Below are 72,089 nucleotides of genomic sequence, written 5' to 3' on the forward strand. Positions count from 1 at the left end.
GCTTTGATTTGGGATAATGGTTTTTGTAACGATTTTTTTCCCCTTTTTAAATTTATTAAAGTTTGTGGGTGATTTTGGGCTTTCAATCCTTTGAATTTCTAATGCAAGGTTTTATTTTACCTCCATTTAGCATATCCGGTTGCATTGAATTCATTTCTTGAAGTTTGTTTTACTGTAGTTTGTGTTTTAGATCTGGTTTTTTGTGCTTCAATTGAAATACCATCGAGGTTTGTGTGTTTCTATGTGTTAAGTTTGAGAAATGTGATTCATACTGAGTGTTTGGGACCGGTATTGATCTGTCTTAGGTCGAATATTTTACTAGGTGTCTGAAAATTTAAGTAAATTGTGTATATGTATGCTTTTGTTCTTGGCAGGGATCTTTGGATTTTACTTTATTTGAGTTACAGTCTTCTGCTTTTGTTGTTATATGCATGTTGATGATTTTGTTGGAGTTTTTTCAGGTACATGGGCTGCTACAGCTTTCTAATGCCACAGCTTTAAGAATGGTTTCACGCGAGATTTAATGATGGTGATTGTTGTTTATTATTTGTCGGCCAGGTAGTCTTATAGTTGGAAGTTTGGAACACATATTTCAAAAGGAGGGCCTTTGTGGGGCCTAGGGTTACTAATCTCATTCTTAAGACAATTAGTAATTAAACATCATTAATTACACAAGGAAGGAATAAGAACAAACAAATTTTTTTTTTCAACCTAGGGTGCGCTCGGTCGGTTAAAAACTGCCGACCAAGCGCCTCTTCTTAACCCAACCTTCGGGTTGGAAAATCAGGGGCTGAGCTCGGTCTGCCAAAAAGAGCAGACCGAGCTCAGCTCTGAGTAGTCCTTTGCTCTGTTTTTCAGCATCAAAGTTTTATCATTCCAATCCATTCCAATCCATATCTAACAAGTCTAGATCGTGTATAAATACAAAGAACAACATCTAAACATGCATATAAGTAGATGATACACGACACTTAAGGTTTGAATCTAACAAAAGCATGAAATTATACAATATGTTCATCAATTTCTCCAAACACATCATCTAGAGTGTTTTCTAACAAGATTTCTAGACTTAATATACATCATTTCACCTACAACAACCTGAGTCCACATCTCTAGACTCTCTCATAAGCTACCCTCGTCGACTTTGGCCAGCTCCTGCCCCATCTGTTGCCATGCACACATACAAAACAAAGCAACAGCCGGATAAACTCCGGTGAGAAATCATTCTCAGTATAATCAACATATAAAGTGTTAAATAAATCATATCAACTCTAATCAGAATCGACTCAATAGTAGAGTAAATAACGCATATATCGATTAAGAATTTATTCATAAAATGTCGTTGCCATCAAGGTTCGTAAACGATCTTGACATGGATATCCATCTATCGTAGTCATTCTGGACTAGAAAATAAGATCGCCTCAGATCTTGGCATAGAATCAATTCAATATACTATCATATCATAATCATATCGACTCAAACTCAAAGATCCAATACCTGAGATGGATCGACAACATCATACAAAATCAAAACGATAAACAAGTATGTGATTTTGGCGGGACAACTCAAGAAGCTTCATTCTCGAGTTTCAAATCTCTGACTTGCAATGTCGTCTTATACCTTCTAGTTTAGTCTTGGTTCTTGACGCTTCAAATCTGAAACATAATACAAGAACACATATATCAACTCTAAGCAATGTCATAAACCAATCTGCTCAATTTCCATCCTTAAAGAACAACTTCAAACCTCAACAACTCTTCTTCGGTTCGACAGCTACAATCTCGAGCTCGTCAATCTTAGCAAGCTGAAACAAGGTGATCATAAGCTCAACATATCACCAAGAACTCATATCATATTCAGTTCAAACATCACGATATCAAAACAGCTTAAAATCATAAACCGACGACGTAGTGATTGAAAATCGATAATCGAAACGATACCGATTTCGAGCCAACAATCAAATACCACATATACCAGCAAAAAATCATCATAATCTTCATACCAGTAGCTATATACATCGAATACAAGCTGAAAATCATGATTAAGTACAAATAACATAAACTCTTCGATCTGGTTTTGATATCGGTATGTACAAACGTTCAAGAACATGCACAAGGTATAAAAATCTGATCTCTGCAATATTTCAATCTTCAAAACATGCTGAAATAAACAAAAACTTACACGAAATCGAATTCCTTGTTGCAAGGATTCCAGAACTATTTTCGGAATCCAAATCGGACGATCGGATCAAAAGTTAAGGGGTTTTGAAAATCGGAATTTGAATAAGAACGAAGAAGGTTTCGGCTCTGTTTCTCAATTTCTCTACATTTTCTGAATTTCTCTACACATCACACGTATACATGCTGATCAATCAAATAAAAATCGGATATGTTTTGTCATATTTGCAATTTAACCTCCAAAACTTCAAAAATTGCAATTCAGTCCTCGACCCTCTTTTTAATTCAATTTCAATCCTAAATAATTTAAGAATATTAGAATTTAAATCGAAACTCTAAATATTCCCAAATTAAATATACACGAATTTTAAAATTAAATAAACTTGGATTAAATTAAACAATCTCGGGCCTTACATTTCTCCCCCACTAAGACATGAGTTCGTCCTCGAATTCATAAGCAGTCAAGATATACACTCTGTATACACATAAGAATCAGATTAGCAGAAAACTGAATAAGAACTCACATCAGTGGAATAGGTAGGAAAATCTCTGCCTCATGTCTTCTTCAACTTCCCACGTCGCCTCTTCAACTCCGTGCCGATTCCATTGAATCTTCACCAATGGAATGGTCTTCGTTCGGAGTTACTTTTCCTTTCGATCAAATATCTGAATCGGTTGTTCAAAATAGCTAAGAGTCTCATCCAACTCAGCTTCATCAGGTTGCAAGATATGAGATTCGTCAGGTTGATACTTTCGAAGTATCGAGACATGAAATACATCATGTATACCAGATAAAGATGTAGGAAGAGCGAGTCGATAAGCAAGATTGCATATCTTCTCGAGTATCTCATACGGCCCAATAAATCGTGGAGATAACTTTCCTCGCTTGCCAAATCTGATTGTGCCCCAGAACGGTGAAATCTTTAAGAACACTCTATCTCCCTGTTCAAAGGATAATGGCTGACATCGAACATTTGCATATCTGGCTTGTCTATGCTGTGCTGTTCTCATTCTATGATGTATCAACTTTACCTTCTCAGTCATCTGTCTGATCATATCTTGTCCCAATTCAGGCACCTCTGACACATCATCCCAATATAATGGCGATCAAAACTTCTTCCCATACAATGCTTCAAATGGAGCCATCTCTATACTTGTCTGATAGCTGTTGTTATAAGAAAACTCCACAAGTGGTATGGAATCTTGCCATGTAGTACCAAAATCAAGTATTATAGCTCTAAGCATATCCTCAAGAGTTTGAATAGTTCGTTCAGATTGTCCGTCGGTTTGAGGATGATAAGCAGTACTCAAATGTAAACGCGTACCTAGAGCTTCCTGTAGGCTATGCCAAAAGTGCAAAGTAAATCTAGGATCACGATCAGATACAATCGACTTTGGCACACCGTGCAGTCTTACCACTTCTCGAATATAGAGATCTGTCATTTGATCATGACGATAAGTCATTCGGTAGGGAATAAAACACACAGATTTCATCAACCTGACAATGATCACCCAAATAGCATCACATCCTCGGGATGATCGTTGTAACTTCGTCACAAAATCCATGGAAATGTGATCCCATTTCCATTCAGGAACAGATAAACTCTGCAATAGACCTCCAGGCTTCTTTCTCTCAGCCTTCACTTGTTGGCCGTTCAAATATTTGGATACAAATTCAGTCACATCAGACTTTATTTGTTTCCACCAGTACTGATTCTTCAAGTCATTGTACATTTTTCTGCCTCCAAGGTGAATACTGAATCGACTACAATGGGCTTCTTTCAAAATACTCTATTTCAAATCTGAAAGATCGGGAACAACATTTCGGTTATTCACGTACAGAATATCATCATCACTAACCTTATACTCAGACTGATGTCCTGATCTGATCATTTCAATCGACCTCTGAACATTCAAATCAGATTTATGTGCTTCTTTGATTCGAATCAACAGTTCTGGCTCAGCACTGATAGCATATAGTCTCATCGGTCTCCTATCTGACTCAAATATATATCCAATTCAATCATATTAGATACACCTATAGTAGACAAGGATAAAGCACATACCTTTTTACTTAGGGCATCTGATGCTGCATTTGACTTTCCTGGATAATATTTGATTTCACAATCGAAATCTTTCAATAAATCGAGCCATCTTCTTTGTCTCATGTTCAATTCAGATTGTGAAAATAGATACTTCAAACTCTTGTGATCAGAAAAGATTCTGAATTTCTCACCATATAAATAATGTCGCCAGATATTCAATGCAAAGACGATCGCTGCCAATTCAAGATCATGAATTGGATATTTGACTTCATGTGGTTTCAGTTGTCGAGAAGCATAAGCGACAACATGTCCTTTATGCATCAAAACACATCCCAAACCTCGGTGAGAAGCATCATAATAAACAACAAAATCACCAGTACCTGAAGGGATTTTCAAGAATGGAGTTGTAGTCAATCTTCTCTTAAGCTCTAGAAAACTAGTTTCACATGCTTCAGACCACACAAACGGTGCATTCTTCTGTGTAAGCTGTGTAATAGGCTTTGCAATAGACGAGAAGTCTCGGATAAATCGACGATAATATCCTGCCAAGCCCATGAAACTTCTGATTTCTGGCACAAATGTCGATCTCTGCCAACTGATCACAGCTTCAACTTTACTCGGATCAACTGAAATATCATCTCCTGAAATAATATGACCCAGAAATACCACCTGTTTCAACCAAAACTCACATTTGGATAACTTGGCATACAGTTTTTCCTCTCTCAGTGTCTTCAAAACTGTTCTTAAGTGGTCAGCATGATCACACAAGTTCTTAGAGTATATCAAAATATCATCGATAAATATGATCACGAAATCATCTAGATACTTTTGAAATACTCTATTCATCAATCCCATAAATACTTCTGGTGCATTCGTTAGGCCAAAAGGCATGACTATAAATTCGTAATGGCCATACCTGATTCTAAATGCAGTCTTAGGGATATCTTCATCTCTTACCCTCAGTTGATGATAGCCAGATCGTAAATCAATCTTCGAATATACTAACGAACCCTGCAATTGATCAAATTGCCTTGTTCAATTTCCGGTAGTCAATACATAACCTCATCGATCCGTCTTTCTTTCTAACAAACAAAACCGGAGCACCCCAAGGAGAAACACTCGGTCTGATATAACCTTTGGCTAACAGATCTTCAAGCTGTTCTTTCAGTTCTTTCAATTCAATTGGTGCCATATGGTAAGGTGCTTTCAATATATGGGTTGTGTACCTGGCATCAATTCAATACTGAAGTCTACCTCTCAAAATGGAGGCAATCCCGGAATCTCGTCAGGGAAAACATCAGCGAATTCACTAACGATTGGCAAAACTGTCAATTTTGGGCTAGTATTCAGTACATCAACTGCGTAAATCAGAAATCCCTCTGCCCCTTTCTGCAATAGATTAGTCATGGAAAGAAAAGATATCAAGGGAATTCTGGCTCGTGAACCCTTACCGTAAAATTTTCACTCGTCAGCCATCTCCGGTCTGAACCTCACACTCTTCTGAAAGCAATCAACTGTAGCTCTATACTTGGTTAGCATATCGATATCGATTATACAATCAAAATCAGATAAACCGAGTGCAACACAATCAATCTCAATCTCATGACCCTCAAACTGCAATGTACAATTTCTGACAGACTTCACTGATATAATACCTCTGCCCAAAGGTGATGAAATAGACACGATAGTAGCTAAGGGTTCAACAAGCAATTCATGTAATGAAACAAATTCTCAGATATAAATGTATGTGATGCACCAGTATCGAATAAGACATAGGCAGGATAACTAGAAATGAAACAGTTACCTGCAATCACATCATCTGGTGCAGCTTGTTCTTGCTCCTCAGTCAATGCAAACACTCGATCTTGTTTCCGTTGCTGCTGGCTCCCAGCTTGACTTCCTCCAACACGACTCTGTGACGATGGCTGAGGTTGGAATGAATGCACTGAGGATGCTTGCCTCTCCGGCTGTGTCACTGATCGAGATGATCCAGCACCCTGTGCACTTCCAGAACCTCGCTGTGGGCATACTCTCTCAAAATGACCCGGTTGTTGGCAAATGTGACAACTGCCAAACACTCCTCGGCACTGCTCATTGGTGTGACGTCCTCCACATTTAGAACAGTAGACATCAGAAGTACCGGATTTCTGTCCACCTCTAAACTGTCTGGATCCACTCGAACTAGAGGAGCTACTACCTGGATGTTTAAACTGTTTACTTTTACCCTTGAAGAAGTTCTTCTTGCCACTGCTACTACCTCCTGCATCAAATCGAGGTGGTGGTGGAATCTGTGGCTGATCTTGCGGTGGTTTCATTGGCTGTGGCACAAACTGTTCTCCTCGTTGCCTCAGTATTCCTGCTTCAGCTCCCTTTGCACGATTCAGAGCATCGGCAAAGTTATTTGGTCGTCCCGAATTTACAAGAGTGAACACATCTGGATTCAAGCCATTTATAAATTGATCGGCTTGAGCTTCATCATTGACAGCAATATGTGGAGCAAACTTCAATAGGCTAGTGAACTTTGCAACATATTCTTCGATATTCATCGGTCCCTATTGCAAACTTGCAAACTCCGCTCCCTTGTCCTTACGATAAGAAACAGGAAAGAATCACTGATAGAAAGCAGTTTTAAATACCGACCATGTGATAAATGTACCTTGATGTTCATATGCCCTCTTCGTAGCTATCCACGAACTCTTTGAAAGTCCGTGTAGTTGATGAATCACTAGTATCACACGACGATCATCTGTATAATCGAGGGATTCAAATAACTGCTCAATATCCTCTAGCCAATTCTCGCAATCCACAACATTCTCAGTTCCTTGTAACTTCAGTGGTTTGAAGGATTGAAATCGTTTAAGAAATTTTTCCATCGGATTGGCATCACCACTCATCGTATCAACAGACGTACTACCCTGTCCTACTTCAGGTGCTGTTACTGGTACCTGTGCAGCATTAGTCTGTTCTGGCTGATTCGCTGCCACAATATGTCTAGTATTCGGTGCTGGTCGGGGAGGCATATATGATAATCAACATATTAGTGTAAAATTAAATTCCAGATATAACAAATCTGTTTCAGTCCGCCTCTGATAAGCACACAATGCCTTCTCAAAAGATCGAGTTCTGATTCAGTCACAGTCAAGACATGCTTTCAAACACATCAGATAAACAGATAGCATGCAATTCTTAAAGCTGTAAATCAGTTCAGTTAATAAACATGCTTCAAGAATATATAAATTAGAATAGAAGACTCGATCTACCCCGCTCATCTATTCTCAGTCCGGGAAACTTAAGCTCTGATACCACCTGTTGTGGGGCCTTGGGTTGCTAATTTCATTCTTAGGGCAATTACTAATTAAACATAATTAATTACACAAGGAAGGAATAAGAACAAACAAAAAAAAAATTTTCAACCTAGGGTGCGCTCGGTCGGTTAAAAACTGCCGACCGAGCGCCCCTTCTTAACCCAACCTTTGGGTTGGAAAATCAGGGGCTGCGCTCGGTCTGCCAAAAAGAGCAGACCGAGCTCAGCTCTGAGCAGTCCCTTGCTCTGTTTTTCAGCATCAAAGTTTTATCATTCCAATCCATTCCAATCCATATCTAAAAAGTCTAGATCATGTATAAATACAAAGAACAACATCTAAACATGCATATAAGTAGATGATACACCACACTTAAGGTTTGAATCCAACAAAAGCATGAAATTATACAATATGTTCATCAATTTCTCCAAACACATCATCTAGAGTATTTTCTAACAAGCTTTCAAGACTTAATATACATCATTTCACCTACAAAAACCCGAGTCCACATCTCTAGACTCTCATGAGCTACCCTCGTCAACTTTGGTCAGCTCCTGCCCCATCTGTTACCATGCACACATACAAAACAAAGAAACAAACGGATAAACTCCGGTGAGAAATCATTCCCAGTATAATCGACATATAAAGCGTTAAATAAATCATATCAACTCTAATCAGAATCGACTCAACAGTAGAGTAAATAACGCATATATCGATTAAGAATTGATTCATAAAACGTCGTTGCCATCAACATTCGTAAACGATCTTGACATGAATATCCATCTATCGTAGTCATTCTGGACTAGAAAATAAGATCGCCTCAGATTTTGGCATAGAATCAATTCAATATATTATCATATCGTAATAATATCGACTCAAACTCAAATATCCACTACCTAGATGGATCGACAACGTCATACAAAATCAAAATGATAAACAAGATGTGATTTTGGCGGGACAACTCAAGAAGCTTCATTCTCGAGTTTCAAATCTCTGACTTGTAATGTCTTCTTATACCTTATTGTTTAGTCTTGGTTCTTGACGCTTCAAAACTAAAACATAATACAAGAACACATATATCAACTCTAAGCAATGTCATAAACCAATCTGCTCAATTTCTATCCTCAAAGAACAACTTCAAACCTCAACAACTCTTCTTCGGTTCGACAACTACAATCTCGAGCTTGTCAATCTTAGCAAGCTAAAACAAGGTGATCATAATCTCAACATATCACCAAGAACTCATATCATATTCAGTTCAAACATCACAATATCAATACGGCTTAAAATCATAAACCGACGGCGTAGCGATTGAAAATCGATAACCGAAACGATACCGACTTCGAGCCAACAATCAAATACCACATATACCAGAAAAACATCATCATAATCTTCATACCAGCAGCTATATACATCTACAAATAACATACTCTTCGATCCGGTTTCGATATCGGTATGTACAAACGTTCAATAACATGCACAAGGTATAAAAATATGATCTTTGCAATATTTCAATCTTAAAAACATGCCAAAATTAACAGAAACTTACACCAAATCGAATTCCTCGTTGCAAGAATTCCATAACTATTTTCGGAATCGAAATCGGACGATCGGATCAAAAGTTACGGGGTTTTGAAAATCAGAATTTCAATAAGAACAAAGAAGGTTTCGGCTCTGTTTCTCAATTTATCTTCATTTTCTGAATTTCTCTACACATCACACGTATACATGCTGATCAATCAAATAAAAATTGGATATGTGTTGTCATATTTGCAATTTAACCCCCAAAACTTCAAAAATTGCAATTCAGTCCTCGGCCCTTTTTTTAATTCAATTTCAATCTTAAATAATTTAAGAATATTAGAATTTAAATCGAAACTCTAAATATTCCCAAATTAAATATACTCAAATTAAATTAAATAATCCCGGGCCTTACAGCCTTTGTGTATGTACCGTGGACTCTCTCCCACGGTGCTTGCATTGTTTCCGAATTTGGCCGCAGTCATTGATTTCGTTCTGTTTTTTACTAGGGTGGTTGTTAGCATGGTTCCTTGCAAAATTGGAGCAAGTCTTTCTCTCCTGGCCAAGACGGCGATCAATATCAATTATAAATGGTGTTTCTGTTGATTTCTCCCAGGTGTATTTCACAATTTATGAGCAACTAAAAAGTTTTCTCGGTGCTAATGGTGAGTTCATCATTAATTTATTTTATTTCATATTACTTCTCCAAAGTATGTCTAAAGCAATCGACGCATCTCCGGCGGTGTCTCCCAATGGATGTTTAAATACATCCTCTTCACTGTCCCATTTCTAGACAACAAGTCTAAACGCCGAGGAAGCATCTGCCAGCAAGATGAGCACTTGGGCCCCAACCATGTTCTAGCCAAACGACAGCGTCAGGAGAAACTCTACGAGCTGCGCAAGAAAATCCAAGAGCAAGAGAAACTCAACATCACGAAAATGGATAAAAGCTTCAATCCATGGAGACACTAGAAAGAGTATGTGAAACAGCTACGCAAGAAAATCCAAGAGCAAGAGAAAATCCAAGAGCTTGAGAGGCTGAAAAGAATAATAGTAAGCGGAAACTTATGCTTGGGGATGGAAGTAGTGGCGATGGCAACAATGGTGGGTTGATGCTAAGGGCAGGGGAGTCCAGCAAGCTGCGAGAGACAGCTAAGGTGAAGAATGTTGTACAATTAGAGGTGTTATAATTCATTAGATCAAACCAGATAAATAGTAGCAAATATTTATGCTGCATTTTTGTATTCTGTTGAGCTTGTGTGCTTATGCATTGGTAATATTCATACTTGTAATGCTTGCTGATTTGACATAAAAAAATATTATTTTTTTAACAATCAATATTATATATTATTTTTTAAGTCAAAAAAATTAGTTTTTATGCTGAAAGTATCATTTTTTATTTCAAGAGTATTACTTCTAACCTATGTACGTTTGACATAAAAACTATTAAAAGTATTAGTTTTTATGTTTAAAATATTAATTCTAACGTATGTTAATTTGCCATAAAAAGTATTGTATTTTAAGTCAAAAGTATTAATTTTTAAGTTAAAACGTATTAGTGTTTAAGTTAAAAGTATTAGTTTTTTATCAAAACTATTAATTGAAATTACTATGTGCAAATTATAATGTAAAGCTGAAGTTATCATATATTGCAAAATGTTACTTTTAATATAAAATTAATAATTTTGACATATGAAATAGTATTTTTATTATAAAAACTAATACTTTTGACAAAAAATTAATATTTTTGTTGTCAAAATCATATATTACAAAATAATATTTTTGACATAAAAATAATACTTTTGCATTGAAATCTAATACGTTTGACATAAAAATATATATATATATTACAAAGTAATACTTTTAACATAGATCGTAATACTGTTTCAATAAAAACTAATATTTTTTCATAAAAAAATAATGTTTTTGATTCAAATAAATGTATATTATAAAGTAATATTTTTATTGTAAAAACTAATACTTCATAATATATTATTATTGAAAGTATTATTCTTTTGAACAAAAAGTATTACTTGGAAATTGATTATTATTTCACATAAAAATTATTCATTTTGGCCAAAATTATTTGCCAAAAGTATTACATGAAAAAATAAGATTATTTTACATGAAAATATTAGTTTCTTTGCTCAAAAGTATTAGTTTTTATGTTAAAATTATTATTTTTTATGTCAAAATTATTATTTTCAACGTATGCTTATTTGACATAAAAATATTATTTTTTGATCAAAATTATTAGTTTTGATGATAAAAATATTAGTTTTTGTTGTGAAAAAGTAAAAATTTACGGTAAAAAGTAAATACTCCAAAACTCAAAATATATCAAACTCTACACTTTATAATATTTTTTTCTCAACTCAAATTGTATTTTTCATCACAAATGAAAACCTATTTATAGATCCACATTTGAGATAAGTCCAAAATAAATACATCATCATCTACATCATCACACACTAATTTTCCACATTTTACAACTCAATATTCAACATTCAACATTCAATATTCAACATAATATTAATAATAATAATATTTTTCAACACTCCCCCTTGTGATGATGATCGTGATATGATGACTGTCTTCATTACGTGTTTTATACTGCCTCGTTTAAAACCTTACTAGGAAAAACCCAGTGGGATAAAAACCATAGTAAGGAAAAAAGAGTGCAGCCACGTAAACTCCCCCTCATGTTAACATGAGTGATTCTTCACATATTCCGCAGATTGCACATCCCAATGTTGTATATATGCTTTCTGAATATCGTCGTGGGAAGTGCCTTTGTGAAGAGATCTGATGAGTTCTCACTTGATTGAATATAACAGATATCAATATCTTTATTCTTCTCAAGTTCTTGAGTGTAGGCAAAGAACTTTGGGGGTATATGTTTTCTTCTGTCACTTTTGATATATCCTTCTTTTATTTGAGCAATACATGCAGCATTGTCTTCATACAACGTCACATGCTTCTTGTCTACTGATAATCCACATGAAGTTTGGATATGTTGTGTCATTGATTTTAGCCATACACATTCACGGCTTGCTTCATGTAGCGCAATAATCTCAGCGTGATTTGATGAAGTTGTTACAAGTGTTTGTTTCTGTGAACGCCAAGAAATTGCGGTGCCTCCACGAGTAAATACATATCCGATTTGAGAACGTGCCTTATGTGGATCAGATAAATATCCAGCATCAGCATAACCAATGATACTTTGATTGGTGTCTTTTGAGTACAAAAGTCTCAAATCTGTTGTTCCTCGTAGATAACGAAATATATGTTTAATTCCGTTCCAGTGCCTCTTTATTGGATATGAACTGAATCTTGCCAATAAATTTACAGCAAAAGATATATCAGGTCTAGTGCAATTTGCAAGATACATAAGGGCACCAATGGCACTTAGATATGGTACTTCTAGACCAAGAATAACTTCATCATCTCCACATGGACGAAATGGATCCTTTTCTATGTTTAATGATCTTACAACCATTGGAATACTTAATGGATTTGATTTATCCATATTAAAACGTTTAAGGATCTTTTCTGTATAATTTTTCTGGTGAACAAAAATTCCACATTCTTTTTGTTCGATTTGCAAACCCAGACAATACTTGGTTTTTCCAAGATCCTTCATTTCGAATTCTTTCTTTAAGTACATCATAACTTCTTGAATTTCTTTATTCGTTCCAATGATGTTTAAATCATCAACATATACAGCAATAATTACACATCCGGATGTTGTTTTCTTGATGAAAACACAAGGGCATATTGGATCATTTACATATCCCTTTTTCATCAAGTGCTCACTTAGCCGATTATACCACATTCGGCCAGATTGCTTTAACCCATATAATGATCTTTGCAATTTTACAGAATAAAATTCTCTGGGTTTTGAACTTTGTGCTTCAGGCATCTTAAATCCTTCAGGGATTTTCATGTATATATCACTATCAAGTGATCCATATAAGTAAGCTGTAACAACATCCATAAGACACATTTCCAAATTTTCAGATACTGCCAAACTAATCAAATATCGAAACGTAATTGCATCCATAACAGAAAAATACGTTTCTTCATAATCAATTCCAGGCCTTTGAGAAAAACCTTGTGCAACAAGTCTAGCTTTATATCTGACTATTTCATTTTTCTCATTTCGCTTTCGAATAAAAACTCATTTGTATCCAACAGATTTTACACCTTCAGGTGTGAGGAATATAGGTCCAAAAACATTGCGTTTATTCAGCGAATCCAATTCAACCTGGATGACATCTTTCCATTTGACCCAATCATGACGAGTTTTACATTCACCAAAAGATTTTGGTTCATGATCCTCATTTTCATTTACGATGTCACAAGCCACATTATAAGAAAATATCTCATCAATATCTTCTATGTTTTTTTGGTTCCATATTTTTCCAGTATTAATATAATTGATAGAGATTTCACGATTCTCGTCAGTTTGTGGTTCTGACAGAATATTTTCATCATCAGGTGATTCTTCTGGAACACCATTTTCTATTTTATGATCGTCGTGTTTCTCTATGCCTTTTCTTTTCCGAACCGACTGGTCTTCCACGCTTCAAGCGTTTTATGACATCATAAGTGTCTTCAATTTGTTTTTTTGGAATTTCAATTCGAGCAGGGGCATTTACAGAATGTATATATGATTTTGTTACCCCTTTTGTGTCTGCAAATGCATCTGGCATTTGATTTGTAATTCTTTGCATGTGCACAATTTGCTGTACATCTTTCTCATATTGTTTGGTCCTTGGATCCAAATGTAACAATGATGATACATACCATGTGATTTCTTTTTCGATGTGTTTATTTTCTCCCCCTAACACTGGGAAGATTTCTTCATTAAAATGACAATCAGCAAAGCGTGTTGTAAACACATCGCCTGTCTGAGGCTCAAGATATCGAATGATTGATGGACTATCATAACCGATATAAATACCGATTTTTCTTTGTGGATCCATTTTTGATCGTTGAGGTGGTGCAATAGGCACATACACCATACATCCAAAAATTCTCAGATGAGAGATATTTGGTTCTTTACCAAATGCAAGTTGCAATGGGGAGAATTTATGATATGCACTTGGTCTGATGCGAATTAATGCCGCAGCATGTAAAATTGCATGTCCCCATATAGAAATAGGGAGTTTTGTTTTCATAATCATTGGTCTAGCAATCAGATGTAGACGTTTAATCAATGATTCAGCTAATCCATTTTGCGTATGAACATGAGCTACAGGATGTTCAACAGTGATTCCCATTGACATACAATAATCATTGAAAGTCTGGGATGTAAATTCTCCAGCATTATCAAGTCTTATTTTCTTGATTGTATAATCGGAAAATTGATTTCGCAATTTTATTATTTGAGCCATCAATCTTGCAAATGCCACATTCCGAGTTGACAATAAGCATACATGTGACCATCTGCTAGAGGCATCGATCAATACCATAAAATATCGAAATGGTCCACATGGTGGATGAATTGGCCCACAAATATCACCCTGAATACGTTCAAGAAATATGGGTGATTCAGTTTGGATTTTAGCTGGCGATGGTCTTATAATAAGTTTTCCAAGAGAACATGCTTTACATTGAAACTTATTATTCTGAAAGATCTTCTGGTCTTTCAATGTATGACCATGCGTATTTTCAATAATTCTTCGCATCATTATTTAACCAGGATGTCCCAATCGATCATGCTAATTTGTTAATATTGAAGAACTATTAACCACCATATTTGATTCGATTGGCCTTATATGTGTATAATGCAATCCAGTAGGGAGCATTGATAATTTTTCAACCACATATTTCTTTCCTGATTTATATGTGGTAAGACACATATATTTCTGATTTCCATCAGTTATCGTCTCAGTATCATACCCATGAGAGTATATGTCATTAAAACTCAACAAATTTCTTTTCGATTGTGGTGAATATAAAACATCATTTATCAGAAATTTTGTACCATTAGGTAACAAAAAATGTGCTTTTCCACAACCTTCAATCAAGTTTACAGGACCTGATATGGTATTTACCATTGTTTTTGTTGGTTTATTTCCAAGAAATATCTTTTATCTCGCAGAATAGTGTACGTTGTACCACTATCTGATATGCAAATTTCCATGATATTATTTCCATGTTTGCTCATAGCATTTTCATATCAAACTTCACAAAAATATAATAAAGAAAAATCAAGGATAATATATATATGAAAAATATATCATGTTTCATAAAAATGCATGAAAAATATAGCATGTTACATTCTAGTCACACCAATATATTAATCAATGTTCTCGAAATCATTTGAAAAAATCGGCAGCATTGAAATAAGTTGAACCACTTAAATGGTTACTGATTTCAACAAAATTGGTCTCTTTTTCTTTCCCCTTTATCGATATTTTAAAGAGCTTACATAAGTGCTCAGGGGTACATGACCAATTTCTTGGAGTGCCACATTTATAATAAGCACTCTCATATCTTTTTGAATGATTTTTATTTCACTCATATTTTCATGCTGCTCTTTTGGGTGGTTCGTGACGTTCTTTTGAGATTAGTTATTGAAGTAACTATCTCGATTATTTTCATATCCACGGCCGTAACCACGACCGCGATCATTTTTACATCCACGTTCATGACCACATCCACTTCCTCGACCACGACCAAAATCTTGTTTATGCCTTTGATTTTGGTTTTCATTTTTTATTACGACATTTGCTTCAGGAAATGTCGTTGATCCAGTGGGTCGGGATTGATGATTTCTTATTAATAATTCGTTGTTCTTTTCTAGTGATATCGAGAGCAACGAATTTAAGTTTTGCCAAATTTGACATGATGGTACTAGAAAAACAACAATGCATTTTATTAGTTAATTTTCATTAATATGACAATACAAAATAATGGATAAACGACGAGTACAAGTATGTTTAAAAATAGATAAAATGTGTGCGGTGGAAAATCGTTGGTGAGTACAAGACTCGTGAGCATGATGATCATAGCCGTTATGAAAAATAGCCTTATAAATGCCATCATTTTCATCTTCGAAAAATCGAGAAAATATTTTGAGAGAAAGAATGAATTTTGGTGTTATTGAAAATGAGTTTGAGTGAACATATTTATAGGCAAAAAACTAGCCGTTTTGTGACCGTTGGGGGTAAGGAAAAAATTGAGTATGTGTTGAATAAAATTTGTGATAATGATGCAATGCATATAATGATAATCATAATTAAATAATTATGTATATCATATCACATTATTATAAGATTGGTGTCGTAGACAACCTTTTATATAATATTGTGAAATTATACCAATATAGTTAGTATAAAGTCAGGTATAGTATATCATATCACATTATTATAAAATCGGTGTCGTAGACAACCTTTTATATAATAACATGAGATTATACGAATATGGTTAGTTTATAAATACACAATAATTTATATCATATCACGTTATTATAAGGTCAGTGTCATAGACAACCTTTTATATAATAACATGAAATTATATATTGATACAGTTAATATATATACATAATAAATATATATCACGTTATTGTTTAAAAACCTTAGAGGCTTTTATACTTGTCGTATCCCTTACCGGGAGTGTGGGATGTCGTCTTAACATCCTCCCAGGATTTATAACAAGTTTTGAAAAAAACTATTTTTTTCATAACATGATATTATATATTAACATATATACAATAAAAATATATAAACAGTAAAATAAAAATTCTTACTTGTTGAATATTTTTGACTTCTTCTTGTATTTTGGAGCGTCGAAAAATATAGAGAACCTTCGAGCGATCGTGCTGATAAGGTGTTGTGAAAAAGTAAAAATTTATGGTAAAAAGTAAATACTCCAAAACTCAAAATATATCAAACTCTACACTTTATAATATTTTTTTCTCAACTCAAATTGTATTTTTCATCACAAATGAAAACCTATTTATATATCCACATTTGAGATTAGTCCAAAAATAAATACATCATCATCTACATCATCACACACTAATTTTCCACATTTTACAACTCAATATTCAACATTCAACATTCAATATTCAACATAATATTAATAATAATAATATTTTTCAACAGTTTTCTGTTAAAATAATTAATTCCATCGTTTTCTAATTTGACATAAATTTTTTTTCTTGTATTCAAAAGTATTACTTTTTCATTGAAAAGTAATAGTTTTTATGTGAATAGTTATAAAGTAATCATTTTGACAAAATGTGATTTTTTTTGTTAATAGTATTATTTTTTAGGTCAAAAAAATTAGTAATTTTGTTAAAATTATTACTTATGATACATGCTAATTTGACATAAAAATTATTATTGTCCCAATCAAAAGTATTATTTTTCTTATGAAAAGTATTATTTTTTTTTTGTTAAAAGTGCTAATTTGACATAAAATTATTATTATTTTTTAGCTTCTAATCACCTCATAAATTCCGGCCTTTAAATTTCAATTGGAACAATTAATTAGATGCACTTATCAGGGAGATGAAGGGAATTCTTTACGGCGTTGAAAATGCAGAAACTGTCACCGAAGCTTGTGCGTATATATATATATATAGCATAAGCATGGCAGTTAATGAAGATATACTATATACTATATAACTGATTGAGGCAGCTAGTCAATATCTCAATATACTGCTTCATGTTTAATTAAGAACTGTCCGGCCCAAGTGTTTGTTAGTGAGACTCGGACTCAAACTCAGAGGAGCTGCATCTCTTCCTGTCGAAACCTTTCTTGCACATTAGAAATGGATCTGGCCGCCGCTTCATCCTCCTCCGCACCCAAGCCATGGAAATTCTCTAGCCTGCCACCTTTGTCGGGCACCACGTATGCCACCTTGTGCGGTTTCTGCTGGGGGTAAACCTGCTCCAGCTGCTTCACGATAACCAAGTCCTTGTTCATCTTTTCTGGGGGTTGTACAGAGGTCAATCAGTAGATTCCCGGGAATTCTAGTGGCATATCCAAGATCTCTGGGAACCCAAGTTTCTCTCACTCTGCCTCGGTTTTACAGAGATATTTTCGCTTTAGGTGAAGATTATGAAGGGAACAATTCATGATAACTCGAGCCCAAATGCAACAAAAAACCTGAACGAAAAGGTGCACACAATTAAAATGGAACTTTCTGAGAATAAAAGGGAAGAACAAGAGATAAAATCTTACTTCACTTGTCTTTCTTTTTATCTTTTTACCCAAAAGCATGAAAAAGCAATGCAAGGAACACAACTTATTTCTAGACAATGCAAGCTATTAGTAAATCACAGTGTTTAGAATCCTTACAGATCCGAGGAGCAGAACACTGAAGCTTGGCAAAAGGTACATCCTCTAAACGTGCCCATGAACAATCTACGACAGCTAAGCCTCTTCTTTTAATCAGCTCCAGATCTTCTCGGAAAACACATTGTTTCCCAGTCGGGCTGAAACAAGGTGATTTAAACATTAACCAACACAATCATGCGCTTTTGCTGGTGCAACATATATCAAGATATATGGCAGCAAATGTCAAATGAAAATACACTATTCTAGTCACCATTTCCCCCATATTCATGTCAGAAATTAAACGTTCAGAACTCAATGTTGTCAATCTACAGAACCAAAAGCAAATAGAAATATGGAACTCCTTTATGATTAATGCAAATCATCTGAACTCAATCTCATCATCAATGTACAACAATTAATACATACTTGTCAGTTGTCATATGTTTTTACCTTTATTAAATTAAAGGTATGTAAAAGCCTCAAATTTTAAAAAAAAATTCAAATCCTTCATAGCAAATACTTAATAGCTTCCAAACCAAAATGTCATAAAAGTGACCATCGACGATTCAATTCAAATAATCGCCTTACAAATGGAGAAAAAAATACATAAAACTTCCATAAGAAAGGAAAAGGAAAAAGAAATTACAAGGGCAACAACGGCGACAATCCCATAAAGTGCAGCAAGAACGTGGAAAATAGAATCCTGCCACACAATAAGAATCGAACCAAGAGATGCTCAAAATAAGTTCTGAAACATTCGAAGTCAAGGGCATAAATGGAGGCATAAACAAATTCCCAACTCAAATCATTTTCACCATTACAAAATCACATTTGATCAATATATAGATAAGCATAGCCAATATTAGTGCTGAAATTTTCGAATTCACATGCTAGGCAGGAACCTGGAATTTTCGAAACCAACAGCATCAATACCATCACCATTCTAGAATTTGAATCCTTTTCAAACTCCAACCATAACCATAACATACGTTCCTCAAGCATAAAAAAAAAAAAGAACCATTTTGACAGAAACCTAACAGGGCACTAACGATTCAAACATTAAACATGAAATGCAATAAACAATCATACACACAACATAATAGTCTATAAGGTGCAGAAAACGAATCCATATTCTTGCCCAGGCTACGATCAAAGGAATCAAAGGAAACAAGCGCCCGAGAGCCGCGGCCAAAGTGAGCTGAAAATGAGCTAAAAAAAACGAGCTCCAAAGAAAGCAATAAGCTCGATCAGCTTGCCTATCCGATGCCTCGCCGGAGAGGAGGGAAAGAAAGAAAAAGAACAGGTGGCGTGAGCTTAAGATGAAGCCGAAGGATTTTCCATGGAGGAACAAAGCAAGGTCGCGAGATTTTGTATGTGTGAGAGCCGGCAACGCCCACGGGTGAATTGTGAAAAAAATCAGGTGTACAATGGGGAAAAAATCAAAATTAGGGTAGGCGCAGCGGGTTAGTTTCGACCCAAATTAGGATTTGTCACATACATATATAACCTTTACCACGGTCTCATACAAGTGTTTGTTTTTAAGAAAATACAAATACTTAGACCGTTTCACGGGTCATACTTGTCAGACGAATTTCTATCCACAACCCGACCCGTCTTGTTCTGACCCAAATTGAATTTTTGAACTAAATTGAGCCCCAACTCCATCGGTTCTCTTCCGAAATTCAACGGAGAAACTCTCGGTCCATCTCCAATCTAGGAATTCCCAATTGTTTCTCAACCCCTTGAATTTTTTAAGATTTCTGAAGATTCTGGTTTTGCACAGCTTCATGGTGGTGTCAAATCTGTAACAAAATGCTTAACAGAACTCCGGTCCGCTCAAATCCATTGTCAAAACAGTGGAGAACACCATTACTGCCATGGTTGATCTTGTTTATCAGAACGTTGGTGATCTCCTTGTATTTATCGATAACAAGGTATACGGTTTCTTTCCAAAAACCATTTCTCAGTTTTTTTCTCGTTTTATTGTTTTTCGCTGGATTTGAAATTTTAATTTCTTTCAACTTACTCGGCCTTTTCGATCACGGTTTTGTAATCAAGATGATAATCATGTTTACAATCGTTGTTTCCTGTTTTGATTATCAAGGTTTTCATGATGATCAAAGCTATTTGTAGTAGGCAAGTTAAAATTTTTGAATTACTATGGTCGGGAGTTTATTGTCTCTCAAGTGATTTATGAACATCGTGATGAAGATATTAGGTAAAATGAATAATTTAAGCTTGATTGATTTTTGTTCCATCTGTTGAAACTAGAAAGTTATGTCAAATTTTCATATTTCTGTCACTTGAATTTAAGAAATGTCATTCTAAACAATCGTTGTCATTATTCGGATTCACTATAAGCTCAACAAAGACCCTATCATGGATAGTTATTACTAGAGATTATGTGTAATTTTAGAGCTGCTCAAACCCATTCCATGATTAGTTGCTTTGAATGTCATAGTTAAATTGCTTTATGGTGTGGAGTGGTAGGAGATATTGGAACGTGAATATTGATATTATACTTGAGCAGTTTTTTTCATCTAAATAAAGAAAGATCGGCGGAGATGGGATTTGTGGTGGGCTGCGCTCTGGGTTTTGCATCGACATCGGTTTGATCGTGGCATTTGCTAGGTACAAGAATACTAGATCCAAGCGAGGCATGATTTGGTATGCAGCACACGACACAAATATGCATATTAGGCAGCCACAGTTGCAGCTTTTGCGAGGATGACATTGAATATTCCATGAAATTACTCCCGCCTCATTTCTACCCTTCCTTGCTTGTCCTCTCACAGAGACAAAAGTTGAGTTGCACTTTCTTCCCTTAACCAATAAATGGTAATAGTACAATAACAACAATTTTGATTCTTTTGATGAGTACAGTTAACTTAGCTCAATCATCATCTGGACAAAATATGGTATGTTTTTTCTTGCATTTTTTAATCGAAAATCGTTGTTTTCCAGTTTATTTTAGTTTTTCTTTGTTGCACGATAACATCTTTGTGCAGGCAGTGTCTGAGAAGTGAGATAATAAGAAACTCTGTGGAACCAATGCTTGAACAATACAGACCATCAATTTTGGACTCTCTCAAGTTTTCCAAGTTAACTCTAGGCACTATGGCACCACAATTCATAGGTGAGCTACTTGTAATCTTGTATTGCCCTTCTTGTTAGTTATTAACTCTGCATATGTAGATGCTGCTAAAGTACGAGTTTGGATAAATTTAAGCATATGTTCTCAATTATTACAATCACAGGTGGGCTACATGTAATATTGATCACAAACTAAACTTGATGCTCTGTACTTTCAAGAATCCTTATTTTCTCTGTGCTTTGGTAAAATTTTTGTTGTGTCTGGTGTGAGATGCCAATTAATAGTAAATGTTGTTGTTGCTGATCGATATGCTAAGATTGAGATGTGGGTTTTTTGTACTTGCTCACTTACATGTCATCTCAATATTTTGCAGCATGTGTGTTTTTTGTAGATGGTTTTACTTGGCTTAAGTTTTTTCGTTTTTCCTTCTTTTGCTTTTGTTTTTGTTGTTTTGAAATCCATGAATGGGGAACTGTGGTTTTCATAGTTTGGATATGGAATTTTAACCACTACATGTAAAATCTACTTTTGATTCAATAAATAGGAATATCTTTTGTTGATGTAATACATTGCCAAAAGTATAATTTTTTTGCCAACGGTATTAGTTTTTCGGTCAAAAGTATTAGTTTTGATATCAAAAGTATTACTTGAATATACATGGTTATTTCACATTTAAAGTATTAATATTTTGGACAAAAGTGCTAGTTTTTATGTCAAATTTATGACTTGTTTTGGTTAAAAATAATAAAAGAGAGTATATGAAATAGTATTACTTTATAATATATATGATTATAAAATGTATTAATTTTTTGGTCAAAGGTTTACGTTTTTGGTCAAACATATTACTTAGAAATATGTGGTTATTTTACATTAAAATATTATTATTTTTAGTCAAAAGTAGTAGTTTTTGGCCAAAAATATTACTTTTTGGCTTAAAAATATTTTTGAAAATATATAGTTATTTCACATAAAAAGTATTAATTTTTAATATATAATTATGCAAAGTATTACGTTTTTGGCAAAAAATATTCGTTTTTTGGTAAAAAGTATTACTGAATACATTTGACAATATATTTTTACAAATATAAAAACTAATAGTTTTTATTGCAAAAGTATTACTTTTTAGATTAAACGTATTAGTTTATCTGTAAAAATTATTACTTTTAAAGTTTGTTAATTTGACATAAAAAGTATTAATTTTCCTCTAAAACGTATGACTTTTTTAATAAAAAGTATTATTTGTTTAGTCAAAAGTATTAATTTTTGTGATAAAAATTTTATTTATATAGTATGCTAATTTGATATAAAAAGTATTATATTTTTGTCAAAAGTATTAATTTTTCTATTAAACATATTACTTCTAACATATGATAATTGGACATAAAACGTTTTTAATTTTTCTTGAAAACGTATTTGTTTTTCTGCGAAAAATATTACCAAATATGTGAAAAATATTATTTCTAACTAACGCATGCATATTTAACATAAAAAGCAAGTAATACTATTTATTTTAAAAATAAATTATATATTTATTACTAAATTTGATTTCAGTTTAATCCATCCAAATTTGAAATACATTATCAAAATAAAAAATTCAAGATAACAATTGTGAAATATACCTAAAGAAAATCTTGTGAAGCTGAAAACAAACATGAGATAATCGTTCTTTAGTTTATGAGAAATACAAATACGCAAATATTGATTTTTCTGTTAAAATTATTGATTCCATCGTTTGATAAATTTACATAAAAATATTGTTTTTTTAGTCAATAATATTATTATTTTTTGTGCTAAGTATTAGTTTTTATTATAAAATTATTACTTTTTATCATGGCAATTTGATAACAGAAGTAAAACAAATAAATGTCATTGCGAAATGAACTGGATGAAGGCTGTTACATTCAACGATGAACTACTTATCATACATCAGTTGACCGGAACAAGACTCTTTAACTTCAAAGTTCTATGGTAAAATTGGTTAGAAGCTGGTATATTACGAATACAGTCAACAAAACGAAAAACAACGCTTTCCCAACTAGAACCATAACCTTTGTTATCTTTATCATAGAATCAACAAAACATAACATAACATAACAACAAAGCCATGCATCACACATCTTCGGAAAAGGGCGCCATTGGATAGCCCGAAAGAAGAACCAAACATGCTTGATCATCTAAAGAGTCGGGGCAGATGACAAAAGGCTACAGTAGATCATGAAGGATTGCAACTTATAAGGGAGCTGATCCATAAAAGAATACTTCAGCTGGGCTGGTCATGCAACTGTACCTGTGTTTGTTCGGGCAGGGAATATCTCATTATGTTATCCACCAAAATTTCTATATACAGCATGGAATTTATTGATCCACAAAAACCAGCAAAGGAATGATCAAGGTCAACTTAAAATTCATAGATATCATATGACACCAGAATAATTTGAGGCAATAGATTAGAAGGAAAGGAAGTTTATTGGAAAATGTAAATTTCTTTAGACCAAAAAAAATAAAGGGGTTTTTCAAACCTCTGCCTCCCATGTATATTTTCAAGCTCTGCTATAAATCTGGCAAAACATCGAACTCCATTACCACACATCCGATGATAAAACAAAAGGTTGCCAAATAAGCATTTTCTTTAACAAAGATAAGCATGCAAATTTAACCAGGAAAGTTGCTTTACTATATGGCGATGGTTTTCCTTGTGATACAGTGAGACTCTGATTTGATTGCTGGAAATAAGGCTGGAGTGAGCTCGAAACTTCAAAAATATAAGATAAAAATTCTACCTGCAGCAGAATCTAGTAGGAACAACAGCAGCGCACGGTGGTTCGTGCGGTAGAAGCTCTGAGAGTTAGAATCGCGACTGATTTTGCCCGAAAATTGATGGACTTGGTTCGAATTGGTCCTAGGGTCGCCTAAAACCTCCCATCGGCCAACAAAACACCTGAACCACCGAGAGATCGGCCGGAGATGGCGATGCGAAGGTTAGTCCGCGACTGGGAGTTTGCGACTCGCGCTCCTTTCCAAGATCCGCGACCTGGCCGTGAGATTATAAGAATAAATCGCTATTCCCTGATTTTGGGCAAATTAAGGTCCGAATTCTACGGTAGTTAATGCATCGGGTAATTTGATAGTGGTGGGTCAACCGTTTCGTTCGTGAAACTGTTTCACAACAACGTTACTCTTAAGAAAATCCCTCATATATTAATCAATTGTTAATGGAATTGGCTTCATGATATAAAATCTTTTAGAGCTGAAAATTTAACTGGGTATATAAAATTAATATAATTTAATAATTGTTTATGTTAAGTTGTGGAATTGAAATATATATGGCGATTAGGTTGATGTATAGTTTAAAATATTTGAGTTACAACATTATTACAATATATAAATTTTTATAAAATGACAAGTGCTTAGTGATAGAATTAATATCAGATTCGAGAGAACACGTTCAAATCTCATGGAGTGCAAAGAATTCAATTATTGGAATATAGATTGTTGGGGCGATATAATTATCCCTTCTGGGAGTATCTATCAGTCTAGTTAAGTCTTTTAGTACAAAAAAAGTTATATGGTGATTACTTGATTATATGCTTGGACTTGAGTACTCGAGTTGATAGGTTTCTTGAGTAGAGGTACAGACGTACTATTCGAAATATCCTGGTAGAATATTCTTGTTCTATGTTTGCATGTCTATATGACATGTTTTATGTTCATATATTATGTCACGATTATAATGATGCATACGTTATCATGTTGAGCCTATACCTTGATATAACCCGTAGTGGGGTCGCTCAACCCCGATTTCTTGAGTGGATGGTTAGACCTGTTGGTTTGGGATCAAGTCACGGATATCCACAATTTTATTTGAGTGTGTGAGTCACCTTCTGATGCGACGACCCAGTGTGCACATAACATGGCGCCATTTGATTGAGTAAGAGCTTTTACCGTGATAGGTTTTCGGTATCCGTTCATTTGCATTAGCATTCATAGAATGTGTATATTCATACTTTCTTATTGAGCGTTTTTATCGCTCACTTCCTTGGTATTTTATTGGACACACCATTCCACGGGGCAGGGCTAGGTTGGACGGACTAGGAGGTAGCGTTTGCTGAGGTTGCAGCAGTTTTCGTGGTTGGCGTTTTTTTTTCCCATTATCAGGTTTATAGTGAGGATATTTTCAGTATCACTTCGATGGGGTTGTTTAAAAAATGTTTCACCATTTGTTTTAGGCCGGTTGTATTCCACCGGTTGGTTTTTTGTAAAACTTTTATTTCGTTGTTTTATTGATTATTTTGATTTAAGATTTAACTGCATGCTTAAGAATGTTTAGTATGTGATCCTGGAGCAGGTCACTACACGTGCTGACACAGAATGAGCATGTGATTTGCATATGCATCCAGGCAGCTGAAATCCTCTGAGAAAAATTATCCAGTGCATGATTTAGATCTTACATCGATTGTTCTTGCACTCGCGATTTGGAGACTTTACTTGTACGATTGAGATCCATTCTGACCACAAAAGTTTGAAGTATATGTTCACTCAGGCTTAGTTGAACACGAGACATCATCGTTGGATGGATCTTATTAAGGATTATGATTACGAGATCAAGTATCATTCAGGTTCTGTGAATCCAGTTGTAACATCCGAAAATTTGCTACGTAAACTGGCATGCATAACTAGGGGATTTAATAGTTTTAAAATAAAGTAAAAAGAGATTAAATGATTTTTATGTACTATTATGAGAATTGAGTGATTTATTTGCATTCTTTAAATGTTATTACTGAAAGAGTTGATGCCCCGTTAGCCAACTTGTGGCTAAGGGCTTTGAGAGTCTCTTTTTGTAAACAATCTTTGTTTAATGTAATATACGTTCTTTAAATGGCGTTCACTTTATCTTATTATTATGTAATGATATACTATTGTTATTTTGATAAAGACCTTGAATATACTAAAGTAAGATGAGATAGTGAATATAGAGAGATCACTGTCATGAAACACATCTTATGTTCACTGTATATTCTAAACAGTTCCTAGTCAATTGAGTCGTCCACGAATAAGGATAAGGATCGCTCGAGATTGAGACTAGCATTTGCGATGCCGAGTACCACGTTTCATTGGTATGGAACATAGAGATGTTCGAAGCATGCAAATGGATATTCATATGATGAATGATCGAACTACCCTATTCGAACTTTCCAAGTGGTTATCACTTATCGAGTGGATATAGTCCGCGGTTTGGTTGTACACCATTAGTCCTTATTACTTGAAACATCATTGAGACTCTATATGCTAGTACTATGCTTTGACTCGTTTACCGACTCTATTAGGGTCATCAGGTGTCAGGATTGGGTACAGTTACGACACATATAGGAGTCGATGCTTTGTTGTCAATGATTCACCGCACACTTGCGAGTGTGGATATCCTATGCAATCTGAGGAGATATTAGTGTGACGAATCTCTGGCCAGAGTACATGATGTGTTTTAGGTTACTTGGTTTCCTAGTAGCACATGCGATGTCACTATTTGATCTTCAAGATGCATTGCATAGTTATCGAATCTCGAACGACTTTCGATGTACCAATGGTTGTTGATTCGATCGGGATATATGGATGAAGGGACCGTACTGTACGCTAACCAAAATCTACTGGTTCTTGCAGGCACTATCAGTGATACCTAGGGAATCAAGGGGCGATGTTGCTAGACGCTCTTACCATGATTCGATGGGCAAGTCGGAAATTGTTGTTCCGAGTCACAAGGAGTTGTGAGCCCACGGCTAGCTGTATTCCTGAACCATTGAGGGTCACACAAGTAATGGATTTCTAATCTCCGTTGAGATAATTAAATTTAAAGAGTTAAATTTAGTGGATAAAGAAGTAGGACTTCTTATTTAAAAGTAGAGGGAGTAAGATTTCCTAAAATGACATATTAATGGACATTTTTAACCACTGAATTCGGATTCAGAAAATCTGTCTTGACTTTAAAAGATGCAGAAATGGTTTCTGTGCACATTGGTGAAATTGGTTTATCAATCTGAGTCACGATGAATTTTATATTAATTTCTGAACATGCGGGCTTTGCTTGTCAGGCTTGAACTTATGACTAATGGGCCCTAAGCTGTTAGCAGCCCACGTTATAAATAAGTTATTGCAGTGCAGAAATTAGACACTATCAAGGCATAAAAATTTGAAACCCTAGAGCTCTCTCTCTAGAGAATTCGGCCGCCCCCTCCCCTACTGTGTTCGAGAATTTTAGTCTGCAAATTTCGAATTTGCAGACTGAATTAGCAGATCAAATCTGTTATTTCTCTTCGTAAAAACTTCTGATAGATTTTCTAGTGCAGTCTATCAGAGGGATTAAACTTCTGTTCGTGGACCTGATTGAAGAAAAATTCGTTCATCAGTTCCTGGGATATACAACAAGAGCAGTTTAATCTGTTGGTGTCCATAATCTCGCTTCGAGATTTTAAGGTAAAATTTACATTGTTTAAATTTTATGTTATCAATTTTAATCGTAGGAATTTGATACCCATGATATGGAATTGTTCCATATAAAATTTTAAAACTTCCGCTCCAACGGGTATCACTTTCTTTTTCGATCTGGAGAACGACCGTGTTCCAACAGTGGTATCAGAGCGAGGTTGTTCTCGGATTTTACGATTAAAATTTATTCGATTGTACCGGCCTCGATTTTTCAGAAAAATAAAACGAAAATTTTAAATTAAATTCAAGGGCAATCGGGCAGCAAGTGTCGCTGCCCAGGGCGGCGATTGGTTGCCCACCTCCACGTGGGCAGCCCTGTCCCACGTGGAGGCCGGGCTGCCCGGGATTGTCCCGGGCAGTTCAAAAATTTTAAAATTTAATTTTTGATTTTTTTTGAAATTTTTGAAATTTCAGTTTTTGGTCCGATTGAAAATTGTTTTTGATTGGTCCACGAGGCATCGGATAAAATTGTTTGAGTCCGAAATTTTAAAAATTGATTTTTGGATAAATTTAAATTTTTGGGAAATTTATAAATTTTATCCATTAAATTAGATTTTATAAAATTAATAATTTTGGTACGATTGATGATAAAATATGATTTTATGTATAAAATTGGATTTTATATGTAAAATATGATTTTATGGATAAACTAGATAAAATATGATTTTATATATAAAATAAGATTTTATGTATGAAATATGATTTTATCTATTTAAATTTATTGCCATTGCATGATATCCAATAAATTAATTTTGAATTAAATATTATTGGATAAGGATGATCGATTGCCATGACCAATGTTATAGGTGTATGTTAGGTTGTTTACATTTGGTTTTAATTATTGTTGTTGGATTTATTAATGGGCCTGGTTTATGGCCCAATATGAATTGTCATATGTAATAAAAGTGGGCCTGGTTTATTGCCCGTTCCCACCCCTTAAATATGTATCCCCTGCTTGTCATCGAAATTTATTGTAAATCTATTAGACTTAGTGGGAGATAAAGATTTGAAGACAAAGGTGGGCCCAACAGACAATAAAGACCGAAGAAATGTAAATTGGAACCTCAATGTAATAGGATTGCATTGCATACTTGCATATTACCTAGGATTGAACTTAGACTTGTGATTGGCAACCACGGGTCGATTAGTAATGGAATCGATCATCCTAAAATAATATATGATATTATTGTTGTATGCATGTTTAGACTAAATTGTATGAATCCCGCAAGCATACATAAATTGCATGATGAGACAGATTTTCAAAAAATTAAAAATCCCTCATTTTAAATATGATTTAAAATTGATATCAAGATAAACAAAAGGAAATTTAAATATTGTTTAAATATTCCTACCTTCCATCAACGATCAATGTATGAGATGCTACCCGCGGGCACGGTCCGGCTCATATTATTGGGGGGGCCCGTTCGTCGAAAAGCTGTACATTGGATCGACACATGTTGTAAGTTGGGTGGAACTCCCATGGGATTGGCTCATATTATTGGGGATCCACATGGCGATCGTCCATCACAACTTAATATTGATGGGTCATCTTGATATGTCACATTAAACGGCGTCATATTATTGGGCCCTTATTGGACATGAGGTAAAAACATGGGGGTTGCTTTGGAAGCAATTGGGCTCTACCTTTTGAAAATTATGGTTGACTGATATTATTCGGGATTATAGTTTGTCAATTGGACTCCATGTTCCCACTAAGAAAACAAGTTTTCCGTTTTCACTAGAGGGTAGTGAAATCGTTAAAATAGTGGGAGTGAAATTCATAAAATTAAAATTCGTCATATTTTATGTCTTAGTAAATTAATTAAACAATCATCGATTATTGTCTGTTTCATCTCAGCATATCATTATGATGAATCTTCGTAATCCACATGTTTCAATTCTCGAACAAAACAAACTTTCTGGCGCAACTATACGGAATGGTTCAATAAGTTAAGATTGTCCAGAGTTCGGAAAAGATTTTCTAAGTGTTAGAAAAGGCTTCTCCGAAAACAGCCCCGGCTGATGTAACTGCCGAAAGGTTGGCCGAACTAGAGAAATGGTTGGACCATGATCTCAAGGCCAAATGTTACAGGCAAAATTGGACAAGTCTAAATAAGTTTGCCATCACTGCAAAAAACCCGGTCATTGGAAACGTAACTGCAAAGGGTATGTTTTACATTGAAATAAATGTTTTACTTAATACTACTTCCTGGGCATTGGATACCAGATGTAGATCTCACATTTGCAATGAGTTGCAAATGATAACAAGAAGTAATAAGCTTAGGAAGGGTGAGACCCAGCTAAGACTCGAAAATGGTTCTAGAGTTGAAGCCCAAGCTATAGGAGACATTTATTTAGTTTTGCAGAACGATTTTAAGTTATTTTTAAGAGACGTTTTATTTGTGCCAGATTCGATTAAAAACATTATTTCTATTTCTATGCTTGATAGAAATGGGTTTTCTTGTAATTTTGTGAATGAGATTTGCAATATTTACAAGAATGAATGTTTGATTGAAAATGGACAACTTGAAAACGATCTATATAACTTAAAATTAAAAGACGTTTCAATTAATTATGTTGATAAACCGGTAACAACAAATAAAAGGAAAAACGATAGTCAAAACCCGGCAAACCTTTGGCATGCTAGGCTAGGTCATATTTTCTCAGGGAGGATGAACAAGCTAGTGGGAGAGGGCATGTTTGATATTTCTGATATTAACTCTCTACCTACTTGTGAGTCCTGCCTAAAAGGAAAAATGATTAAATCTCCTTTCAAAGGGAAGCCTGAGCGTAGTCAAAACCTGTTGGATTTGATCCATACAGATGTCTGTGGACCATTTAGTATCGGTACTAAATTTGGACACACCTACTTCATTACCTTTACTGATGATTATTCGAGGTATGGGTATTTATATTTAATGAAATATAAGTTTGAATCATTTGAAAAGTTCAAAGAATTCAAGGCTGAAGTAGAAAACAAACTAGGTAAGAGTATTAAAGCACTTCGATCAGATCGAGGTGGAGAATACTTAAGTACCGAGTTCTTGGATTATCTAAAAGAGAATGAGATTCTCTCTCAGTGGACTCCTCCTATGACACCTCAGCTGAATGGTGTTTCGGAGCGTCGCAATCAAACCTTGTTGGACATGGTTCGATCTATGATGAGCTTCACTGAGCTCCCACCTTCGTTTTGGGGCTATGCTCTTGAAACGGCGGTATTGTTGTTGAACAATGTCCACACTAAAGCAGTGGACAAAACACCATACGAGTTATGGAATGGCAAAGCTCCTAAGTATTCGTACTTGAGGATTTGGGGATGTCCTGCTTACGTGAAGCAGACAGTGGGAGATAAGTTGGATAGTCGATCCACCTTATGTTATTTTGTAGGGTATCCAAAGAATTCAATCGGATATTATTTCTATCATCCTACTGAAACAAAAGTTTTTGTTTCAAGGAATGCCACCTTCTTGGAGAAGGAGTTCTTATTGGATAAGAAAGGAAAGATGATGGAACTCGAAGAAATTCGAGAAGAACCCGAGATACAAAATAACGATCCTATACCTCAAGAATCATCACAAGACACGCCTATTACTAGAAGATTCGAGAGGACTTCTAGGCCTCTATTAGATATGGTCTTCTTCTTGAAGGGGATCAAAGTGAACCCGACAGTGGATGTGATCCGAGAAACTTCAAGGAAGCAATTTCTGATGCTGATTCGAACTTATGGCTTAAAGCTATGCAGTCGGAAATAGACTCGATGCATGCAAACCAAGTTTGGTCTTTAGTAGATCCTCCCGATGGAATAGTTCCAATAGGGTGTAAATGGATCTATAAGAGAAAGCTTGGGCCTGATGGAAGGTACTGACCTACAAGGCACGATTGGTTGCAAAAGGTTACATTCAAAGACAAGGTGTTGACTATGATGAAACTTTTTCACCAGTCGCAATGTTCAAGTCCATAAGAATCCTTATTGCCATTGCTGCATGGTATGACTATGAGATATGACAAATGTATGTGAAGACTGCATTCCTTAATGGAAACATTAAGGAAGAGATCTATATGATGCAGCCCGAGGGATTCACATCCATGGGAAGCGAGCATAAGGTATGTAAGCTTCAGAGATCGATCTATGGTCTCAAACAGGCATCAAGAAGTTGGAACCATAAATTTGATGAAACAATAAAGAACTTTAATTTCATCAAGAACCCGGAGGAGCCGTGCGTGTACAAGAAAGTAGTTAAGGATGCTGTGACATTCTTAGTACTTTATGTTGATGACATCTTACTCATTGGGAATGATGTAGGGATGTTGCAGTCAACAAAGATATGGTTGTCAGGTAGATTCTCGATAAAGGATTTGAGTGAGGCGTCCTATATTCTAGGGATACAGATCTATAGAGATAGATCTAAGAGAATGATAGGACTTACTCAAGCTACCTACATCGACACTATATTGAAAAGGTTTTCAATGGATGAGTCCAAGAGAGGAAATCTACCTATGTGTCATAGAGTCTCTCTATCCAAGTCTATGTGTCCCAAGACTGACGAAGAGATAGATAAAATGACACACATACCATATGCGTCAGCCATAGGGAGTATCATGTATGGGATGATATCTACCAGACCGGATGTGGAATTTGCTCTGAGTGTCACGAGCAGATATCAAGCCAATCCTGGTCAAATGCATTGGAAAGCCGTGAAGGATATTCTTAAGTACTTAAGAAGAACTAAGAATGTATTCATGGTTTATGGAGGAAGAGATCTGAAATTGGAAGGCTATACCGACTCTAGCTTCCAAAGTGACGTGGATGACTCAAAGTCAACCTCTGGATTTGTGTTCATGCTCAATGGCGGTGCTGTCTCTTGGAAGAGTTTCAAGCAGGACACCACAACGGATTCCACCACTGAGGCAGAATACATTGCGGCATCAGCTGCTGCTAAAGAGGCCGTTTGGATGAGGAATTTCGTCCAAGAGTTGGGCGTTATTCCTGAAGCTGTTGGTCCAGTCCCGGTGTACTGTGACAACACGGGTGCCGTTGCTCAGGCAAAGGAACCAAGGTCTCATCAAAGATCCAAACACGTACTGAGGAAATACCACATCATCCGGGAGATCGTGGAAAGAGGAGACATCACTGTCGAGAGAGTGGCCTCTACAGACAATATCGCTGATCCACTTACTAAGCCCTTGCCAGGACCATTATTTGACAAACATCGTGAAGCAATGGGACTATGTAGTATGACTAGTTGGCTTTAGGGCAAGTGGGAGAATGAAAGAGTTGATGCCCCGCTAGCCAACTTGTGGCTAAGGGCTTTGAGAGTCTATTTTTGTAAACAATCTTTGTTTAATGTAATATACGTTCTTTAAATGACGTTCACTTTATCTTATTATTATGTAATGATATACTATTGTTATTTTGATAAAGACCTTAAATATACTAAAGTAAGATGAGATAGTGAATATAGAGAGATCACTGTCATAAAACACATCTTATGTTCACTGTATATTCTAAACAGTTCCTAGTCAATTGAGTCGTCCACGAATAAGGATAAGGATCGCTCGAGATTGAGACTAGCATTTGCGATGCCGAGTACCACGTTTCATTGGTATGGAACATAGAGATGTTCGAAGCATGCAAATGGATATTCATATGATGAATGATCGAACTACCCTATTCGGACTTTCCAAGTGGTTATCACTTATCGAGTGGATATAGTCCGCGGTTTTGGTTGTACACCATTAGTCCTTATTACTTGAAACATCATTGAGACTGTATATGCTAGTACTGTGCTTTGACTCGTTTACCGACTCTATTAGGGTCATCAGGTGTCGGGATTGGGTACAGTTACGACACATATAGGAGTCGATGCTTTGTTGTCAAGGATTCACCGCACACTTGCGAGTGTGGATATCCTATGCAATCTGAGGAGATATTAGTGTGACGAATCTCTGGCCAGAGTACATGATGTGTTTTAGGTTACTTGGTTTCCTAGTAGCACATGTGATGTCACTATTTGATCTTCAAGATGCATTGCATAGTTATCGAATCTCGAACGACTCTCGATGTACCAATGGTTGTTGATTCGATTGGGATATATGGATGAAGGGACCGTACTATACGCTAACCAAAATCTACTGGTTCTTGCAGGCACTATCAGTGATACCTAGGGAATCATGGGGCGATGTTGTTAGATGCTCTTACCATGATTCGATGGGCAAGTCGGAAATTGTTGTTCCGAGTCACAAGGAGTTGTGAGCCCACGGCTAGCTATATCCTTAAATCATTGAGGGTCACACAAGTAATGGATTTCTAATCCCCGTTGAGATAATTAAATTTAAAGAGTTAAATTTAGTGGATAAAGAAGTAGGACTTCTTATTTAAAAGTAGAGGGAGTAAGATTTTCTAAAATGACATATTGATAGACATTTTTGGAAACCACTGAATTCGGATTCAGAAAATCTTTCTTGACTTTAAAAGATGTAGAAATGGTTTCTGTGCACATTGGTGAAATTGGTTTATCAATCTGAGTCACGATGAATTTTATATTAATTTTTGAACATGCGGGCTTTGCTTGTCAGGCTTGAACTTATGACTAATGGGTCTTAAGCTGTTAGCAGCCCACGTCATAAATAAGTTATTGCAATGAAGAAATTAGACACTATCAAGGCGTAAAAATTCGAAACCCTAGAGCTCTCTCTCTGGAGAATTCGGCCGCCCCCCTCCCCTACTATGTTCGAGAATTTTAGTCTGCAAATTTCAAATTTGCAGTCTGAATTAGCAGATCAAATCTGTTATTTCTCTTCGTAGAAACTTCTGATAGACTTTCTAGTGCAGTCTATCAGAGGGATTAAACTTCTGTTCGTGGACCTGATTGAAGAAAAGTTCGTTCATCAGTTCCTGGGATATACAACAAGAGCAGTTTAATCTGTTGGTGTCCATAATATTGCTTCGAGATTTTAAGGTAAAATTTACATTGTTTAAATTTTATGTTATCAATTTTAATCGTAGGAATTTGATACCCATGATATGGAATTATTTCATATAAAATTTTAAAACTTCCGCTGCAACGGGTATCACTTTCTTTTTCGATCCGGAGAACGACCGTGTTCCAACAATTACGACATTTTAACCTGTTATTATGTAATTTATGAATTTATTTTATAAAGGTTATTTTTCGATCGCGTAAACGGGACCGTGGACGAACAAGATAGATATTTTTATTCCAAATTTTTACGAGGGGTTTTTAAGAGCCATAAATTTTTATTTTCAGAAAAATAAATTTTTAAGGTATATATATTTTTAGAAACCCATTTTTCACAAAAATATACCATTTTATGGGCATTTTGAAAACTTTTAAGTTTGAGGATTTTTATTAATTAGAAAATTAGAGATTTTTGTTGGATTTATGTGTGGGCTAGGAAGTGTTTGATTGGGTTTTTAATTTTAATTGAGTCCAACCTTTACACACTCAAATAACCACAAGCTTAGCCCATCTTCCTTTCCCCTACTTTACGTTTAAACACCATAGCTGCCCCTCAAACCTTCAGAAACTCTCCCATCATCAAGAACACAGCACGCACGATTTTTATTGAAGGTTTTCGGCAAGGTTTTACGAGTCGTTTGTCCCGACGAGCCTGATACTTGTCGATATCAATGTTTTTTATCAAATCTTCAACAAGGCACGTTTTGAATCCATTCTAGGCCACCATTTGAATCATATAAACTTTTTTTTTAAGCATGAATGATTTTTTAATGGATGTGTTTTCAGAATTTAAGGATATTATTTATGATTCATGCATGAAATCCCGTTTTTGTAGTATAAGGCACATGATGATGATTTTCCGACCATGGCTTGATCGGGACTGCTGCACCTTTGTTAGGGGTATGATCTAGGGTCCTTAGGGTCGGTTTTGGTTGTGTGGTTCAGGGCTGAAAGTGGCTGGAACCATGCAAGAAAGGGCTATGACAGCAGCTAGCCGAGCAAATTTTTGTATGGGATTTAGGGGCCTTGGCCGAGCTATGCATGGCTTGGCTTGGGCCAAGGCTGGGTCACGTGTTGTGACTAGACCCTAGGAGGGTCCAGTCACCGGGGCTCCGGCCAGTGGTGGCCGAAGAAGGTCGGAAATTTGAGGGTAATGCAGGCTGCTCAAAAAGGGTACGCGCAGATTTTTGGTTAGGGAAAGTGGGTTCTGTTTCGAGCCATGCTGGCCATGGCTTGGACCAGGGCCTGGTCCTTGGTGACCGGCAGGACCCTGAGGAGGTCCTGCTGGCGCAGCTCTGGCCAGGGGTGGCCGGAGCTGGGCAATGGCAAGGAGGAAAGGGTTGCTGTCGTGAGGGAAGGTTGAAGAGGATACTGTTTTGCATTCTTTGGGCTTTGGATGGGCCGAGCTTGGGTCCGGTCGGTCTAAAATATATTGGGTCAAGTTATTTGAGTCCGGGTCCAGGTTATATAAGTTGGGCTCGGGTATTTTTATTTTAAATTAATTAAGAGTTTATGAAATTAATTAATGGGTTTGGGATTTGTTAATTAATTAATTGGACTAGTTTAATGGGCTTAAATAATTAATGAAGTGAGCCCCCTAATTTGTCATGGGCCGGGTGATTCATGAGAATTATTGGGCCGAGATGTGTCGGATTTAGTAATTTAATGGGCTAATTAATAATTTTAATTTAGATTAATTTTTAAGTTAAGTAATTTAAATGAACTTAAATAATGCTTTAAGTGAGCCCATTAGTTTTTCATGGGCCTGGAGGTCCATGGGAATTAATGGGGCGCGTCATGTTGGGCTAAATGATTTTTGGGTCAGTCTAGTAATTTATGGGTTTAAGTCAAATGATCAGCAGCTCGAACAAGTCATTGGAAAAAAAAATAAAAGGTCCGTAAATATATATTTAATTCATGCATGTATTTTTATTATATATATAAGTATGATTTTTTAAAAAATAAATTAAATATATATTTACGGGTAAATTTTCATGAAATAAAGAATTGATAAGAATTTTTAAGTTCATGCATCATGTAAGAATTTTTATGTAAATTTTAAATACATGTTAAGAAAAATAATATTTTTATGAAAGTTGAAGTGAAGGTGGAAAGTAATGTGGTTGGAGGCCGGGATACCACTACTGGTGCATAATTTCGAATTCAGTGGTACACCTCCTCGAGATTTTTTTTTCTATGCTCGCTACTGTTCCTATCCACATGCTTCATTTGTTTCTTTTTCCGCTTCCACTGTATGTCTGTATACCATGTTGGCCTATACTTTATTTACTGATTAACACATTTTCTTATTTATGGTTTGCAATGGGATATTATTTACTTTAAGTATTCACCTTCGTAGCTCTATTTATTATCAGAAGTATATTTTTTATCAAGTAGAGTACACGTGATTGAAGTGTGAAATTCATTGTTGGAACTTTTCCCGGAGGTGTATCTTATGGATGGATAAACTCAAATTATAGGAATTCTGGATTATCGTTTAAAATTTATATATATATTTTTTCAAAATGAATTGATCTGAAGAATTTAGAGATGGGATTGAATGAAGTGTACAATTCACTGCTCGAGATTTTCCCGAGTTAAATTATGGCTTCAGTATAATAATTCCTTTAACTGAGAAGAGTTCATCGGGTCAATAGCCATTCAGAAGGCGTTGTCCAAGTGGCCGCGCGTGCTCCCTGACATGAATTGAAGTAATTCTAAAGTAATATTTTCATCTGATTCTGATTTCCATTTGACAATGTTATCATTGAAGACTAGTGTACGTACCGTAAAATATTCTGTGTCGCAATCCAGCCAAATCCATATCATGGGTGTTCTCGACAAAATTATCGCTGAGGCAAGAAATAACAAGGTATCATACATATCAATTTTTGTCCTTACCTAGCTATTATCTCGGTTTAAATTCAAAACCTTATGCATAACAACCTGTCTATCGAGTCTTATGTAATATTTCAATTATTGACATGATGATTTGATGCTTGATAATTTTCTTTCTGATAAAGTGATAATAATGCGGATTCACAAATATATGATAACTGCAATCTAAATTTGGATGGATCAGATTTATTCCTCTATGTGGCAACACCTTGGGATTTAGCTTTCCACAGGTCCCTAAGCTAGACACGTGCATTGATAATATACCTGATAGGCTGATGATACTTGTTAAATTTTGAAGAAAACATTATTCTCTGTTATGGAGTATGTTAGATACTTGATGAGGGACGTGGAGCTGAAAGAGCATGCTGCATATCAATTAATAAGCCAAGTTTGACTGTATTTAGTCAATATTCTATGTGACGATTTCACTTTAATTCATTTCAGGGCCAGACTTTCAGAAGTTTGCAATTTAATTTACATTTGCATTTGTTGAGTTATGTTCTATTTATGCTTGAATTGTTTTCTATGGATTTTTATTTTGTTTTTTTAATAATTTATAGTTTGGAGATCCAATTTATAGGAAAATAGATTGTTGCGGCTTTTATGAAAATTTCCGAGTCAAGAAAGTGTAGTTGTGAAATTAGTACTAGCTCAGGATGCTAAAATATGTTGAAGGGTGTTCCAAGTGTGTCGAGATTAATGTATAACTTTATTTTCTAGTGTTGCTGAATTAGAATTCGATTATTTTGAATTTTGAATGATTTATAATGTTGAAAAATTGTATATTGATTTTACTTTAGAAATTTTTAATTTTGAGTGATTATAATATTAAAAATTTGTGTTTTTAAATTTTTTTTTTTTTTTGTTTTACATCTTAAAAAATACAACGGTTTTTCACCATTGTCTTTGCCCAAATAAAACTGTTGTAAAAAGCTCGGTTATTTAAGATAAAGCTCAAATACAAGGGTTTAAAATCGTTGTCTTTAAAAAACGACAACGAATTTAAACTGTTGCAAAACCGTTACCGTAAGCCTCAAAAGACAACGGATTTAAACTGTTGCAGAACCGTTGTCGTATGCCTCAAAAGACAACGGATATAAATTGTTGCAAAACTGTTGTGGCATGCCTCCAACGACAACGGATATAAACTGTTGTCATTGGGTATGCTTTTTACAACACCAACAATTACAACGGTTTTAACCCCCACTACGACAACGGATTTTATTCGTTGTTGTTTTTCCGTTTTTCTTGTAGTGGTTGGAAATCACCTGATTGGGGAAGCTCATTAATTACGAGAACGCATATCCTCCTGCAAAAGGGAACTTCTGGATTAATGGGATAAAAACAAATATCGGCGGACACCTCAGCTGCTTAAAATAAAGCGAAATCAGCTAAATCAGCTTAGTACAAGCGCACAGTAGAGGATGAATGTAGCGCATATCAAAGAGCTCGAGGTTGAGGTTAAAAAATTGGCAACTAAAGAGGAAATGTACTGGAGACACCGGAGTCGAGTATTTTGGCTTAAAAATGGAGATCGTAACACCAGATATTTTAATTCCAAGGCATCCCAAAGGAGAAGACAGAACACCATAACCGGCTTGGTTTCAAGCCATGGTGACTGGCCTACAGATTCTAGCAGTATGACATATATTGTATTGGAGTATTTTGACACGTTTACATCGTCCAGCCCCTCTGGGGCCGATATTGGCAGGGTCCTAGATATAGTGGATTCGAAAGTGGATGAATTAATGAATGGATCTCTGTGCGCCCGGTTCTCAGCCAAAGAGGTCAAACGAGCTCTCTTCAATATGAGTCCGGATAAAGCCCCTGGACCAGATGGTTTGTCTACATTGTTCTATCAGAAATACTGGGATATAGTCGGTGATGATCGATGTTACGGAGGCAGTGCTCCGGGTGCTCGATGAAGGAGCTATATTGGAGGCATGGAATGATTAGGGATGGCAAAAATTTCTGAAATCCCGACCTTTCCTGAATTCCATCTCATTTTCGTCCAGAAAAAATACATTTTCTCGATCCGAATTTTTTGGATTTTTTTCGTCCCGATTAATATCGGGATAGAGATCGGAAATAAAATCTTATCCTGACGAGATTCCCGACTCTTTCCAAAATAATATTATAATATATTTTATTAATAATTTTATTAATAGATTGAGTTAATTAAATATAATTGTGTTTCAACCCATATAACAATTAATTGTTGAATTAATTTTCATAATTGTTTATTGTTGGAATCGAATAGTATAGTCACGAAATGACACTTTTTTTTTTGTGTATTTTAAAAAAAAAATTAATTAATAATTTAATTAATTCATATTTATAACTATTTAATTAGAATAAGTATCTAGAATAAAAGATGCAATTTGGCAATCTATTTAACAAAATTTATCTAGTAATTTGTATCCAAACATTTTATTAATAAGTATTCAATGCTAAATATGCGGAGAGTCTATGAGTTCCCATGTGCTACATCCAACGGTTTTTTTTTTCATTTCAGATGTTCACATAAACATCTGAAATGTAAAAAAAAAAATGGATGTTGGATCTCCACATGGGCAGTGCCCATGTGGTAGAATAGAGTCTTCCCTAAGTATGATGTTCTTCTCTTGAAAAAATCTTGAAGCATCATCCGAAATATTTTAATCTTATATGCTTTAATTTGAATATTTATTTTTTATTTAAAAATATAAATTTCTAAATAGTATTTTTATAAAATAATCACATTTTTTTGTTTTTTTAATGAAATCTTGAAAATGAAAAAAATTTCGAGATTTCCTCTCCCGACAGGATCCCGAATATTCAGGTCCTGAAATGTTTTGGGTACGAGATCGGGAAAAAAAAAGTTGTTCTATTCTTTTCGGGACGATAATTTGGTAGGAGGGTTAAGGTACGGGTCCCGACCCTATTCCACCCCTAGAAATGATAGAATAGTTACCCTCATACCGAAGGTACAGGATCCTATGCTACTCAAATATTTTAGACCGATCAGCCTTTGTAATGTATGTTACAAAATTGTATCTCGGTCTCTAACCAACTGTTTCAGGCTAGTGCTCTCAAAAATTATAGCGAACTTTCAGAGTGCATTCATTCCAGGCCAATTTATTACAGACAACATTATAGTTGGCTTCGAAATATTGCACCGGATGAGGTCCAGGAATCCTGTTTGGAGCGGATATGCAGCCCTGAAGTTGGATATGTGATGTGATGATATTTTGCTATATTTATTTGAGTTAATTTGTATGATTAGGAGAATTTGCATTGATTAAATTTATTTTATAGTTCCTAATCATTTTTTGTGTTTTGATATAGGAAAATAGAAAAATGGTGCAAAAGAATTGAAGAAAATAAGCAAAGAAAGAAGATGGAAGAAGTAGAGCGGTTCGTTAGAGCTGTTAACGAACAGCTCTAACGAACAGCCCTTGAGAAGTGCTATCTCTCTAACGAAGGGTTTTACTTGTGGAGAAGGAAGGAAAGATGGAGCGCGATAGCGCATTGGAGAAGTGCATTGAAGCGCTATTGAAAAAGTGGGAAGCGCGATAGTGCTTGTGAACCACGCTTGATAGCGCCCTTGAGTAGCGCGATAGCGTTTGGGAGGAATGAAGAACGCTTCTTATGTTTGCGTATAGATGCGAGGCAGAGAAACTTTCGCTCGATCGGTAGTTTTTCACCGATCGAGCGAGAAAGTGAAGAGATTCGAGACAGAGAATTTGCCACTCGATTCGCATGTTTTCACCGATCGAGCGGCGCGAGCATGCAGAGTTTTTAAATTTGAAAATTCTTTGGCCGAGTGAGATATAATCTTTGGAAGATTTGGAGATTTAAATATCTCTTATAACTCGAAAATTACAATCTTTTAATCATCTTTGGACGGCTGGAACGCAGAAGAACACACTTGGAGGCTAGGTTTTCATCTCTTGTTCCTAGATTTAATTTTTCTTTCATGAATTTTTCTATAAAATTCATGAATATTAGTGGCTAAGTTTTAAAACTTGGTTGAGGAAGACAAACCCTTTGAAGTTTTATTTATCTCGTGAGATTTTGATTTTGATTGTTTATTTTATTTGAGTATCAAGAGTTGTTTGGAATTGATTGATATGCTTGTATGTTTAATTATTGGCTGACTATCTAATAATTTTCTCATACAATCTACTGCTAAATTAGATATCAAATTCGTAATTGTTTGATCCCTCTAATTTATGAAGAAACTATGATTAATATTTTTCGCTTGTAAATTTGTTAATTCGTAGGAACAACAATTGACTAGGTTATACAAGTGTTTGTATTGTTTAGCTTCATCAATCTCACTAGTATGAATGCTATCTTAGATTTAAATCTTGATCGCTTGTATCTTGATTGATTTATTGGTAAGGGTTAAATCAGAACGCTTGTGTCTAATTAACTAAAATTAAGGTGAGATAGGAATTAAATTTTCAATGGTGAATATTCAATGAGAATTAATTGTTTTTGGGGAATCGATGATCGAGTGAATAACTTTAAGGGTGTAGTCGACCGATACCAAAGCTTGTTTTAATTGATTTCTTCCCCATGTTAGTTGATAAAATTTTAATTAGTTAATCTGAGTTAATCTCGCCGTCCTATTACAGCCAAGTGCGAACGTAGTAACAGAAATTGATGACACATTGACAAAATAGTGACAAACGTAGTAACAGAAATTGATGACACATTGACAAAATACTGATTGTCACGTACAATAAAATGATCATGAGTTGTGTGAACTGTGATATCGCGTCACGAAATTATAACGAAAATGGTAAAGATGTAAAAATTATTTGACTAAAACCAATTAGATTTGAATTTAGGAGAAAATCATATTGTCACACATGCACATATATAAATAAATATACGTATACTCGGTAGTGGGAGGGCAAGCTGAAGATCGCAACAGGAAAATCATCAGGTGGGATATTATTCTGTTATAACAAATTCAGTTATGCATTATAATTAAACACTATCAATGTTCCATATTCCATATAATACAATACATATATTAAATACCTTGCTACGTGTGTATATATATATAAGAGCATCGATCACCTAACTCTGCAGAGATTCATGCAAATGTGAAGAAGGCGGGCGGAGAATTTTGACGCAGACTACTACTCCATCAGTAAGCAATCTCTCCCATCTGTTATATATATATATATATATATATATATATATATATTATCGGGAAATGTGATCTGAGTGAATCATCCATTGTTGTTGTGGAGATTTTGTGTCAAAATTTAAGCTCATTCTGCGGGTTGAATTGTCGTTTTGATCTGCGTGACTGACAGGAATCGTTGGTGTAGGAGGTTCTGATTAGCGAGTGACCGCGAGTAATTTGTGTCTGCTTCATTGGATTCCGATCGTTTTCGCAACCCGATTTTAAGTTCTCGTTCGATTCGGAAATTCAGTAATATTGTGTTTATAACTTCGTTTTATTGTGCAAAATATCAGGTCCAAGACTCGGAAAATCGAGCCAACGTACGGATAGGAGGCAAGCTGAAGAATATTCATTGAATTCTTTACAGCTCGATCAGGTGAGAATCATGTGCCAGCTTGATATATAATTCGGCGATGATTTAGGGTTTGGTTGATTCGTAATATTGTAGGATTATTATTGGTTTTTATAATTTTGAAGATAGAGAGATAAATAATTTGGAAAAGCTAGCGATCGAGAATATGAATTATATGATAGGTGGGGCGGCTTTTTATGGTAATTTTTATTGATTGAATGAATGGAGAAATAATTTTGCCTGTGCAATTAATTATATGACCCAAAATAGTTATTTTCATGGCATAAATAGTATAGACATAGGTCGTGATTTACTTCGATCGGCACTTCATGTGCCATGATTCACCCGGCCATAATATCAAACAAATGTTCTTAAATCTTAACCAATGTTTACGTAACTTTGGTCAAACACAATTAATTAATAATTAATAAGGTTAAATCTGATATTTGTATGAATTAGATTAGATTATGATTGTGATTGTGATAAGAAAATCCGAACATTCGGATTAATATATACAAGATTATTAATGAGATTTTCAGTTGAACTCAAACAGAAAAATCTCAGTAAACATCCTGAATTAATTTGACGGCTCGATCGGATATTTCTTTGGGCTTTTGCAATTGCAATCGAATTACAATTTATGCCTATATATATATATATATATATGTGCCCTCTCAACTCAATATCGTACCGTACCTTACACTTATAATTTCCCCGGCCCTTTCACCTTTCAACTTTTCTCTCTCTCTCTTTCAGTTTCATCAGGTGTTGATTTTGATCGACTTTAGTGTTTTTTTTCAATTAATTACTTGTTGAGCAGATGACGAACCCCGGACAAGCTCTCGCTCGCACCATAGTCGGCATCATCGGTTCGTTATAGTTTTTGTGCTTATATATATATAATATCAATCATGTTCTTCCTAGCTAGCTTTTAAATTACTTGTAGTTAATTCTTGTTAGTCACATTGTTCTATCTTCTTGATCGATCCCTAGAATATTATAATTAGGGCTGGGATAACGAACAAAAATACCGACTTTTTGGTATATCGTACCGAAATTTTTTCGCTATATAAACATTTTTTTTTGTATATCGAATTTTTTTTTGATATCTATACGATATGAGTATAGATTTTTTTTATACAAAAATTTTCAGAATTTCGATATCGGTATCGGTATGAATTTTTTTCATACCAATATTTTTGATACGGTATATCGAAAACTCACCCCTAATTATAACGGGTCGATCGATTTTTACATTGATTGTTTGCGTGTGTTGTAATATCAATCATCTCTCTCTATTTTTAATTTTGTTGCAATCCGTTACGTTGTGCACAATCTGTGGGTGTGGCGGAAGTTTGAAAGTCATTCATGGTGCATGTAAAATTGATATATATATAGGGATTTGATAATAATTTTGTGTTTCCGATTATTAATTTCGATTGACAAATCTGAATAATCACTACTATTTTTTTTAAAAAAATATTAAGGTATGGATTATTATTCTAATGACTGGAAAATATATATATATATATAATTTGTAATGAAAGTATCAATTAGTTGCAAGAAAGAAAATTTTCAAATCGTGTAGATTCGGTTTCGGTATATATCTCTATCCATTCATATTAATTTCATACATTATTATTAATTATTTCCGATTTTGACAAACTTATCCATTCATATTAATTTCATGCATGCATTATTATTATTAATTATTTTCGATTTTGAGTAACTTAATTATCCATGCATCTTTGCTAATTAATTAATTAATTCGTTATATATGCAGGCAACGTTATATCCTTTGGTCTCTTTATCTCTCCAGCGTAATCTATCTCGGATTTTGATTTTATGTATTAAATTTGATACCAAATATACGATGGAATTAATAATTTAAATTTGTATATAAAATATAGACCAACTTTCAAGCGGATATGGGAGAAGAAGACGACGGAGGAGTTCCATCCATACCCATATCTCCTTTGTGTGCTCAACTGTGCATTTTGGGTGTTCTATGGATTGCCTGTGGTTCACCCCGATAGCACGCTCGTCATAACCATCAACGGCATCGGTCTAGCCTTGGAGTTGATATACCTAACTATTTTCTCCATCTACACAGGCAACAAGTACAGGGTAATTAAGTAGTAGTAGTAGTAGTAGTACTGCATGCATGAGATTGAGAGTGCTTTTTTTTTATTATTTAATGAATTCCTTTATTAATTGTAATGTTGGTAATTCAGAAAATCATAGTGGCTATGCTAGTTGGAGAGGCAGCGTTGGTTGGGATCATAGCAACAATCACAATCCTTTGCTTCCACACACACACCACAAGATCAAATTTCGTTGGGGGCATTTGTGTGGGTGCTGGTATTTTGATGTATGGCTCCCCTCTCTCCATCCTTGTAAGTCCTTGCTTGCTTTAATTCTTCGATCGTTTCCAGCTTTGCTTTGCTTTGCTTTAATTTACATTTCATCATCATTATCAAATATTAATATATTGTTTTTGCAGAAAAAAGTTGTGGTGACCAAGAGCGTGGAATTCCTACCATTCTGGCTTTGCTTGGCTGGTTTTGCCAACGGCATCGTCTGGTTTATTTACGCTAACCTCAAGACCTTCGATCTGTTCATCGCGGTACGTGCATACGCAAGTGATCATCACCACTACATAATTAATATATAATATATATTTAAGCATTAATTGACATAATATATATATATATATGCAGATTGGAAATGGAGTTGGAGCAGTTCTGGGCTTCGTGCAACTCTCCGTCTACTTCTATTACAAACTATGCGGCAAACCCGCGGTCCAAGACGACGCCAAGCCAACCGGAGAGGTGCAGCTCCAGACCTCCGTGGCGTCGCTGCCAGTTTGATGAGACCAACATATATCAACTGTTCTTAATTGGTTTTTGCCTACTTAGATTAGATTAGATAATTAGATTCTCCATTGCGCTTTTTCTTTTACATATTATTAATAATCATAATCATAATTAGGTGGATTTTGCTTTTATTCTTTTTTTTTTTATTATTACTATTGGATTTGATGAGACTTCATAAATTTTTCTTTACTCATGACTTCATAAAAGGGGGAGGGGGGTGGAAAGAAAAGAAAAGAACGAAATAAACTAAATATTGTGTATTGACAATCACTTTAGTGAAATAATCAAATCGAATTATTGAATCTAATTACAATATTAAGTTATTTTAATTTAGCCAAACTTTTATATTCACCTTTAGAGTGAAGTAAATCGTCTATCTATTCTCATTTATCTCGTATTTAAATACAAGAGAAAATAGTTTTTTTTTCTATTAACTTGTCTATTTTTTTGGTTTTTATCCATTAACTTTTCAAAATTTAATTTTTGTATACTAACTTTTAGTTTTTGGCTATTTTTTTCAAATTGCTGATGTGTCACCATAAAATGCTGATGTGTCAAACTTCAATGTCAGAAATTAGACCAAAATTACCGAAAATTAAAAGTTAGTGTACCAAAATCAAACTTTGAAAAGTTAATTAATGGGCTAAAACCAAAAAATAAACAAGTTAATTAATGGATAAAAAAGTATTTTCCCTAAATATATAATTATCTTTGTGTACTATTTTAACTTGAAATTAAAATTTTAGATAGTTATCTCAAAATTTCATCAATACTTAAACTATGGTTGTTGCACCGGATGAAATGATCAATTATGGATTTGAAATGACACTCATCTTGAGTGGATTTCAAATTCATCGTAGTCACATTGCATTTACCTAAATTAAAAATGTGGGTGGATTTGAAATCTATTCAACAAAAATTCGTCCAAACAATCAAATGGATTTGATGTTCATAACTTCGAATTCATTCATCTAAATTTAACCTAAAAATTAATTCAATTTTGAAACTCATTTTATGTTTACTATCATGATATTTTGAACAGTTGTGTTATTTAATATTTTATTTTGTATGCTCTACGAATTTCATTTTACAAATAAAATTTTATACATTAACTGAGATTAGAGAAGAATATATACAGGAATTTATCGAGGAGGTGAAAAAACCAAAGAACACATACATAATTATCCATAACAAAATTTTAAATATAATAATAAAATATAAATAATAATTTTAAATTTCAGATATAACTTACAATGTCATAACGACTTGAAGAATTTTTTTAAAATAATTAATAATCGATGAGATAAAAAAACGTATGTCACTTTTAATATAATTAATAAACTATCATTCAAATATTTATCATCTATTTGATTTGATTAATTGATGAAGAATTTAGTTAAATTACCGTTAAAAGAAATAGAGATAAATTAGAATAATAAAGAAGAAAGATAATTTCTTATCCCTCTTCAAACACGGATTGATGGACGCAAGTTCATGAGAGAGGAGATTGAATAACATTTTATTACTAATAATTTATATGTATAATTTTTAAAAATTAGGTATATTTTTCACATGAAAATTCAAAGGAAAACTTGCTCCTAAATAGAGCCCACCCATGAGTGAGACCTAAGTAGTGCAACTTACATTTATCAACTCTATAAAATATGAAACAAAACGTAAAACCCTTTATTTTAAAAAGAAGTTTTTTTCAAACCCGGCCCATATTTTAAAAATCATATTTTTCTTGTTCGAGAATTTTTATGTCCGATTTGTAGAAACATATGATTTTTAAGAATATCATTAATTTCATAGAATACTGAAGGCGTAAAATGTTGTTTGGCTGACGACGTCTTATAAATTGGTTAAAAAAATTTGAAGTAGCGGACGGTAATTCCAAAAATGGACGATCAATTAAGTTAGAAACTTTTATTAAAAAAATTATAATTAGATAGAATCCACTGAATTTATATAAAATAAAAATGAGACGTAAAAGACGTGTTGAATTTTAAAACCCTAGTTAAAGAAGAGAAGAGAGCTTTTGTTATTCTCTATATTTAGGTCATCTCTAACGGAGCACCAAAATAACGTGAATTACCATTTTGGTGCCTCATTTGGGTCTCCACTTGGGGCGCTATTAATCTTGCATCAAATTTAGCACAGGGTTTCTCTCAGCACTAAACTTGATGCAATCAATTTTATTTTGGAGAAATTGGAATAAAATTTCTAATCAGAAACTAATTTTACTTTTCAGCCCCAAATCAGAATAATTTATTCTACATTCTCTCTCTGATATACACTAAAATTTCTTTCTCACTCCCTAATTCATAATTTTACATTTTTTCCTTTTTAATTTATTTTCTCTCTCTTTTTCTTTTGAGTCGGTAGCTCTCTCCCAATTTCAGCATTCTAAATCTCTAACCACACCAAATAGCCTCAACTCATCTTACCGCATCAGCCGACATGCATCAGCCGACAGACATAACCAACAAAACCCACAAACAAATAGAGAGGAAGAAGCGACGAGGGCAGTGAAATTAGTGAACCAGTAAGTTCATTGTTCAACTCCTCAACAAAAAAAATTAAAAGTTCATCATTCAATTTGTCAGTTTTTGCGATTTTTATGACTTTTTTAAAAAAATAATAAAATTGAAAATTGGTCCCAATTTGCTGTTAATGCGAATGATTTTTTTTTTTATGCCATTTTGTGTAAGTTTACTTAGCTATATGAAAATCGCCTAAATTAAAGAAATAATTTCGGTTATATATGTTTAGGAAATGAAATATTTCAAGGTTAGTCCGAATACTGTTATTCAAGTAGAATTATTAATTGATAATCACTTAATTTATGAACGTCTTGAAAGTTTTAATTTTTTTTTTTCAATTTTCGTAGAATGTTATTAGTTTTTTGGTGTTTATATTTGATTTTTTTATATAAAAATTCTGGTTATCATCTGTTTTTTTTATGTTTATGTACTATTTTTTGTTTTTTCGCTGTAGTTTATCTGTGTTGTTTTTTATCGATTTTTCGCTCTATTTTATCGTGCGATTTTTGCAAGAAAAACTTTTATTAAACTCTCAGTCCATGTTTTTACTCATCCTCCCAATAGTTTATTTTCTATATTCATTGTTTTCAGAAGCAGTATTGTAAGGTCTAAAAATCCACAGAACTTACTCGCGAGAAAATTTTTTAGTAGAATGAAAAATTATATGTTTAATTGTCTAGAATATGAGATTTTATGCAAAAGTGTTAGTTTTAATGTTTTTCAGGTATGGATCAATTTTGGTGACCAAAGGAGTCGAGACTAGCCTACAAATTAACAAAGAGTAAGGACATTTTAAGTTAAATGTGTTGGTTGTGCAGATTTTTACATTCAAAAGTGGTGTGCAGCTTTTTTATTTAAAAAAAAATTAGAGTGAAGAAAGTTTAAAAAGTATTTTTAAGTTAGCAGACCAGTTTTCAGCCCGTCAACTACCTTTCAAAGTTTGCGTCAAAGTTTTTCTTTTCTCATTCTCACTCTCACGTCGCCTTCTCCCTCTCCCTTACCCTATTTTGAAATCTGTCTCCATCTCAATGAAAAAGACTCTCGTTCGTCGTCTGTTCGTAGGGCTAACTCGCACCCGAGGTCAAGGATTACTCCATACCGGCAAAGAAAGGCAAGTTTGCTCACACCAATTCAAGTATTTCCTCTCGTTTCCTTAGCCTTTTAGGGGTTTTCCAGCCTTAGTTGGCATAGTCCGGGCGTTGGCAAGGTGCTCCGGAGTCGTAGCGGAGTGGTGCCCAAGTTCTGGGGTATTCGACAACAACGGGCTAACGACGGACGGAGGTATACTCGAGATCCTAAAAATAGTTTGAAAGTATCTATTAACTTAGTTAAGGCTTTTAGATATTGTTTAGTTATATAGTAATCTGATGATTATAGGCTTAGACAATAGAGTTGATGTAGCTTGTCTGATAGAATTAAGGTATGAAAATACTGTTCGAGATATCCAGACTGAGTATGCATGTATTATGTGTTGCATTGTTTATATGGCATCATTTTATCTGCATATTACCTGTCACGATATTATGCTTCATGCATTAACGTATTGAGCTTATACTCTTGAGATAGCCGATAGTAGGGCGCTCACCCTACGTGTAGTGAATGGTTGGACACATGGACTCGTGATCAGGTCACCTATATCCACATTGGATATATGAGCCACTTCCTGGTGCGATGGCGCAGATTGCTATATACCTGGGGCCCGAGTCAATGAGCAGGATTTCTTGACCTAATTTCTTGGTACCCGTACACTTGCATTCATGCTCATATAATATTTGTATACTCATACTCTCGTATTGAGTGTTTTATATTCACGTCCGCGTTTTGGTTTTGGACACCTTATTCGATGGGGTAGGTCTCAGACTTGATGGAGCGGGAGGCTCAGGGAGACCGTAGTTGCGGGTTAGCAACAGTGATGGATATAGGTTCCAGTGTTGGCTTTTAGCAATTTGATTTAAGTTGTTGATTCATTATTTCGATATGATTGTATAAAAACTTTGAATTTATTTCTCTTGGGTGTTTAATTATTTAGTTTCCGCTGGTTTACTTTGATAATATTTTAATTAAGTTAATTACATGCTCAAATTTTTGATTAGTAGGTGATCACGGAGCGGGTCACTACACAAACTGTAGTTATGGTATACTTTTATTAGTTTATAGCATTTTGAGGAGGTTTTGACCTAGTTCTTCTCTTCCTTCAAGTTTTTTTTGTAATGTTCTTTTATTACCATATATATATATAGGTAGGCATTTGCCAAACTCCCATGTCACACTCGTTGTGTTTCTTTCTTTTTTTCACCTTTTCTCGTCTTTATTTAGAAAAAAAATGTGCATTTTTTTTTTTAATAAGACATTATATTATAAGATGAAAGGACAATCAGTTTTTACAAGAGCATGCAACCATAAGAGAATATAATCATCCCAAACAAAAAAAATTGGCACTCTAAACACATGTTGATCAATAGAGTGAGAACTTGATTTGTTGAGCGGGGAGAGAACTGACATCGCAATTGCGCGATTTGATTCTGTTAATTTTCTACAATACTCAATACCACCAAGACACCGAACAATTCTATAGCTACAATCGATCCAACACAATGATAACAGAGGAATAACAGCAACACACCAAAAAATGCAGAAAAGGAAAAATATTAAACACCAGGGATTACGTGGTTCAGTCAAGAATGACCTACATCCACGAACGATCAACCAATTCAAGCTTTATTAATAGAACCACCAAGAATCCAGATTACAAGAAAGATTGAATTTCAGAAGAGTTTAGAAGAATCAAAGTTACTCTTCATAATCGCAGCTGCGAGACTCCTTTAGATTCTTTCTAGACCAACTTCTCCAATCCGAATTGATTCTATCTGCTTGTTCCTTCTCGAGTTCTATTCTCCCAATGATCAAGCTTGTTATCCCCCTTTGTGTTCTTCCCTTGATATCGATTTATCTGAACTACCTTCAACTCCCTTCAACCGACTACCTAATATAGCCGTTGGGACATTAGGTTAACAGGCCGTTATTCCAAAGCCCAATAAAATGAGTGGCCAGCCCACTTAATTGAGATTTAAGACCCAAGTTCAAACGGGCTAATATGTCAAGGCCTTTAAAGACACACAATCCAATAACAATCTCCACCTTGTCTTTAGAACGCCTTGGCTGGTTGATCATCATCCTTTCTCATTTATTCATTCCATTCAATAACACTTACCTAGTCAAGACAATGTTGTAGCTTGGGAAGTGCAAGTGACTTGGTCAATAAATCTGCCGAATTATCCTCAGCTGCAATCTTTCTTAATACTACAGTTCCTTGAGCTGTAACATCTCTCACAAAGTGTAGCTTCACATCAATGTGTTTATACCTTTCATGAAACACTTGATGTTTAGCTAAGTGAATAACACTTTGGCTATCACAGTGAATCTCAATCTGTTCTTGAATAATCCCAAGCTGAGCAGCAAAACCTTTCATCCAAATTGCTTCCTTCATTGCCTCTGTAATGGCTATAAACTCTGCTTCAGTTGTGGAAAGAGCAACTACAGATTGCAATGAAGATTTCCACGTAATAGCTGTACCATAGACCGTGAACACAAAACCTGTAAGTGACTTCCTAGTATCCAAATTTCCAGCAAAATCAGAGTCAACATAGCCCACAATTGGATTTGTTGATTCACTCGTTCCTCTGAACTCTAGACCGAGATCTGGAACCCCTTTTATATATCTCAGTACCCACTTCAGAGCCTTCCAATGTTCAATCCCTGGATTTGACATAAATCTGGATATCACACTTATAGGATAGGCTAAGTCTGGCCTAGTACACACCATGGCATACATGATGCTTTCCACACCACTAGCATATGGAATATGTTCCATATCCTTCTTTTCTTCCACTGTCTTGGGAGATTGATCTGAGGATAATCTCATGGCTTGAGTTAGTGGTGTGCTTACGGTTTTTGATTCACTCATATTGAATCTCAACAAAACTTTCTTCATATATGCTGACTGGTTCAAGTTTAGAGTTCTGTCTTGCCTCTTCCTTGTAATGTCCATTCCTAGGATCCTCTTTGCTGGGCCCAAATCTTTCATTTCGAATTCAGAACTCAGTTTACTCTTCAAGTTTTGCATCTCAGTTGTGTCCATGCTTGCTATTAGTATATCATCTACATAAAGGAGTAACAATACTTTCACCCGTGTTGCATCCCTCATGATATACACACAGTTGTCATAACTGCTCCTTGTGAACTTTATCCTTGACATGAACTCATCAAATTTCTTATTCCATTGCCTGGGACTTTGTTTCAAACCATAGATGGATTTTTGAAGTAAACAAACTTTGTCTTCAGCTCCTGGTTGTACAAAACCTTCTGGTTGACTCATGTAAATCACTTCCTCAAGTTTTTCATGCAAGAAAGCTGTCTTCACGTCAAGTTGCTCTAGTTCCCAATCCAGATGTGCTACCAAAGCAAGAACTATTCTGATAGAACAATGCTTTACCACCGGTGAATAGATTTCATTGAAATCAATTCCTTCAAGTTGTGCATAACCTTTGGCAACTAATCTTGCCTTATATCTAACATTTTTGTCCAGTGGTAGTGCATCTTTGACCTTGAATATCCATTTACATCCGAGCACTCTTTGATTTTCAGGCTTGCGTACTAGTTTCCAGGTGTTGTTCTTGATTAGAGATTGTAACTCCTCATCCATGGCACTCCACCATTTGTCTTTGAATTTTCCAGATGTTGCTTGTTTGAAGTTGGATGGTTCCACCTTCTCAGCTGTCAATAATGCATACCAAGTTAAGTCTGAGTATCCAAGTCTGTTTGGTGGTCTTATTTCCCTTCTTGTACGATCTCTAGCTAATTCATAGGTACTGAGATCTTGATCGTCTGGAAAAGCCTTTTGCTTTGATTCTTGAATGTCATTTGAAGTTGACTGGAACTCCACCTTACCCTGTGTTTTATCTGGATTTAAATCTTCATGATTCGAACTCCCTTTCTTCACTGAATACCCCATTCTTGATTCATCAAATGTGATATCCCTAGTATTGAAACACCTAGGACTAGTGGACTCAAGATTCCAAAATTTGTAGCCTTTAACTCCATCAGGATAACCTAAGAATATGCATCTTAATGCCCTTGGTTCCAGCTTATCTTGTTTGACATGTGCATATGCTAGGCAACCAAAAATTCTTAGTTTTAAATAATCTGATGGATTACCACTCCACAGTTCCATCGGAGTTTTGAACTCCTTTGCACTAGTGGGATATCTGTTTATAAGATAGCAGGCTGTAGCTAGAGCTTCACCCCAAAACGACTTTGGTAAGCCAGCATATAAAATCATGCATCTCACCTTTTCTAGCAGCGTGCGATTCATCCTTTTTGCCACTCCATTTTGCTGTGGAGTTCCAGGGTTGGTTTTATGCCTTATAATTCCCTTTGATTTACAGAATTGATTGAAGGCTTCAGATAGGTATTCCAATCCATTATATGTTCTAAGATTCTTCACCTTACTGTCAATCTTGTTTTCTGTAATTTGAATCCATTCCTTAAACTTGCTGAGAGCTTCATCTTTAGTTTTGAGAACATACACCCAAAGTCTTCGTGTGTAGTCATCAATGATGGACATAAAATACCTTCCTCCTCCGTGTGTTTCAGTCCTTGAGGGACCCCAAATATCAGAGTGAATGTACTGAAGAGGCTTAGTAGTTGTATGTTTGGCTTGATCAAACCTTATCCTCTTTGCCTTTCCCATAACATAGTGTTCACAAAACTCAAGTTCAGAGACTTCATCCCCACAGAGCAAGTTCTGTTTTGAAAGTTCCATCAAACCCTTTTCACTTAGGTGTCCTAATCGTAAGTGCCATATCCTTGTTTTATCTAACTTGTCTTGTACTACTGCTGCTCCACCCATTACAGTATTTCCCTGTAAGATATACAATGCATTCTGCCTTGTGGCTTTCATCACAACCAATGATCCCTTTAGCACCTTCAATATTCCATTTTCTGATTTAAAAGAACATCCACTTGAGTCTAGAGTTCCAAGAGATATAAGGTTTCTTTTTAACTCAGGCACAAATCTCACATCTGTCAGGAGTTTGTACATTCCATTGTACATTCTTAACCGTATGGACCCATTTCCATTGATTTTACACGCTTGATTATTTCCTAACAATACCATGCCTCCATCATATTCATTTAAGTCCACAAACCATGACTTGTTTGGACACATATGGAAGGAGCATCTTGAGTCTAGGATCCATTCATTGTTAGTTTCTTCCCTTGATACAGTTAAGGCTTCTGCTAATTCATACCCAGCCGATATTATAGCAGCTTCACCCTCTTCATTTGGTTTCTGTTTCCTTTCAGGACAATTGCGTTTGAAATGCCCCTCTTTGTGGCAGTGGAAGCACTTGTATTTAACCAAACTCTTAGACCTTGATCTTTCCCTATTTGACTTCTTAAATCTCCTTTCAGGCCTCCCTCGAGCTGTTAGAATCTCTCCTTTAGGTTCAGAAGCTATGTTGAGCTTTTTCTGTAATTCTTTAGACTGGATAGCAGCTTGCACCTCTTCAAGAGTTATTGTTTGTTCCCTTCCATATAGCATTGCATCTTTAAAATTCTCATATGCCTTAAGAAGAGCATTCAACAATATCAGTGCCTTGTCCTCTTCATCCATTTTAACATCAATGTTTTCAAGATCATCGAGAATCTTCACAAACTCATCTATCTGATCACTCAGATCCTTTTCTTGAAGGATTTTGAAAGAATAAAGTCTCTGCTTCATATAAAGTCGATTAGCCAGAGACTTGGTCATATAAAGACTTTCTAGTTTGGCCCATACCGCAGCTGGAGTCCTTTTCTTGGCTACTTCTCGAAGTGGTTTATCACCAAGGCACAAGATGATTGCACTATGTGCCTTATCCCTCATGGTATCTCTCTCTTTATCCTTATTGTCTCCTGATCCTTTCTCTTTAAAACCCAGTGCATCAATCACTCCCTGTTGGATTAGAATAGCACGCATCTTGATCTTCCATAGTGAAAAATCATTTTTCCCAGTGAACTTTTCAAGATCGAATTTCATTGTTCGCATGGTGCTATGAGTGTTTCCCACGGATGGTGCCACTTGTTAATTTTCTACAATACTCAATACCACCAAGACACCGAACAATTCTATAGCTACAATCGATCCAACACAATGATAACAGAGGAATAGCAGCAACACACCAAGAAATGCAGAAAAGGAAAAATATTAAACACCAGGGATTACGTGGTTCGGTCAAGAATGACCTACATCCACGGACGATCAACCAATTCAAGCTTTATTAATAGAACCACCAAGAATCCAGATTACAAGAAAGATTGAATTTCAGAAGAGTTTACAAGAATCAAAGTTACTCTTCATAATCACAGCTACGAGACTCCTTTAGATCCTTTCTAGACCAACTTCTCCAATCCGAATTGATTCTATCTGCTTGTTCCTTCTCGAGTTCTATTCTCCCAATGATCAAGCTTGTTATCCCCCTTTGTGTTCTTTCCTTGATATCGATTTATCTGAACTACCTTCAACTCCCTTCAACCGACTACCTAATATAGCCGTTGGGACATTAGGTTAACAGGCCGTTATTCCAAAGCCCAATAAAATGAGTGGCCAGCCCACTTAATTGAGATTTAAGACCCAAGTTCAAACGGGCTAATATGTCAAGGCCATTAAAGACACACAATCCAATAACAATCTCCACCTTGTCTTTAGAACGCCTTGGCTGGTTGATCATCATCCTTTCTCATTTATTCATTCCATTCAATAACACTTACCTAGTCAAGACAATGTTGTAGCTTGGGAAGTGCAAGTGACTTGGTCAATAAATCTACCGGATTATCCTCAGCTGCAATCTTTCTTAATACCACAGTTCCTTGAGCTGTAACATCTCTCACAAAGTGTAGCTTCACATCAATGTGTTTAGACCTTTCATGAAACACTTGATGTTTAGCTAAGTGAATAACACTTTGGCTATCACAGTGAATCTCAATCTGTTCTTGAATAATCCCAAGCTGAGCAGCAAAACCTTTCATCCAAATTGCTTCCTTCATTGCCTCTGTAATGGCTATAAACTCTGCTTCAGTTGTGGAAAGAGCAACTACAGATTGCAATGAAGATTTCCACGTAACAGCTGTACCATAGACCGTGAACACAAAACCTGTAAGTGACTTCCTAGTATCCAAATTTCCAGCAAAATCAGAGTCAACATAGCCCACAATTGGATTTGTTGATTCACTCGTTCCTCTGAACTCTAGACCGAGATCTGGAACCCCTTTTATATATCTCAGTACCCACTTCAGAGCCTTCCAATGTTCAATCCCTGGATTTGACATAAATCTGGATATCACACTTATAGGATAGGCTAAGTCTGGCCTAGTACACACCATGGCATACATGATGCTTTCCACACCACTAGCATATGGAATATGTTCCATATCCTTCTTTTCTTCCACTTTCTTGGGAGATTGATCTGAGGATAATCTCATGGCTTGAGTTAGTGGTGTGCTTACGGTTTTTGATTCACTCATATTGAATCTCAACAAAACTTTCTTCATATATGCTGACTGGTTCAAGTTTAGAGTTCTGTCTTGCCTCTTCCTTGTAATGTCCATTCCTAGGATCCTCTTTGCTGGGCCCAAATCTTTCATTTCGAATTCAGAACTCAGTTTACTCTTCAAGTTTTGTATCTCAGTTTTGTCCATGCTTGCTATTAGTATATCATCTACATAAAGGAGTAACAATACTTTCACCCGTGTTGCATCCCTCATGATATACACACAGTTGTCATAACTGCTCCTTGTGAACTTTATCCTTGACATGAACTCATCAAATTTCTTATTCCATTGCCTGGGACTTTGTTTCAAACCATAGATGGATTTTTGAAGTAAACAAACTTTGTCTTCAGCTCCTGGTTGTACAAAACCTTCTGGTTGACTCATGTAAATCACTTCCTCAAGTTTTCCATGCAGGAAAGCTGTCTTCACGTCAAGTTGCTCTAGTTCCCAATCCAGATGTGCTACCAAAGCAAGAACTATTCTGATAGAACAATGCTTTACCACCGGTGAATAGATTTCATTGAAATCAATTCCTTCAAGTTGTGCATAACCTTTGGCAACTAATCTTGCCTTATATCTAACATTTTTGTCCAGTGGTAGTGCATCTTTGACCTTGAATATCCATTTACATCCGAGCACTCTTTGATTTTCAGGCTTGCGTACTAGTTTCCAGGTGTTGTTCTTGATTAGAGATTGTAACTCCTCATCCATGGAACTCCACCATTTGTCTTTGAATTTTCCAGATGTTGCTGGTTTGAAGTTGGATGGTTCCACCTTCTCAGCTGTCAATAATGCATACCAAGTTAAGTCTGAGTATCCAAGTCTGTTTGGTGGTCTTATTTCCCTTCTTGTACGATCTCTAGCTAATTCATAGGTACTGAGATCTTGATCGTCTGGAAAAGCCTTTTGCTTTGATTCTTGAATGTCATTTGAAGTTGACTGGAACTCCACCTTACCCTGTGTTTTATCTGGATTTAAATCTTCATGATTCGAACTCCCTTTCTTCACTGAATACCCCATTCTTGATTCATCAAATGTGATATTCCTAGTATTGAAACACCTAGGACCAGTGGACTCAAGATTCCAAAATTTGTAGCATTTAACTCCATCAGGATAGCCTAAGAATATGCATCTTAATGCCCTTGGTTCCAGCTTATCTTGTTTGACATGTGCATATGCTAGGCAACCAAAAATTCTTAGTTTTGAATAATCTGATGGATTACCACTCCACAGTTCCATCGGAGTTTTGAACTCCTTTGCACTAGTGGGAGATCTGTTTATAAGATAGCAGGCTGTAGCTAGAGCTTCACCCCAAAACGACTTTGGTAAGCCAGCATATAAAATCATGCATCTCACCTTTTCTAGCAGCGTACGATTCATCCTTTTTGCCACTCCATTTTGCTGTGGAGTTCCAGGGTTGGTTTTATGCCTTATAATTCCCTTTGATTTACAGAATTGATTGAAGGCTTCAGATAGGTATTCAAATCCATTATCTGTTCTAAGATTCTTCACCTTACTGTCAATCTTGTTTTCTGTAATTTGAATCAATTCCTTAAACTTGCTGAGAGCTTCATCTTTAGTTTTGAGAACATACACCCAAAGTCTTCGTGTGTAGTCATCAATGATGGACATAAAATACCTTCCTCCTCCGTGTGTTTCAGTCCTTGAGGGACCCCAAATATCAGAGTGAATGTACTGAAGAGGCTTAGTAGTTGTATGTTTGGCTTGATCAAACCTTATCCTCTTTGCCTTTCCCATAACATAGTGTTCACAAAACTCAAGTTCAGAGACTTCATCCCCACAGAGCAAGTTCTGTTTTGAAAGTTCCATCAAACCCTTTTCACTTAGGTGTCCTAATCGTAAGTGCCATATCCTTGTTTTATCTAACTTGTCTTGTACTACTGCTGCTCCACCCATTACAGTATTTCCCTGTAAGATATACAATGCATTCTGCCTTGTGGCTTTCATCACAACCAATGATCCCTTTAGCACCTTCAATATTCCATTTTCTGATTTAAAAGAACATCCACTTGAGTCTAGAGTTCCAAGAGATATAAGGTTTCTTTTTAACTCAGGCACAAATCTCACATCTGTCAGGAGTTTGTACATTCCATTGTACATTCTTAAACGTATGGACCCATTTCCATTGATTTTACACGCTTGATTATTTCCTAACAATACCATGCCTCCATCATATTCATTTAAGTCCACAAACCATGACTTGTTTGGACACATATGGAAGGAGCATCTTGAGTCTAGGATCCATTCATTGTTAGTTTCTTCCCTTGATACAGTTAAGGCTTCTGCTAATTCATACCCAGCCGATATTATAGCAGCTTCACCCTCTTCATTTGGTTTCTGTTTCCTTTCAGGACAATTGCGTTGGAAATGCCCCTCTTTGTGGCAGTGGAAGCACTTGTATTTAACCAAACTCTTAGACCTTGATCTTTCCCTATTTGACTTCTTAAATCTCCTTTCAGGCCTCCCTCGAGCTATTAGAATCTCTCCTTTAGGTTCAGAAGCTATGTTGAGCTTTTTCTGTAATTCTTTAGACTGGATAGCAGCTTGCACCTCTTCAAGAGTTATTGTTTGTTCCCTTCCATATAGCATTGCATCTTTAAAATTCTCATATGCCTTAAGAAGAGCATTCAACAATATCAGTGCCTTGTCCTCTTCATCCATTTTAACATCAATGTTTTCAAGATCATCGAGAATCTTCACAAACTCATCTATCTGATCACTCAGATCCTTTTCTTGAAGGATTTTGAAAGAATAAAGTCTCTGCTTCATATAAAGTCGATTAGCCAGAGACTTGGTCATATAAAGACTTTCTAGTTTGGCCCATACCGCAGCTGGAGTCCTTTCCTTGGCTACTTCTCGAAGTGGTTTATCACCAAGGCACAAGATGATTGCACTATGTGCCTTATCCCTCATGGTATCTCTCTCTTTATCCTTATTGTCTCCTGATCCTTTCTCTTTAAAACCCAGTGCATCAATCACTCCCTGTTGGATTAGAATAGCACGCATCTTGATCCTCCATAGTGAAAAATCATTTTTCCCAGTGAACTTTTCAAGATTGAATTTCATTGTTCCCATGGTGCTATGAGTGTTTTCCACGGATGGCGCCACTTGTTAATTTTCTACAATACTCAATACCACCAAAACACCGAACAATTCTATAGCTACAATCGATCCAACACAATGATAACAGAGGAATAACAACAACACACCAAGAAATGCAGAAAAGGAAAAAATATTAAACACCAGGGATTACGTGGTTCGGTCAAGAATGACCTACATCCACGGACGATCAACCAATTCAAGCTTTATTAATAGAACCACCAAGAATCCAGATTACAAGAAAGATTGAATTTCAGAAGAGTTTACAAGAATCAAAGTTACTCTTCATAATCGCAGCTGCGAGACTCCTTTAGATCCTTTCTAGACCAACTTCTCCAATCCGAATTGATTCTATCTGCTTGTTCCTTCTCGAGTTCTATTCTCCCAATGATCAAGCTTGTTATCCCCCTTTGTGTTCTTCCCTTGATATCGATTTATCTGAACTACCTTCAACTCCCTTCAACCGACTACCTAATATAGCCGTTGGGACATTAGGTTAACAGGCCGTTATTCCAAAGCCCAATAAAATGAGTGGCCAGCCCACTTAATTGAGATTTAAGACCCAAGTTCAAACGGGCTAATATGTCAAGGCCTTTAAAGACACACAATCCAATAACAGATTCAAAATAGAAGCGTCCGGGGATCGGGGCGCACATGATGCGGGTGCCTTCACTACCGATAGAGAATCAGATTCCGCAATCCACCTCTAGTAAGTACACCGATTGACTGCAATACACCCCTCCAAATCCGCATAAGTCTCCGCTAAATGAGGGCCAAATTGCCCTGCCGTAATTTTATCGATATCAAACAAAATCACTCTTGTGGCATCTCGACCAATTACCCCCCACCCCCAAGAAAGAAAGATAATCACAAATCGTTGCATCAACATTGATTTTAATGATATCACATAGGGGTGGTCGCAAACGGTGAAGAGGCGGCAGAGAACGGGACACAGAAGGAATGAGATTACAAAGTAGAAAGTGGCCCAAAACATTGTTAGCTGCATCGAAAATGTCTCCTGCCTTAGAAGGCTTTTCTGTAAAAACCCATTTATTACGGGCTTGCCAAATACTCCACACTATCATAGAAAAACAATCCACATCCACCCTCTGCCTGTGATCCACAACCCAAAAAAAAAAAAGATCAAACAAACTCCCACCTCTAAATTCAAGGAAAATCCAACAAGCAGACAACTTACACACCTCAATGGCTATTGAGCATCTCCAAAACACTTTGTAGCAGTTTTCATACCCCATATTGCAATTGGAGCAAATAGGATCCAACTGAATCCCTCGTGAAAGAAGATGGATACGTGCTGGTAGAGCATTATTCAATTATCGTCAAACATGAATTTTAACCTTGTTAGGAATATGGGCATTGCCATAAAGCTTTGGCATATTTGGAATTTGACACGAAATAATCTTAGTCCTCCACTCGATTGAGTCATGGCCAGCTTATTACCCGAGTGAACCGAATATTCACCTTTATGATCATAGTGCCAGGCCATCAGCTCCTCATCTTCGGCCCTACCAATCGAAATTTGGTTCAATATCGCATGATCAATAGACCATAAACATTCGCCACAGTATTCCAATTCCAACTCCTGTCCGCTGTCATCAATTCCCCTACCTTCAATTCAAAATGCTGCTCAAGGGGGCCTCGATATCCAAGAGTCTTGAAAGACCAAAAGCTCGCTCCTTGTCTTGACTCGCCATCTAACCCCCTTGACCAAGAATTCACGACCCCACGTAAAGTTTCTCCATACATCTAGTAGATTTAATTTACCAACTTCGTTTAATATCGAATAAACATAAAGCTTATGTAAAATCAAAGATTTTTTCAAAACTTCGTGTTAATAAAAGTTAGACACATTTGTCGTATTTGCTAGATTTTTAAGAACATATATTTTTAAGAGTAGCACTCCTGTGAGACGGTCTCATCTGTGAGACGGGTCAATCCTACCCATATTTATAATAATAAGTAATACTTTTGGCATAAAATGTAATATTTTTTAATGGATAACCCATATAAGATATCCGTCTCAAAAAAATGACCCTTGAGACCGTTTCATAGGAGTTTTTGCCTATTTTTAAAATATCATTAGTTACACATAAAAGATTTGTGTTTTTTGAGAATTGTGAAAGGAGGCTAATATAAGGTTTGAAATTGCTTTAAAAAAAATAAAAAACTTTTGAGTGTTTTTTTAGAAAAAATTTGTAAACGAAAAACTCAAAACACTTTTTTTAAGCAACGATTATTTGTGCAAAGTAATATAAATTGATGAAAAAACATTTGTAACCTAAAATAAGAAGTGGAGGGTAATTCCAAAAAGCAATCTATGAAATGAGCATAGGCAACCACACGAGGGAAGCGGATTTATCGAATAACTATTTCAAACTTAAATTATCAACTTTTTTTTTTTTTATTTCTTTAATCATATTGCCTCATTAGTGCTGTAGCCCCTCTTTCCATTCCATTTCTCCTCCAAGAACAATCTTGTGATTCCGAGGGATTTTTGATTTGTTTTGGGTATCTGGGTTTTGTTGTTTTCGATTGTTGGATTTGAATCTCGGGAGTGTTTGGGAACCCTAGACATGGCGGCGGCGGCTAATGGGCAGGGTATAGAGCCTGCCGTCTTGGATGACATCATCAATCGCTTGTTGGAGTTCCGCAACGCTCGGACTGTGCGTCAGGTGCAGCTCTCGGAGAATGAGATCCGCTCTTTATGCGCCACGTCCCGTGAAATCTTCCTTTCGCAGCCTAATCTTCTCGAGCTTGAAGCACCTATAAAGATCTGCGGTATGATGTTTTTACTCTCTGTTTCTTGTTCTGGTATGAGATTGTGTGCGTTGATTTTTGATTGTGGAACTTCTGCGTGTTTGACCGCTCAGTTTTGGTATATGAATCTGTGAATTTGTTTTGTCTCGAGTATTAAGGTGAATATTTTGTCCATTTTGTTTCGTTTTTCGGTTGGTTTGGTGTTTTCCGAATTCTGGCAAATGGTTTGCATTTTATATTTTCAATGGAAATGGTTGCTTGTTGGTTTCTTTACTGGGTTCTATGTTTAAATGGTGGTTGCGAGTTTAATTTGCTGGGTTGTGTCAGGAAAAAGGTAAAATTGATTTTCTATGGGAGTATGGATGCTTGAAATTTTCTATGACAGGAAGGTTATAGCATCCTTGAATGTGTTAGGCTATTGGCTGAGCGGCTTTTACCATTTAAAGTACTGGTTTGCAATGGTATCTCATGCAAGTTACTGTAGCGGTGTATAGCCCAACCATGATTCACTTTTTTGACCCGTGTTTAATGATTGAGTTCAGAATTCAGATTAATTTTGCTGCGAAACAGTATCTAAATGTTTGTCAGATGACATCATGAGTGACAGATTAACATCACACGGTGGAATATGTGTTCCTTTTAGAAAAAGCTGTTCAAGGAAATAAAAATTTGACCTCTATCATCCTTTTAGATTTCTAGAGTTGTTTAACGGCTTCAGAAATCTTATGAGAATAGACTTGGTGCTTTTCTTTTCCCAATTCAGTGTTGCTATTGGCTGTCATTCAAGTTATTAATTGTAGCTCTGCTATATTTACCTTTCCAAAAAGGGGAAATTCCTTGTTTTATGGTTCTATGTTGGGATTTTATGTCTTCCTATGTTTTGTGGTTCTATGTTGGGACTTTATGTCCAATGTGGAAAGAAGCTAAGGAAAAGGTCTAACCTTGCTGCATGTATTTCTATGAGCTGGTGAATCAATTCTCCATTACTATTAGCAGCTCAATGCCTGTTTCAGCCTCACCATATATGTTTCTATGAGGTGTCAAAACAAATGCTCGATCACTGTTGACGGACTGCTTCATAGAATGTGCACATCCTCTGATTACACACTTTACATAGTTTTTAAGGTCTTTACCTTTGAATTTGATAACCTCATAAGCTTTGAATGGCCTTTTAGATAGGAGTTTGACTCTTTTTTATTCTAGAGTTTTCTACCTTACTTTTTAATTCACACTTTGACTGTAACTCATGGCAAGATGCATGGATGCATTAGTGCATGTTTGCAGCCGCGCGACTTGTATCGGAATGAAAGCTTGCACTAATGAGTTTGGCAACTTTCTGTCACTGATCAGATATGTTGTGAATCGAAATGAATGCGAGGTTTGGTGATTTAAAGCTTCAATCAAGAATGAAGTGTACAAAAGAAACATTTTTTGTGTTGGTCAAAGGAAATAATGAAAGATGATTGACACAAGCGAAGAAAATTCTGCTCTATGGATAATTGAACAATGAAAAACTGATGTTCCTCGTGGCTGGTCTGGAAGTTATATTCAATTTGTCTGTCAAAGTTGTTCTTAAAATAATAATCTATAACTCGGTCTTTCAAACATTTGAAATCAGATTTCTAAGTCTCTCTTGTGGAAAAGCTGGTGGTTTGAGAGAAATAATTGAAATAACATATACATCAAAGCAAAAAAAAAAAAAAAAACGAGGAGAAATATACAATAAATAGTTTTATACACAATAAATCTTTTAACTGTTTTGTCAAGTCATTTTTTAGTCTCAACAAAACTTGGATTGTAAGGAAAGATTGGAACATAATGTATTTTATCGTAGTGTGGACGATATATCTCATGCTATAATTTATTGTTTCTGAAGCTAATGATTGCCAAAACTTAAAAGCTACTGACGGGGTATCATGCTTCTTCTTCAGTTTTCTAGGATTGGCTCTTTATCATTGTGCAGACACTGGGGTCTATTATTCTTTTTCTTTTTACTTTTTGTTGGTTATAGTTATTTCTGAAAAACTTGACCCTTTTTCTACGAGTAAATTGAGAAACCTCGTTGAACATTGCTACAACATATAGAATGATGGAAGATGATAGAATAGCTTAAGGGATCAAACTGAGTGAGCATTACAGTATACCTCAAGATCATAGGATATCAGATATTTGTCGTGTGACCACGATGGTGTAGCAAATGTATATTGCATTCTGTCATTACAAGGTCTCGTATCTGATGTGTATGAGCTACATTGGAAAAATGTCAATGACCTTCATTCCCCTGCAAGAGAAAATTTTCTTGCAGCTTGTTTTGACACAACGAGTTTTATGAATATCTCTAGTTGTCGCATTAATTCCACCCTTCTTCATGAATTTCATTTCTCCCCTGACCGCCCCTGTAGCTAAAATGACATGAAAACTCATTTTTATCTTCCATGCCACACTACTAGAAGATTTTTTAAGCTGGAATATGTAAGTTTTTGTTAACATTTTCAATATTTTTGAAGCTTCAGTGGAGAGGGGTATTTCTGTGGGCTTATATCATGCACAAACTTCCCCTCCTGCTGATGTAACTGGAACATTTTTTAATTGCATATTTCAACATCAGAAGGGCCAAAACAAGCTCAGAAATTATTTTTATGCTCCTCTCCCTTTTGGATGATTTTGAAATTTTGGTCCAGTCAAAGCTTTTCTAAATAAACTAACCCTCCCTAGTAACTTTGACTAGGGAGGGTTATTTTAAAGAATCCCTAACTGGAGCCAAAAATTAAACTTTCCCCTCCCTCTCCCGCCATAAAGTTGATTTTGTAAATACAGAAAATAACAGGACATAATTGATTCGGTCACAGGGCTTAGTTGTAGTTCTTGCTTTGGAACTGTGAGATTAAAGTTTCTTGAATGGATGATGGATGTGACACAAGTAGACTACATTGAGATGTCAATGTTGTGCAGCCTTTCATATTTTAATTGTCCTTGAATTTGTCATACTTCTCTCGTATTGAAGATATATACATCAAGGCTTGGGTTTAACAAAGGATCTCAGTATGTTTTGTAATTTCACATAATTTTTTTTCTAATTGGATATAGGGGAATCTTTGCCTCTAACTTTCTCAAAAATGAATTTGATGACAACATCTACGAGTTTCTATTTCTTAAGGTCACCTGCTTTCTAAAGTACAAAAAATGTATGAAGATGTCAAATTTTGTAGCTTTTGGTTTTCTATTTTAGTTGTTACCCATTGGGTAACAAAATCAATTGATGGTTATGCATTTTGATCAATCTATTATGAGATGACTCAACATGGGTATGAAATACAACCATTTCAAAAAGTAAGGCGTGACATGGTGAGAATGCTATATTATTTTATATGGATGTATTATGTATATCAGTGGATTCAAATGTGATATTTATGTTTGTCATTTCTGATTTTCATCTTGTTATCATTTCTTATTATTCACTCTGAAAAAATTTAAATGACTTTCTGAAATTTTAAAATAAACTGCACCATAATCGATATAGCCCTAATTATTAATCGCGTCGGACATGGTCAAACATAATCATTGATTATGACGGATATTATATTTGCTCCGCCACGCCACCCCCTACAATATCTGCCAGGAATCTATTGCCATGAAGTATCCTGCACGGTCGGATACGAGTTTTTGTAGTATCTGTTTGTTATCTATGATATTGTATGAGACTAACTCGTCTCTTGGAAATAAGAATATCGGATTCTTGAGAATGGCAGTTGAAATATTGCCATTTTGTTGATCAAATACAATATGCCTTCTCTGATGCTATCTCACTTTTTTAATTATTTTGTTTGTGTATTTGTGCATGCATTTTGCCTAGGTAATCATGATGTGTTTCTGTCCTCTTCGATGTATCTGATTTTTTCCAGTAATGCTTAATAGGCCCGTAACTTTTTTGTTATGTTACAAGCTCTATGCCTAGGAATTGAAATTCAAATGTTTGTTGTTTAGCGACTGAAACTACTCAAGAATATCTTGTCAAATTATACATAGACTTGAATAATTCTTTCGTTTTCGCTTATAATTAGGAAAAGTCCTTCTAAAATGTGAGAAACTAGCACAGGCAGATGGCCTGCTTTGTGGCCTTGGCAATTCGGGTAGGCCTTGTTTTCACATTGCTCGTAGACGGAATCTATATTACCTTCTATGTTCTGTCTTACAGTAATTCCATTTATTGTTTCTTCAATGTCAAAGTGAATTAGTACTAGTTTTTCTGTTACCTTCAACATTGTTGAACTTTTTGTTTCAATCAGAATTCTCAAATCATGTCTCCGATTTAAACTGGATACATGAATATAACAATTGATTTTTCCCCCATTATTTCAGGTGATATTCATGGACAATATGGAGATCTTTTAAGACTTTTTGAATATGGAGGATTTCCTCCAGAAGCCAATTATTTGTTCTTAGGGGATTACGTTGACCGTGGAAAACAAAGTTTAGAAACTATCTGCCTTCTTCTTGCCTACAAAATCAAATTTCCTGAGAATTTCTTTCTCTTACGTGGAAATCATGAATGTGCTTCTATTAACAGGATATATGGATTTTATGACGAATGTAAACGTCGATTTAATGTGAGACTGTGGAAAGTTTTTACTGATTGTTTTAACTGCCTACCCGTGGCAGCTCTTATAGATGAGAAAATACTCTGCATGCATGGTGGTCTCTCCCCTGATCTAACAAACTTGGATCAAATTAGAAATTTATCTCGTCCTACTGATGTCCCTGATTCTGGTTTGCTTTGTGATTTACTTTGGTCTGATCCCAGTAGAGAAATTAGAGGTTGGGGGATGAATGATAGGGGAGTTTCATACACATTTGGTCCAGATAAGGTGGCCGAATTTTTGATGCAGCAAGATATGGACCTTGTTTGTCGTGCTCATCAGGTACTGATATCTGTTGCATTATATGATTGCTAGTCTTTTATTTCTTCTGATGACTGTATTCTTTATTTGGGCAGGTTGTAGAAGATGGCTATGAATTTTTTGCCGATAGACAACTGGTTACAATATTTTCTGCTCCCAATTATTGCGGAGAATTTGATAATGCAGGTGCTATGATGAGTGTTGATGAGAGTTTGATGTGCTCGTTTCAGATTCTGAAACCAACTGATAAAAAGAGACTTTTGTGAAGCAGTTTTGATGATTGTGGTAATGATTCTCCACCCTGCACTCAGTAGTTTCCTCCTGTTTTTAGGTCTTCCAGTTTTTGATGAATAAGAGACCTACTCCATGCATGATGAAATGATGATTTTACTGGTATTGGCTGTTTGATTTTTTTTTTGGTTGAAATTGTTGACTGATTTACTGGCTTTGAAATGTGCATAAAGATTGTATGGCTATATGCCATGGTTCCTTTTAGATTTTTCGCTGGTTAGTTTTTAAGTGTTGCAGTGAAAAATTAAAGAATCCTACGGCTGTTATAAATTATGAATTTTTTAGTTTTACTCATTAAGTTGGTTGGCGATTACTAGCTCGAGTTAGACTTTCACAGGCTTTTGTTGGTTTTCGTACATCTGGCTTGGTTGGGAGATAAAACAATCATCAGATGATAATCTTTTCTAAAGTCTTGATTAGTGTTTTTTCTCCTGTTAAATATGTCAACTCTTTCTTAATCATCATAAATCTTAATTTATTATTCACAGACGTTGCTTCTTTTTTCGTGTGCCTCAGTTGATGATGGATTATTCTTCACCCTCTTTCTGGAACTGGAGGCAGATTGTGTGGCTGTTTCATATTCGAACGAGTTATTCAAGCATTGTTCCAGAGGTTTGCTGGAGGCATTTGTGTGCAACCACCATGAGATGCCACAGTATTGTTGTTATTATTTTAGCATACTCAAATTCTGTCGCCGCAATTTACGATTCTGACTGTAAATTCGCTGGTTTTGTAAATTGCGATGCAATCATCGATTCTTGGATGGTTGCAAGGTTGCCTGTGATGAATTCTGAATTTCCATTTGGACGTTATCTTATAACTAAATTTTGTACTTGACAAATGTGTTACGTTGAAATAGTGTACATGGATCCCACTGTCTTGCTGATATTTTTTCGTCTGGTTTTTGTGTTTGAATTGAAAACTTTGAAATCTCATTATCTAAACTTAGTTGTATCTTGTTGAAGATTTCAGAAATATTATCTTATGATCAATTAGTGATTTAATTATCTTTTATTATGATCATTTAACTTGTATAATTGATGTATAATTTCAGTAGAAAAGTAAATAAGATTTACGAAATTATTCTTGTTTCATGGTATAAGAGACACAGAGATTGTGTGTTTATGCATCTCTATTTTTTTTACAGCCTATCACGATATGGCCTCAGAATCATCCCCTATCCTGGTAAACCAGGTGGTTCCGCCAACCCCAATATCCTCCAATCCTTCATTAATTTATTTGACAACCATTTGCTGCAAAATACCTACCACAAGCTCAATGGATTGAATTTTGAGAATGGTTCCAATATGTCATTCTTGTAACCAAGGAAGAGGGAAGATCCGATATTTGAAAGGTACAAAAATGTCTCCATCAGAAACTGATCCAAGTTTCAGTTCATGGGAAGTCGAAAACTCAATTGTTATGGCTTTTGACTCATAAACTCTATGGAACAAAGCATTGGCCGTATATACTTGTACCAGTAGACAACCAAGAAAATCTGAGAAGTCGTACAAGAAATTTACTAGGACTTAGCATTGTTTTGAGATTCGCTCAAAACTTCGAAACACAAGGGAAGGAAATTTGAACGTGACAGAATACTTGAACTCTCATGGAATTATGGCAAGAAGTCGATCTATTCTATGACATGGGATGGTCCTGCACAACTGATGCAACAAAATACAAGACGATGCTTGAAAAGGAGCGCACCTTTGATTTTTTACAAGGTCTTAATCATGATTTGGACGAAGTTCGTGAACGGTTGCTGGGGACAAAGCCATTCCGTCTCTTCGGGAATAATTTGCACAAGCTCAATGGATTGAATTTTCGAGAGTGGTTTCAATCCGTCATTCTTGTAATCAAAGAAAGAGAGAAGATAAGATATTTGGTAGGTACAAAATGGCTCCATCATAAATTGATCCAAGTTTCAGTTCATGGGAAGCCGAAAACTCAATTGTTATGGCTTGACTCATAAACTCTATGGAGCCAAGCATTGGCCGTACATACTTGTACCACCAGACAACCATGGAAATCTGGGAAGACATACATGAAATTTACTTGGACTTGGAAAATACATCAAATTGTTTTGAGATTGGCTCGAAACATCGAAACACAAGGCAAGGAAATCTGAACGTGACAGAATACTTGAACTCTATCATGGAATTATGGCAAGAAATCGATCTATTCTATGACATGGGATGATCCTGCACAACTGATGCAACAAAATACAAGTAGATGCTTGAAAATGAGCGCACCTTTGATTTTTTTTACAAGGTCTTAATCATGATTTGGACGATGTTCGTGGACGGTTGCTGGGGACAGAGCCATTCCCGTCTCTTCGGGAATCATTTGCTCAAGTTAAAAGGGAGGAAAGTAGACGACGTGTTATGTTGCATTCCTCGCAACAAGAGACCTCTTCCTTAGATGCTCAGGATTCTGCTCTGATTGCGCACAAACAAGAAGAAAATTGTGTCAATTGCGATCGCTACTCAGCGCCGTATAAACCAAAAGTAGCCCGTGGTTATCAATCCGATGGTCGAGTGGTGTGTGATTTTTGCAAAAAAATCAATCATATTCGTGATACTTGTTGAGAAATTCATGGAAATCCCATTGATTGGAATCCCAAGAAGAAACAATGACTACCCAAATCAGCCCATATTGCTAAGGTCGCCTCTAGCGTTGCTACTGGAACAAAATTCTCCAGTGAGGATTTGGACATGTTGCGTCAACTGCTGCAACAAACTAGAGCATCCATGAGATTTGCGACTCAAACTTCAAAAACACCTACTGCAGCTATAGCCAAAACATGTATAATTCATCATAATTTCCTCTCAAAATCCCAACACAGATTGCTGGATTGTTGACATAGAAGCCTCAGACCATATGATTGGAACAATAACCGTTTTTGGCACATATAAAAATTACAAAAACAAAATTGATGTTTGGGTTGCTGATGGAAAAGTATCACCTACTGTGGGAAAGGTCACGTTTTTTCTATCAAATATGACAATACAATTAGTGTTATTTGTGCCAAACTTATCTCACAATATCAATGTCACTAAGAAAACTCACCGAGGATATGAATTGTGTTGCAACCTTTTTTCCTTCTCATTGTAAATTTCAGGACAATTCTTCGGGGAAGATGAGTGGAGTTGCTGAGAAAAAAAGATGGATTTTATTATCTGTTGGGAACATAGAACTCTAGCCAGTCTAAGCCTCACAATCTTTCTATGTCAGTTGTTTTTAACTCTAATGTAAGGTTGTGGCATAAACATTTGGGATACCTTAGCTCTCAGTATATGAAAATCTCGTATCCTCATATTTTAACAATAAAGATAAACATTTCTTTCAGTGTGAACAATATGTACTTGCAAAGAAACCTCGTACGAATTGCCCTACGCATGTGTACCAACCTTCAAAACCATTTCATCTAGTCCATAGTGATTTATGGGGATCTGCTAGAACTTCAAATCTCACTAAAACTCAATGGTTTGTAATCTTCATCGATGATCACACGAGGGTGTGTTGGGTATACCTAATGAAAGAAAAATCTAAAACCTTTTACTTGTTCAAACAATTTCATAAATTTGTCTTGAATGTATTTCAATCCAATATTCATGTTTTTCGCATAGATAATGAAAGAAAATACATGTCAAGTGACTTTAACCA

At 35.5% G+C, this 72,089-nt stretch overlaps 2 protein-coding genes and 3 long non-coding RNA genes across 5 annotated transcripts; 3 read left to right on the forward strand and 2 right to left on the reverse strand.

The window, feature by feature from the left end:
• Positions 1 to 17,599: 17,599 nt before the first annotated feature.
• On the reverse strand, positions 17,600 to 19,818 carry LOC140875682 (uncharacterized). Its single transcript, XR_012148562.1, has 3 exons — positions 18,989 to 19,818; positions 18,364 to 18,500; positions 17,600 to 18,171 (listed from the first exon to the last, which is right to left on the reverse strand). It is a non-coding gene; the product is annotated as an uncharacterized lncRNA (long non-coding RNA).
• Positions 19,819 to 19,935: 117 nt separating this feature from the next.
• On the forward strand, positions 19,936 to 21,662 carry LOC140875423 (uncharacterized). Its single transcript, XR_012148446.1, has 2 exons — positions 19,936 to 20,276; positions 20,873 to 21,662. It is a non-coding gene; the product is annotated as an uncharacterized lncRNA (long non-coding RNA).
• A 1,621-nt stretch (positions 21,663 to 23,283) lies between these two features.
• Positions 23,284 to 24,576, reverse strand: LOC140875500 (uncharacterized). Its single transcript, XR_012148484.1, has 2 exons — positions 23,724 to 24,576; positions 23,284 to 23,638 (listed from the first exon to the last, which is right to left on the reverse strand). It is a non-coding gene; the product is annotated as an uncharacterized lncRNA (long non-coding RNA).
• An 18,698-nt stretch (positions 24,577 to 43,274) lies between these two features.
• Positions 43,275 to 46,198, forward strand: LOC140874147 (bidirectional sugar transporter SWEET4-like). The gene is made up of 7 exons (XM_073277429.1): positions 43,275 to 43,352; positions 44,149 to 44,197; positions 45,112 to 45,148; positions 45,239 to 45,455; positions 45,563 to 45,724; positions 45,832 to 45,954; positions 46,049 to 46,198. Exons 2-7 carry the CDS (start codon positions 44,149 to 44,151, stop codon positions 46,196 to 46,198), a joined length of 738 nt encoding a protein of 245 aa, XP_073133530.1. The 5' UTR covers positions 43,275 to 43,352.
• Positions 46,199 to 62,790: 16,592 nt separating this feature from the next.
• On the forward strand, positions 62,791 to 69,311 carry LOC140880555 (serine/threonine-protein phosphatase PP1 isozyme 2). The gene is made up of 4 exons (XM_073285116.1): positions 62,791 to 63,255; positions 67,594 to 68,153; positions 68,228 to 68,417; positions 68,940 to 69,311. The coding sequence occupies exons 1-3, from the start codon at positions 63,051 to 63,053 to the stop codon at positions 68,396 to 68,398; spliced, it is 936 nt and encodes a 311-aa protein (XP_073141217.1). The 5' UTR covers positions 62,791 to 63,050; the 3' UTR covers positions 68,399 to 68,417; positions 68,940 to 69,311.
• The last annotated feature ends 2,778 nt before the right edge of the window (positions 69,312 to 72,089 follow it).

This window comes from Henckelia pumila, chromosome 1 (genome assembly GCF_033568475.1).
Source record: "Henckelia pumila isolate YLH828 chromosome 1, ASM3356847v2, whole genome shotgun sequence".
NCBI classification, from domain to species: Eukaryota; Viridiplantae; Streptophyta; class Magnoliopsida; order Lamiales; family Gesneriaceae; genus Henckelia; species Henckelia pumila.

What these genes read in the sequence shown, in the direction of transcription:
- LOC140874147 (XM_073277429.1), top strand. Translation starts at nt 44,149, where the DNA reads ATGACGAACCCCGGACAAGCTCTCGCTCGCACCATAGTCGGCATCATC. An exon ending in GGTCTCTTTATCTCTCCAGC is followed by an intron (nt 45,149 to 45,238) that starts GTAATCTATCTC and finishes TATAAAATATAG; the next exon opens with ACCAACTTTCAAGCGGATAT. An exon ending in ACACAGGCAACAAGTACAGG is followed by an intron (nt 45,456 to 45,562) that starts GTAATTAAGTAG and finishes TTGGTAATTCAG; the next exon opens with AAAATCATAGTGGCTATGCT.
- LOC140880555 (XM_073285116.1), top strand. Translation starts at nt 63,051, where the DNA reads ATGGCGGCGGCGGCTAATGGGCAGGGTATAGAGCCTGCCGTCTTGGAT. An exon ending in AGCACCTATAAAGATCTGCG is followed by an intron (nt 63,256 to 67,593) that starts GTATGATGTTTT and finishes CCATTATTTCAG; the next exon opens with GTGATATTCATGGACAATAT. An exon ending in TTGTTTGTCGTGCTCATCAG is followed by an intron (nt 68,154 to 68,227) that starts GTACTGATATCT and finishes TTATTTGGGCAG; the next exon opens with GTTGTAGAAGATGGCTATGA.